Genomic DNA, 72,089 nt, shown 5'->3' on the forward strand with positions numbered 1-72,089 from the left:
TTAAATTTTACACACTGTTCCTTTAAATAAACCATGATTCAGAACTCTATATTCTCAGTTTATTAGCATATAATTCAGATTTAGGGACTGTCTGAGGATGTCAAAGGTCACCAGATGTCATACTGCAGATGTTGTATTAACAAAACACGGTGCTGTTGACTGCCAAGTAGCAGAATGATTATGTGGTATATAAGCATATTTATGAGACTAATTGATGAAGCGAACCATGAATACATAATCAAAATATTGCATGACAGTGACAAATAGTAGTAATCCATATTCATGTGAAAATATAACAATATATCTCATACAAATGCCCATGTACTACTTCTACCAGAGAAGAGACAGAACTCCATGCAGCTTCTTTTTGCTTGTTGCACTGATCTGAAAGCTTTACCACATGCAGTGTGAAGCCCAAAGCTTGTGTGTGTGTGTGTGTGTGTGTGTGTGTGCACACACAAACATGTCTGTGTGATATGAAGGCTCCCTATATACTATTAAATGAGTGGATTCCTCCCTCTGGTTCAGACAGAAAGGTGACAAGATCATTATTGACTCTAGGACACGGTCAGCAGCGCCGTGGATAATAGCCTACCTACGGAGCCTAGCTTAAGACTCCACAGAGGCAGCTGCTGGTGAGGTACTGCCAGTGAGAAATAGTTAAGTGACACATCCGTCACGAGGCACAGAGGGAATCAGCACCTCCTGCAGATTCAAAGAACTATCTGCAACCTCTTACGCCGCAGCCTAGTCCGGAGTGGTGTCATGTCACTGGGTTTATAACTCCTGCACTTGTGCATAGGAGGTGGTACAAAAACATCAGTCAAGTAGAGGGTGCACGGCTTGACTCTCCCTGTCCCCTTTTGTGCGCCGTACAGGGGCTGGTGAGCAGGAGGTTGACAGTTGCCTCAGGCGATAGGGGGGGGAATTGTAATGTGGATTTTTTTTTTGGGGGGGGGGTTTAGTATATAAATAAATAAGACACACAGCTGCTATTTACAGATATCTTCTTTCCCTAGTGTGTGCAACAGACACACTCACTGGAATACCAATTTCCTCCACCAAAACGTTTGTGGAGGACTGGAAGAGTGGAGGCTCGAGTCAAGTGTGTAGCTATACTGCCTCCCTGTGGACGGTTTGTGAAAAGAAAAGAAAACCACTGGCACAACCACACAAGGATGTACACTGTTTCATGAATTATTATCTATACCAGCAAAGGTGAGTTGAGATATCTGAACTGACAGATGCTCAGAGTGCAGTAAGGGCCTGTTCTTTATTTGGCTGGGTGTCATGTTTGAAAGTTAAAATTTAAGTGCTGAAAAATCCTGGAGAAAAACATTTTATTAAATCTTCTCATGCATGCTTTTAAGTGCAAATAGTATACTGTAAGCAAAATTTTAAATAAGACATGTAAAATAAAGTCATTTTGATCAAATGTCAGTATTTTAAGTTTAGATTTGGTTACGTTTTTTTCTGATGGAAAAGTTCATCCCACATCATATGTTCAAGGACCATCAGGGATTTGAAAATCCAACAATAATTTTATGATTTCTTAACAATTTCGTGCAACAATACATGGTGTTTTTGGCAGTTTTTAAAGACAACATGCCTTCCGAACCTGCTGCTTTAAAGATCAGTGGTAAAATAATAACAAAATACAGCCGTTTAAAGTTTTATGCCCCTCTCCTAGGCCAAGATAAAAACACAAGTCTCGCCCCAGTGCTTAAAATAATATTTGACATGCCTCCCCCTCTTTGCACCACCCCCTCCACTCTCATAAATAACAAACAGTCCCTAAAGGAATTGTTCTCCAAGTCTGCTGGGAGAGAAACTGCAGAGAGGCCTGACTTCCACCACACAATATGTCTAAATTCAAAATGCAGACTGTGAACAGTGGCGTAATGAAGTTACACTGGGCCCCAGTGCACACTATTATGTGATGGGCCCTGGTGCAAACCATTGTGCAGGTATTGTCTTGACACAAATAGAGACTTGACATTAGACAACATCAGCATACATATTAAATCATCACTGCATAGCTGACACACATATCAGAGCAAGTAAGAAATGAATCATTTAACTGAATGGTTTTCATAGTGTATTTATAGTTCTTACAATACATACTTATAAGCATATCATTTTGTTTTAGATAGCTACTGACTATTTAAAAAATAAAAAATAAAACCATGACACAGACCAGATCGCTTTTAATGACATATACAGCTTTTAGTCAGGTCTTTTAGAGTATTTTGATTTTTCTTAGGAATTAGTATTATTATAAATTATTATTATCTCCCTTTTTCCAAGAATAATGATAATAGTACCATCTTATTTTATTTGATTTTATAATGTCCTGCTTGTATTTATATATGTAATACTTTATCATCTTATATGATATTTTATGTTTGTCATGTATGATGTATCCTAAGCACGTTGAGTTTACGCTTATCATGTGAAATGTGCTTTATAAATAAAGTTGATTTGACATGACAGTCTATTTGATTTGATTTATTTATGGAAGACGATAAGACAGTAATCCTAAGGATGACATGCTAAAGTAAAATACTTAATACTTACTATCATTTGTCTTTGAACACAGGTCTATGTCCAAGGTGGCAATCTGAATCACTTGCAAGGGCCTGCCCTCTCTACGGGCCCCTCCACCCCAGGGGCCCCAGTGCAACTGCTATATTTACGCCCTGAGCATGAGCCATGCAGGCCTTGCCGCCCAACACCAGTGCCCATAATGTTCTCGTGGTCAGAGAAGAAACAGTACTTTACTCAAGTAGTAGCCTACAGGTTGTGTAAAAAATCTACTTGGATGAAAGTATGTAGGTCATATGAAAATTGAAGAACATATTTAGGCAAATACTGTGCATTAACATGTCAACATACAGCTTCCATATCACACCACAGTCCTTATGTTCAAACCAACACCTCCTTGTCTGCAGACACTTTGCAGCCTGTGCACACAACTGATTATAATGATACCAGAAAAGAGGACAACATTCAGAACATAACACAAACATGACAGCAGTAAATAAAAAGGACACCACAGTGGGTGCATGATTAAGCCACACGCTTCTTATATAATTAAGAGCAGAAAGCATCACCAAAGCAAACAACAGAGTCTAACGATGAAAACTCCTCAGCAGCAGCAGCCACAAACACACACATATGAAACACGAGAGCTGCACAATTTGTGCACAACGCTTGTGCGTGCGTGCACACACACACACACACACACACACACACACACACACACACACACACACAAACACAGTCCTCTGGAGAGTTAACAACCATCACAATTAGTGTGTTATTGTACTCACCTGTCTGAAGGGCTTTCTGTGAGTCTGGTGCACCGTGAAGTCTTCCAGTGTGCTCCAGGTTCAACCCGCGGCTTCATTACCGGTCCGTAGGCTAATAACCGGTCCACTCATCCTCTCTGTCCCACTGAGGCCTGGAAAGTTTACACACATGTTGGGCTGAGTGAAGCTCTGCGGTCACGACGTCGCAAATAAACAGTTATAAACATGAAAGAGGCCTCACACACCTTACTGAAGGCTGAAGCTCCTCTGTGACCGGAGAAACTACCATGACGGTTTTAGCAATTAGCATGTTAGCCACACCCCTGATGCACCTGTTAATCACGGGTGTTTTATTTCAATAGTAGGTCACTTAGCATGCTCGCCCGCCAGGTGGAGCACTAGAGGTCGAGAAATATACTGTCAGAAACTGAGTACAATGTCCATAACTATGTTTTCATTAGTGTAAAATCACCTGAAAATAAGAATTGTCTTGTTTATCCATTCACGAATACCTAGATACCGAAGTCAAGATGGCGCCTGTTCATTCCAATCCAGGCTTTTACCGTTAGCAAACAGTATGACGTTTTGGTGGGCGGGGCTTAGCTGGAGGCAAATCACATACTTCCCTTAGTATACTTCTGTGAGTATACTATGTGTACTACTCATCGGCGTAGTGCGCAAATTTTCAACCAAACACAGCCATTGTTCATTCACCAGAAATGACTACCGCAAATTAGCTAGTTAGAAAACTAGTATGCGTGTTATCGTTCGCGGTACCAAATCATTACAGACTCCTAAATTAACCCAATAAACATACTGCTGGCTTATACCCGACAACAGTATAGTGGCGCTTAGTGTAAAAAACACATGTACAATGTAGCGACGTTCACAGTCGCACAGTCCTCGGCTGCCATTTCCAGTTTGAAAACTGGTCCCTCCCCTTCAGCTACATAGCCAAGATGGCGACTATTGAGGGCGAGAAGTGTCCATAGTTCCACACTCAGCTTCTTGACCATTTTGAGTGCACCATCCAGGTACTCATAGTGCACTGCATTCTTCCATACTTCTTAGTGTGAACGCACTTATGCACTCAAAATATTAAGTGTAAGTACAGAGGTACGCGATATGAGACACAGCACAATTCTCCACAGACATTAGCTAGTGCTAGCTAGCAAGTTATGATGGCTTGACAACAGATAAAGGGGAACATGATGAAAGTGGTGCGTTCAGAAATATTCAGTCGGAGTGCCGGAGCGTACTCTGGCACAAACTGGACCATTCGTAAATTCAGAGCGCTTTCTGAATATACCGTTCCGTTATCCAGAGTACTGCACTCTCAGCACTCTGTATTAATATTCTCAGAATATTTGTGGATACGGCCCCTGCCGCATACGCCAAAACAGTTTGTAGCTTCCAGGTTTACTTCCGAGGTATGCGGCCCACTGAATATGAGCAGTAGTGTTTCTCCTATTGTGATGACATCACAGATTTGGAAAACGCTTTTCTTGGCTTCAGGAAAGTTTTACCACTATCAATCAAATATTCATAGTAGAAAGAGTCATAATTGACCTTGTTTGCAGTTCGAGGTGTCCGGTAAACAGTTTTACAGACATCTCTTTCATAATGGTGGCAATGGGGAAAGTGGCCACTGGGATAAATTGGCTGCAAGGCTGAGTTGCTTTTCTGGGGGCCTGAGCAGGTTCTCTTCATGGATATATAAAGAGACCTGGATACAGCATTAAAGGTGGGACCCATTCATTATTATGAAAGGTGCTCAGTCACACACAAAGCCAAAACACATGGGGCATGAAGCCAAAAGAGGCAACATGAAATTACCTGGATAATCGGCGCTGCTTCCGCCTCACTGGGCCCATAGAGCAAGCACACCAGAAACCTCCACAGGCCAAGCCGGCAACTTCCTGTTTAGCTATCCACTAAATTGAATGGGGAAAAAATGACAATGATTTAATCTTGCGGCTCCACTAGACATTCCAAATGTTATTGGACTGAATGGTTTAAATCCTGATAGCAGAATGAATCATTTTGTGGGGGTTGTGACACTCAACAAAATGTCTCCACTGATTTACAGACATCTCTATCACAATGTAATTCTATGAGAAAAAGTCTTTTTGGGACCAATGGCATTATGTGATGGATCCCGGAGTTAGATTTCCACACTTTGGCCACTACAAAAATTGGCTTCAATGCATTTTTGAAATAAGATATTCAACAATCACATGAGGTCATGAGTATGTGGTCTTGTATAACTTCACCCTGCAAGATATTGAAATGATCAGCTGACCAAACAGCAAAAATGTCCATTAGGGGTCAACACTACGACCAATCTCTTTCTCCAAGGTCACAGTGGCAATAATACAGCCAGCATTAAATCTTATGTAAGCTCCAGCATGCCTGTCAGCCCCTTATGGTTCACATAATTCACTTAGTATGCACATATGGGAGGAAAACATCATATACAGCATATCCTATGATTGCTTGTGAGCATGTGCTTTTGATCCATGCAACGTCCAATGTAAACAGACATCAAAGTATTCTTTGATAAGATGGGCAGTGAACCCAAGCCTCTCACTGTAAAGTCACACATAGCAGCATTAAGTGTGACTTTACAGCAAGACGTGTTAGCAGCATTAGCTAAAAGCTAAGTGGGAAGTGACATACTCATTTACCCATTCCTCTGCTTCAACCCAATTCTGAGGTAGTGGGACCTGATTATTACAATTCTGTGAGACCTCCTGCTCTACTTAAACCCACCTGGGCCTGCTGCAACATTAACAAGCTGCTTACATATTAATGAATTCATAATTTTAAGCCTTAATACACACAATATCCGATTTTACTTTGGTAGAATTTTAATGGAGATTGACATGCTCCTTTACTTATGAAGGATCTGAGTAATACTTCTACCTCTGGCTAAAAGCCCAGATAAGCTGAGGAGTGTGTGCACCTTAAAGCAGCCACATGAGAACTAAATGTTTTTCTTGCATTTGCTTATCTTTTGCAACCTAAAGAGAAGTATCACATTCATGTTGCCTGTCAATTACAGGTGTCAGCTCTGGTTAGCGCTTCCATCTGTCAGGACATCAGGGTCATCAAATCCACACACCTCAGATGTCAGCTCTTAACACTAAAAGGTGTTAGTCGGTGAAAAGGGGCCAAGACAGGAAGGGAAGATTTTTGCATAAATCAATACATACAGACGCTGCCAGTAGTGGATTGTGATCAGTCTGCATCATCGTCTTATTTAAAGCTTTGAAGTGGCAGGTAGATGCAAAGACAAGCATGTGTAGGGTGAAATAAGAACTAATGCAGCATGTAGTCAGAGTGTAAAACAACTGGCATCTGTTTTTACATCTCCTTGATGCTACAGCTGAAATATATTCTTGTAGGAGCCATTACATCATGAGAGAAACTAATCAAATTATCCATCAGAAGATGTTATTACATTATCAGACAGTTAATTACTTTAACATATTTTATCACATTTTGTACTCATCTAGAGGGGTGTATAAATCTGAAACATAATTGCTTCATGTAACACGCACACACACACACTGTGATACAATAAATGGACAAATAATCTCACTGACCTGTAGCAGGAAGGCGTCTGAAAACAACTGAGGCCTGAAGGATTTACTGTACCTGCAGTAAGTTAATTTACGTTAGCTTATGTTACAGGCAAGGTTACCCACACTATGTTGGATTGCTTTTACGGTTGGCCATCTGTTAACGAGACACCCAGCACCACATAATCTTTACACATGCAGAACTAATGATAAACATAAGATTACATGGGATTTTACTGACCTTTAAGAAAACAGGATGTGTGTGCATCAATAAAAAACATTGAAACATCTAAAAATTTGTCTCAAGTTTGTTACTGAAAAAAGTCAAATAAATCTAAATAATATTTTTAAGGGCTAGGTTAGATCTTCTAAAGTAGGGTTGAATGAGGTACTTATCCATAGATTATTACATAAAGTAGATACATCACGACCCCGGCATGGAGAAGCAGGCTGGAGTCCAACAGGAAAGCTAAGCAATGTACTGCTGTGGAGAGGTCAAAACATGTTTTAATCACCTAAAAAAAATCAATATTGGTTGAAGTGTATGTTATATTTTGAATAATTTTAATGCTTTACCTGACAGTAAGACAGCCCCGCTGTCAGGGGGGTCAAAGGATGAGATGACCCCAGCCTAAGGTCAAGGGGGGGCCCATGAGAAGGTCTATGGTTAACCTTTCAATGGGATCAAATACAACAATTTACTCACTGACTTATGTCACTGTAAAAAACAATGGGAAGATGCACCCAAGGAGTAATTTTTAGCAAATATAACCTGCTGAATTTGGCTCACTTTTAAAGCTACATGAAAGACACAGGTAACATATTAAACTAGAGGACTGAAGTCATCTATTGGTATCTTGTCGGAAAGGTGGCCAAATAACGCTCCGATGTTATGCTAAACTTTGGCGTGGAAAAAAGGAAAATTGTGTTTTCAGATATTTCTGCATATAGGGGTCCCTAAACAGTCTTGAAATTGAGTTTGACTGGAAAACTGAGAGTAGACAGTCATTAACTCTTTCACTATTACAGTTCTGCACACAATTTGACCAATATTTAATTAAAGTATCTCTCTGGCTTGAATGAATAAATGAAGATGGTTGATCCTATGATTTAATACCTTGTACTTATGTACTCAATCAATGTTTGAATTTACTTTTCTCTAATTATTTCACAATCAGTTTTGCATTATATTGTTGCCCCCCCTGCTCATATTTCCTAACGGCTGACCTGCAGTAAGACAGCAATGTCTGACGGCGAACTGAATCTGTTGTATTGCTCTTGTGAAAGCCAGACTCCATTGAGAAAAACAGTGGTTTAAAATCACTGAACAAAGGAGCTGCTGGTCTATCACTGCCTCACTTAGTTATTTTGTTTGTGTTATTGTCTGACTTTGCTGTTTGAACGGGTTAGTTCAGATTCACCAGGGTGACACGATAACACAAACAAACTAACCAATCGAGGCAGTGGTAGACCAGCAGGTCCCTTGTTCAGCAAGCTAAAATTACCATTTTTGTCAATGGAGTCTGGTGGCCCTGATGAGAGCATCCATGGAAGATCAAAGCCGTTCCCACTGGAGAGGGCCGTCTGACGAAAAGGTAAAGTGGTGAAATTATTGTCAGTAGAGCAGACACTTAAACTGTTATAGATTATTTTTGGTGGGGCTATTTTTAAGTGGTGTAAACACATTTTCTGTTTTGTTGCTGACCCCATCCACAGCTTGGTTTCCATGTTGGTGCTCCTGCCACCTCTCCAAACTGGGGGTGTGCAGACAGATATCTACTGTAGGTAACACACTGACTGTGGATAAGTACCTCGTACAACCCCACTTCAAAATATCTGAACTATCCCTTTAAGTGTTTGATATTGTACCTTGTGTTGTCTCCGCTGACCAAAATAGCATCTACAATTTTATGTTCCCATCTACAACAGATTCCTTCTGAGGTCTGCAGAGTTGGAGTAAACGTTCAAAAGTGGCAAATAACAAAGTGTGAATTACAGACAGCAACACAACTAAAAAGGCTTTCAACAGAGGCTGTTTGTTGTGTTTTGCTTCGCGAGGTAAACCCTTAACCTTACACCTCTACCTCTCTAGACATTTCTGCGGCTCTCTCTTCTAATTTCCTCTGAGTTGTCTCTGGTGTGAAAATGTGCCTTGATTGATCGTGTCAATTACAGAGAGGCTAATTTCAAAGGAACAGGAAGGGCTGCGTGGCTATTGCTCTCAAGTAAGCAGTCAATGGATGTCATAGATTACTTTAAGCCCCTTTAAGTCCAACTGCAATTTGTCCGGCCTAATAAAGGTGGAGACCAGCTGAGACATAAATTACTGTAGCTGCAACAGAAATCCCTTTATCTTCCTTAAACTGCTAAGAAGCAAACAGACAAAAAATCAGATTACAAACGTACCACATACTGACAGTGTAACAAGGAGAGAAGATAGAGTAGATAGTGTTAGTGATGATCATCGTTTCAAACAGCCTCCAGAAAACATGTTATTAGCGCAGAACATGATTTCCACCTCCCATTACTCAACACGAGCTGAGAGTAAGTATTAAAGGAGTGATGGAGAGCTACTTGCAGATGCTTTGAGATATTATAAATTGCTGAGAAGCCTATTATTAGCATATATATAGAGCGTTCATAAAGCTGCGATGTAAGATTTAATGGTGTATTAATAACAGGCTTGTCTCATGTTTTCAGCTTTGAGTGTAATTATTCTCTTGTAAATGCCATGACGATGATGGAAATATCCTCAAGCTTTTTTTTTTCAAAGATAAGCATCTTTCTATAATCTTATCAGGTATAAATTAGGCTACTCAAATGATAACTTCATTTTTTCCCCCAAAATGGAACCTAGTTTTCCATATTTTGTGTCTAAAAGACTACTAATATCATTTTTTTTTTAAAAAAAAAACTGGTCCAATATTTAGTGAGACAAAACTGGCTGCAATTTGATCCCAGCAGGCAATTAAACACTGTCGATATACGTCCACTAAATGTGCTTGTTTTGGAGTCCGGTCTCTCTCCAAGGTCGTTGAAATCTGGCACTTGGGCAGTGCTTGCAACATTAGAAACCAGTGAAAAAAGCGCCTTTTAACTCTGGCATGATACGCAGCCGGTTGCCGTTATAGTTTAACGGCCCCAAGTGGCGTCAGGGGGAAATGTGGTGGGACAAGGACGAAATTTAAGGTGGCAAAAGTTCAAATGGGGCAGGCGGTGGCAGATCGGTCCAAGAAACACAGATTTTCACCCATGAGAGGGGCGTTCGTGTCCCCTAAGATTCTAATACCAAACCCTGTTCTTTTTTCCTAAACCTAACCATGCACGTATGCTAGCGCCAGCATGCTAACACACTCATATTGGTAATGCTAACACTGAAGTTTATAAGGTGTAATGTTTGTCATGTTCACCATCCTAGTTTAGCATGTTAGCATGCTAATCATAAACAGTGGTAACAGTCTGTTTTCATGCACTGACTGTACATACATACTACTATATACGATACTGTACATACACTAATGAAAAGTAATGCTCTCCAATTCATATATAACCCACATAATCATATGCCAGTAATTTGGAATGAAGTAGTATAAAGAGTGAAAGGCCATGTAAGGAGGTAGGTTGGGGTGGTGGATCGGTCAAACAAACACAGGACTCCCCCCCCCAGGAGACCACTTTTCAGGACTGTGTGAAACCAAGTGAAGTTATTTTACAACCCACAACTTTTAAGTTGTTGAAAACCGGTGCTTGGTCAGTGACTCCGGCATCAGACAACAATGAAAAGTTGTCCTTTAATATCAGCATGATGCATGGCCAGCTGCTGTTATAGTTTAATGGCGCCGGGCAACATCAGGGGGATATGTTGCTGGACCAGTTGGGAACCACTGCTCTAAACCACCATTAAATGGAAAATATGGCACGCCATTATGATTTAACAATCAAAAATAATCAGTTCATGATTCAAACTTAATTTTTAATTTTATTTTTATCACTCCTTTGTACATCAAAATATAGGACAGGGTGTTACATTCAAGGCACAGTTCAATCCCTCCAAACCTTTACTTTTTTTTGTGTTTGCCACATACAAAACAATATCCAGATTGGACTATGTACACTTCATCAAAGCAGTAGATCAGTACCAAACTAACAAGTAAACTTTTTGACTAAACATTTTACACTGTGACATGGCTTGTGCACTTGTACGGGAAAAGACATACCAAACAATATGTACATTTGAAAAAATATCATCCTCACTATTAAGACAGACTGAGATGCAAAATGCTGCTTTTATCACTGACATCTTTCTGTGCTCTTAAACTCAAAACTCAAGATTCATAAGAGGTTAAAGTATATCAAGAGCTCAGGTATGAATGGCTCACTTTTGCTCTTGTGATAAATCTGAGGCACATAGTTACAATGCTTCCTGATCCATTTTAACAAGAAATTTGTGTTTTGCTTGAGTGGCAGACTTTAAAATCTTGACGAAGCACCACACACCTCAATATTATTTCTTCCTATATTGCACAAGCTGCTTCACGAGAAAGAAAACAGCTCACTTTTAGATATTCTATTTGATACAACAGCAATAAAGTGACTTTTAAATAATTTGTCAAACTGAAAAACAACTGCACAAAGATGTCAAAACCTCTATGACTCTGCTGAATTCAAGTTTTTTTAATCCACCTGTTAGTGCTGTTCATGTTCAGAAGATGTGCGTTGAGTTGCAATGTATGGTTAAAAACTCCACTGTGCAACTAAAAGTGCAATAAATCAACACATTTATATTGTAAACTGACTGTGTCACATTACAGGACTAACAAAGAGCTACAGCTGATACCCAAGTCGAAAATGTTTTACTTTGAGTACTTTAAGAAAATAACTGACAAACACTTAAGTGAAGGATAAAGAACAACAAATTCTCCAACAATATGCAGCTGCATTTGAAACTGAGATATGGGCATCAAAACATCTTTTGCTCATCTTCAGCCCACCAACACACAAAATAAAGTTCAGACAACAGTGCTACATTTCAGCTGCACATCCTCTCACTGTAAACAAAAGCTTTGGTGAAGAGGCAACAAATAGAAACAAACAGAAAGGAAACAGCTTTATCTCCACTTCAAATGTTTGTTAGTGGGTAAACACGTCAGTTACATTCATGGAAACATTACAGAACAGAAAAAGGCATGGTGGGTGATTCCGGTGTTCAGGCAACAAACTTGTTCTTGGTTGTGGAGCCGCTCTTTGTGGCCGTGTCTGCATGTGACTGGTATCCGATGATCACTTTTGGTGGGACGCCTAATCTGTCTTTGTACACACGCCTAAAGAAAAGGCAAAAAGAACAAACACATTAGCAGATAAACACAGAAAACCATTTCTTAATGTGCCTATAAATGACAACTGAAAGACAGACTGGCCTATAACGTACATAATCCTCCCCAGTGTTATCTCTATTAATGTATCCTGCTGCAGCAAAGTAATTCTCCGAGGTCGTCCAGTGATCCTGTATCTTTAACATATTTTGCCCCAGAGGGATTTTCTTTACAAAAGGAGAGAAAAGCTGAAACATGATACTGGGGATTTAAAAGCTAAATGCATATCTAACACTGTACTAGTGAGTAAAATAAAAGTAGGGACAGCAGAGGAGATACCAGCACATCAATGTAACTGGGCTAGAGAGTCGCATAAAGGTCCAGGGGCTGAGATCAACGCAAAAATAGTCAATCTGCCTGTGTCTGCATCTGTTCTGTGAAGCAGTCATGTCAGTAGCACTGATGGTAGTCAAGGACTGAAATGTTTGCTGCTGTTTTTATTCACTCTATCATTTTTTTTGCACTTTGAGCACTTCTTTCGCACAGACATTTAGATAAATTGACTATTTTTGCATTGACTGCAGCTCATTCAAAACTCCACAGCTCTGCTATTAACCAGAACCAAGAGGAGAGCGCACATCAGGCCAGTCTGAGCTGGACCAAGCGACACTACTAACTTGTTAACTATTTGCCTCCAAGAACACTGCAAGCATCTGCTGCTGGTTTACTGGAGGTTCACAGCAACAGCTGAAAGAAGATCAGGGATGCAGCCTTTGACTTTAACTAGCACTGACTTCCTGATATAAGTCTGAAACTCTTTATATTTACACTTCACGCTGCTGTAACTCTTTTAAAATCTTACTTGAATTTATAATTTATAGTTTTACAACTCTGATTTTGTGTTCATTCTGTCTGTCTTCATGTGCATCACTCAGTGCTTATGCTGCTCTTATTGTAAAGCACTTTGTATGAAAGATGCTATATAAACAGAATTTATTATTATTAATATTACTGATCTCGGCCTGTGGACCTATTTGTTGCTTTCCAGCCCAGTTACACTGGTGTGCGTGTGTGTATACCTCCTCTGCCGTCCTTTCTTGTTTGTCTCTTGTACTGACACACCCAAGACAAACTTGATAGGCGCAGTTTCACAGCAGCCTTAAGACTTTAAAATACAAGTAACTCATTTAAAACTATCTGGGACTATAAAACTATTTTCCAAGTTAGAAAAAACAGAAGAAGAGCCTTACACAATCTTTTAAATGTTTAAAAATGGTTCTATATCAGGGCTTCCATTGGCACTTCTGACTGTGCCGAGTCAAAGCATGTCACACCGATTTGCGTTTGACAGTTTCAGCATGCCACGCCATGTCCAAAATGAAACATCTCTGGCGTCAGGCCAAAAGCACACCCAACCGCCTCCAAGAGGATAGTGGTGATGTCTTGCCAAACACAGCTGTCCCCTGACACCTCCCTTCTCCCATGTTTCCCCATCAAACAAGCCTGTGTTGCAACACTAAACTCATGTCTGTTCAGGAAACCAGAGAGAAAAATGGTTTTAAAATCCTCTGTGTCTTCAGCTCTCAGTACTTTTGTAGCCTTTAACTAAATCTCTGTGGTTTGGAGTTTAGTTTCTCCCCTGCGTCCCTGTTTGTACTTTTAGATGTCTGCTTTGACTGTTTCATGTTTGCTTTCAGCTGTATAGAAGTCGTGTTGAGCTACTGCTGATAAAAAGTCAACATGTCCTTATTTTGCTGTTTCAAATTAACACTTTTAAATAACAGAAGACCTTTTTTTGAAGAATTTAAAGGATGTGTTTATTACTGAATAGGCAGGACTTTGTTAGCAGCTACTCTTTTATAAAAACAAGTCTAATACCAGCCACAGCGAGATGTTAGATGAAGAGCTGCAGTCAACAGGCTCACCTGCATATCTGCCGTGCTGTGTCATGGAAAACCACTTGCAGCAAAATAATGTGGGACCTTTAGCTGTGTATCAGCCTGCTGCTTTAAAATGTCATTGACTCAAGACAAGCATGTTATCAGTTAAAGACACACCGTCAAGCGGGAAGCCCTGTTGTAATGGAGACACAAATCTTTGCCTCTCTGGTCTGAGGTGCCGATTCAAACCAAGTAAAGCCATGTCAGCCCATGTATGGAAAAATTTGGGGGGCATTTGGGTTTTACATGCACTATAAATTCAGTGAGAAAAGATTTCCTTCAGTTGACCTAATGTACCGATTCTTTTTAACATGTTAAGATTTGTCATCAGTGATCGTGGCATCTTCAGGTTACCCTATTTGTGTGATGGCATCTTTGTTTTCGTAGTCCGTGGTCCATATTGCTATTTTATCTCCTTTGGCTCGCACATTGATCACGGCTCCGCACACGTCATCACTGTAGTCACCAAAAGCTTCGCCCACAAGACACAAAAGCTGCAGGAGAAGCAGACATTTTTACTGGGGAGCAGTTAGAAGCTGATAGGCTTTTTTTTCAAGGCAGACATTTTGACTTGTCACAGAAGGAAATGCACAGATGTCACTAATAACATTAATGAGGGCTTCTTCCTCTATCAACCTGAAACCAAAGCAACAAAATAAAATTCAGTAGTCTTTAATTTCACAACTGTGCTTCTCCTGCTGTGATATGACAAAATGGATTGCTTGAAACAGGCCTAAAGATACAACTTATACTGGGATAGTTAAAGTCACCAATATTCGACAGGACTGAACATACCGTCTCCAACCAGAACCGATCCAGGTCTGCTCTACGCTGCTGCTTGGACAGAGTTATCAGCCAGCGGCCACCTCGTCGATTCTGTGCATCCTCCCACATGGGCTCAATCCCATCCTGTATCCACATAAAGGTCAAAGGTCAGAAACACTAAAAAATCCAAACATATCCATAGATCCATCACTAATAGTACAGAAAGTGGTTAAGTTTTATCGTTGTTCCTCTAAAAGCATAATTTAAGACGTAATTTAGTGTGGCATTACATTCTGCAAAACAAGATGTGGCTGATATTTGCATAATAGTTTCTGTTATGGATAACTATCAATACTCCTGCCAGTACTATATCACCAGTACTAGTTCATTGTAAAGTTTGCTATCATATATCAGACTATAACTGCTGTGACATGACCGCTGTCATATATATTTGAATACACTTAATTGACGTCTTCTGTCTCTAAACTACCAATTTCATCCATATGTGCCACTGTTTAATTTGGCCGTTCTCCCCCTTGTTAAGACATCCCGTTGGGCTTTTCTTGATGCTGAAGTAAAAAATCCTTACGAGAACGATGATGCTAGGAGTCACTGTAGTGTATATTTAGGTATATTTCTTTTAAAATCGAAAGCTTAAAAACTGATTCACTGAGGGCTCTAACCTGCAAGTTGCAGTTAGACAATTAATGCAGTCACTGTATATAGATTATGTCACTTGATAAAAGAGACACGCTCTAGATTCAATTTGTGTGGACTTGTGGCCAGCTTTGACATCTTGATATACAGTTCTGTCTGGTTTGATCACATTCTCAGTTTTTAGCTGGAGAAGCATTTTGTGGCTATAATCCAGACAGAACATGGATGTGATAAAAAGGTAGAAACATTGATGTATTCAAGTCAAACCAGGAGGAAAAAAACCCCAACCATCCCATATAAACCACGCAAATGAGAATGGGTTGTGTGGTTCCTATTAGATAAATAAAATACCTATGATTTTAGATTGAAGGGGTCAACTACTGCACAGAAGAAACAATCAAATATGCATTCCCAATTTGTCTAAAAACAGGAAATAAGTAAAGTCCAATTATTTTTTGAGAAAACTATTATTTAAAGAAAAAAATATTTCAGAATTAAAGCCGTCAAATATGCTAAAAAAATATATATGTTCCTCTATATTGTAACTACAACTTAAAGGGATAGTTCGACATTTTGGCAAATTCGCCTATTGCCGTAATCCCTATAGTCATATGGGTAGGTACATTACCTTTAATTATCAGTACCTGTTGTTCTGAGATCGGTGGGGCAGAGCTGCCTGCCCCATAAAATGTGATGAAGTTTTGAACCTAGTCCACTTTTGTGTTGGGATCAGCTGCAGACTGACTTGGCAGAGATGGCTGCCATCTTGTTTTTACATGGATTGGTGTATTGTGCTCTTACTACCGCTAGATGGCACAAAGTGTCCAGAAACAAGGACAACAGGTCTAAGTTAAGTAGAATGAAGTATAAGGTCAAGTAAACCCAAAACGTGATGTTCTCATGAGGACACAGGTCAAGAAATGACACCAATACCAACTGATCAGGTGGGCTCAGTCTGCTTCCAGACTGACTTTGGACAGTTTGTGGTGAGAATAATGCGGCAAGAAGAAAACACAGACCCTGAAGACAGGAAATGTTGCTAGAAAAATCAAAAGATTGAATCAAAGTTATGGGTCTTCAGCTTTTCCCACTCTCCTTTGATATGCATCTTCAAGCCAGCGCCTCACTACAACACGTTTGTTTTCTTTAGTTCTTCAGGAATGTATCACAAGAGCCTTGCGTTATATGAATTCAAAAGCCGAACAAAACAAGGGATTATATGATTCATCTGCTGATCATGGCAACTCCCCAGAAACATCTTCTCTAGTTTGATATGCATTTGGTAACCATCCCAGCATGTACATGCAAGGATTTTCCTCCACTGTATTGCGGCAAATCCTCATTATCAGTAAAACCTAAGTAGCAACCACCTTCATCTGATAGCTATAATTCTGCTCCATACTGCAGCACAAGATGACACATTTCCATCTTGTTTCTGTCACATTTATGACAGATAACATCCAGTTTCAGTCTTGACTGATGCTCATAACCAACTCTTTTTTTCATAAGCTCTTTGTAGCCACCAGAGAAGATAAAGTGAAGTTCAGTGAAGTGCAGCCTGACTTTCTGCTACTAACTGAAATAAACTGTTTTGATTCCCCTCACCAAATGGGTACATGTATAACTGATGATGGAGAGTCACAAGTCTGCAAAACTCACTCACATGAATGAAATACCCATCAAGCCATGTCACTTCATGTTTAATACCCTTGGTTCCTTTGTAATGAGATGGCACTAAATGGACCAGAATCACAATACATCAAAACCCCATTTCTACCGAACACTTTCATTATAGTACCTTTGGAACCAAAAGTGAACCTTCAGACATGGTACCTAGACCCTAGCGATTCCACCACAAACAGTACTCTTAAATTTGGGCGGGGTTGTTGTCAGTCATTGCTCCGTCTAGTTCTCGCTGTATTTCCTCATCATTGGTAACACACAGAAAGGTCTGCACCTCGTTTATCGCGCAAAAATTGAGGTCACACACCGACATTTTCAGAACAAAAAATATCAAGCTGGAGAGAGAGAGAGTCTCTCCCGATGGGATATTTAAAACTAGCAGAAGTCGTCAACTCCTACATTTAGTAACATTACAAGTAAATGTCGCCGGCAGTCGGCCCAGTGAATTAAGTTATTTTTTCTCTGTCTATAGCTGATGTGAGAGGCAACAAAACATCCTCTCATTTTATAGTCATAGTTTACTAATATATTTAAAACTTGCTGAAATATGAACAGTGGTTACATGAGTTTCAAAACCAGCCACAACTCAGCCCTGAGCAGAGTGACCATCCTCTATTGACCAATCAACAGACTGCAGTGTTCACAGCTCCACCTTTTAGTACCAGATCTGTGTGCTAGGTACCCCAACAGAGGGGGAACCAAAAATGGGGACAGTATGGAGCAGTTGGTACCATCCACAACTTTTCACAGTGGAAACGGGGAAAAAAAGCGTACCGAACTCAACTGAACTGAACCATACTGCTTGGTGGAAACGAGACTTAAGGAAATTTTTTGTTTTGGTTCTGAAGATACACCTGAACTACAGATGGCTTTACAGAGAGCATAGATAACGCTGTAACCTATGGCACAGCTTTTTGGTAATGGCTGAGTGGGAGCTTCCACCTGACAAACACAGAAAAGAACGCAGATGGAAGCTCCCTTTAATGGATATGTTGTTCAATGATAAAAGCACACTTACCTTAAACAGTGAGTAGTCACAGCCGGACATCAAATTACTTGATAGCTGAATGTGGTTGTATAATCTGGGAAGGATGGACAATATTTTATGTTCAACAGAAATATGGTGTAATATGAACTTTAACTTCAGGCATTTCAAACAACTGATAACTGATCATCGAGCAAATGTACCCAGTGTCACAGTATATTGACTGACACAGGTGTTAAGAGTACAACATGAACAAGAAAACTATATTTTCAGAGTTATTTTCCAAAATGTTACATTGCTTTTTGGTGGAGGAACACAGGTTAGTAAATTAAGATGATTAATATGGTTTCCAATATCAGCTAATTAAGGATGTTGTGTCCTCGCATTCAAATTTAACTTCTCCTCCATAATAGCTGAACCAAGTTTGCAGCAAATTGTTTTATGAATAAATAGGTTTGATTTAGTAGAAATATTATCCTTACGCCCAGAAGTCTTCCACAGTGTCGAATTTTGAGATGAGACGCAGGTTGGCTCGCCATGTTTTGCTTTTGTCGTTCTTGAAAAACCAAAGAGCCCACCTGCAAATCAAAATACAAGTTACTACAAACAAACTGCACGTGTTCCCTCATTAGTCACGTTGCTCATTAACAACTCCTTTCACTGGAAGAGATGCACAAAAATCCACAAAACTATTGTACCTGATATTGAGATGAGATATAAACCTGCTCGACTCCGTTGTGATAAAAAGAAAAGAGAGATAAACAGAGCTTTGGTCTTACTTGTTTTGTAATGGATGCTTGATGTAGGATTCAGGACTCAACACCTTTGGAATGGTTGTTACACATTTTTCCTTTTCAGGATTAGTAGGGACTGAGGTTGATACCTAAAAAAAAAAAAAGTTCAAAGATGCATTTAAAAATACAACAAAGAAATGTCAAAAAAGAACATTTTTCCAACTGCCATGTTTCTTATCTGCCATCTGTGATGATGGCTACTGACACTGTTGCGCTGTTACAGCCTATTTGAACCTTTGTAGTTTTTATTGTCATAGCTTTGATACTTTAAAGAGTGTGCAAGAGGTGTGTGTGAGTAGATCGTCAACTGGGGGTATTTTTATTTGGGGAGTTTTAATAGTTAAAAAAAAGGGAACTCATTTTCAAAACTCATACATGTTATTCCTGTGGTTTAAAACAGTCCAAAAATATCAGTAAACATGAACAACTTTATCCAAAATCCAAAGAGTAGAGTGATTAAACTCAAATTTTGTCATCAAGCATTAGAGCTGCCCCACAGACAATGCATGGTGAAAGATGTTATAGATGACACAGAGCACCCAGGGCAATGTTCTCAGTATATTGGTACATTTTCTGTTTCAGGACTGAGAGCATCTCAGCATAAAAAAGAAAATTGTTTTGTAGGTCCACTAAGTCAGGCATTCGCGGTTTAGGGACCAGCTCCAGACTTTATACCTGATGACATCACAAGAGTGAGACTTACTTCTGGTTTCTGGCTTTGAGAGAGTAGCTCATGTTCACAAGTATTAACTGAACTTTTTCCACAGAAATAACATATTGGAATTCTTTATTCAGGCAGGGAGGGAGGACTACATGACACAGCACCCTGCGACAGGAATGTACGTTTTATTTTAGTGTTACACCGTTCCTATTCCTATTCATTTTTGTGTATTTTTTGGCACTTCAAATGAATTTCCTTCCCTGAATAATAAAGTTAAAGTCGATATGATTTTTTACACCTGTCCTTGCGACTAATACCACAATTAAACAATAAACATTTTACCCTGTTTACCCTGCATTTGTATTGAGGGCTTTGGCAGCTAATGTCATGAACAAAAATAAAAAGATTATATTTACGCATATAACCACTAAATGTAACAGGGGCAACTTAGAATCCATGAACCAACAACCTCAAATTTAGTTCGTATCCCACGGTGTCTGGGTACCTTTCCAAGATAACTTTTAAACAAATTTAAGACTTATTTTTGGACAAATCATCTTTTTCTAATTCAAGCTGCACTTCACTGCAGTGAAATATACAAGTAAGAAGTATACAGTGGTGGAAAAAAGTTTTCGGACACCCCATGCATTTGTGAAATATTGCATTAAGAATCACTCTTAGGTCTTCAAGTGCAATTTCTTTTAGTACAGTCACAGCCAAAATACTAAATAAATCCTAAAAAAGCCATTAAAAACTTAAAATTGATTGGTTCCATAAAAATACATTTTTGAGTATTGGGTCATTTTGGTACCAGTGATGAAGGTCGTTCTTTTTATTAAAAGACACAATTTTTGTTGCCAAGCTTCGTGTCTACATAAAGCCAGAACATTTGAAAGTTCATCAGACACAAAAATGGCTAAAACAAGGAACCTAACGCAGGAAACACGCCTGAAGATAAAGATTCTCAGCCAGGAAGGGTACAGCTGCCGCCAGATAGCCAGGAAGTGCAGATGCAGTCCTTCAGCAGTTGGATACACTCTGCAGAAATACAGACGAACCAACAGCTTGGAAGACAAACCAAGATCTGGGCGTCCAAGGGTTTCTTCAGTAAGAAATGACCGCATCCTGATCTGCATGTGCAGGCAAAACCGCTGAATGACATCACAGGAGCTTCAGCAGCAGTGGTCAAACCAAACTGGTGTCCAGTGTTCCACCCGCACTGTACGTGGCCGACTTTTAGATCATGGCTTAAGGTCCTACAAGGCTATCAAGAAGCCCCTGATCAATGAGAGACAGAGGTTAGCCCGGCGTCGTTGGGCCCAGGCACACAAGAACTGGACAGCCAGGGATTGGAAGAAGATTTTGTGGTCAGATGAGTCCAGTTTCCAGCTTTATCTTCCTCCTACTAATGTGAGGGGACGCAGAAGGCCAGGCGAAGCATTATCTCCAGCATGTACAGTATCTACTGTCAAGCATGGTGGAGGCAGTATCATGGTTTGGGGATGCATGAGTGCTGCTGGTGTTGGTCATCTCACTGTCTGTGATGGCACATTGAACTCTACCAAGTATTGTACCATTCTCGAAACCCACATGCTCCCTTCTGCGCGTGCACTGTTCCGTCGAGGTAAAAACTGGATGTTTCAACAAGATAATGCCCCTTGCCACACATCCAAGGCCAGTAGAACTTGGCTGCAGGAGCACAGTATCCAGGTCTTAGAGTGGCCAGCTCAATCCCTGGACATGAGCCCCACTGAAAATCTGTGGTGGATTATCAAAAGGTCTGTTTCAAAGCATAAACCAAAGAATTTAGAAGAATTAAAAGCAGTAATTCAAGAAGAATGGGACAAGATTACCCCTCAACAGTGTGAAAGGCTCGTGGGGAACATGCCAGCCAGGATTAGAGCTCTACTACGTGCCAATGGCAGGACTACTAAATATTAATTTGATGATGTGATGGTTTATTTATTTTTTGTTCAGTTTTGAACACATTCTCTGTTATTTGTTGACTTTGATATCGACAATGTTGAGAACTGACATATTGAAACTGTCAAGAATTTAGTTTTGTTAGTTTTTCTTGTAAGCAATAAACAAAAAAATATAATTTGTATTTGTTTGTATCTGTCTAATGCAGCCACACCTTTTGAAACACAAAAAAGATTTTTCCACAAATATTTCATGATAATATTTGAGATTGTGTAAAATTTTAAGGGTGTCCGAAAACTTTTTTCCACCACTGTATATGTGGTCCTGTGCAGAGGCAGGATTTATGTAAGAATATAGAGTGAGTTAGGTCAATCTAAATTTTGCAAACAGGTAAGAGCACACAGAATAAAAAGACAGTATTATATTCAGTGGAAGGTTTAAAGATTTGTAACATCAGAAATGTGGACTGTTATGCAGAAGAGCCAGACTTATTGTGACAAAAACAAGTAAAAAACTGATTGATGAAATTAGATGAGATGTTTATGGCAATTAAGACCAAATTCAAAAGGGACAGTTTGGATTTTGGCACGCCCACAGTTTGGCGAAGCAGGCAGGATTCTGACACACAGGCTAAGCAATGTACTACTGTGGACGCTAGTCAGCTAAAATACATATTTTAGCCACCTAAATAAAGACCCACTTTAAGTGGACCACTTTACCTTCCTGTCAGACAGCCCATTCTGACGGGAAGGCTGTGAATGGCTTCAATTCCTTATCAAAGCCACCAGATTTAGTTCTAAAACACAGTGATTTCGCGTTGCTGAACACAGTAGTTGCTGGTCTACCACTGCCTCGATCAGTTAGTTAGTTTCTTGTATGACTTTGGTGAATCTGAACTAATCCTTTTAATCACCAAAATCACACAATAACTTTTCAAGGCAGTGGTAGACTAGCAGCCCCTGTACTCAGCAATGGTAATCACTGTTTTTTCTAAATGGAGTCTGGCTTTGAAAAGAGCACTTCATTTACCTGCAGGAAACTGTCTGACATTAAGGTAAAGCAGTGAAAACACTCTAGATATGGCATACACTTAAACAGATATTTAATTTTTTAACTGGTCCATCTATGTCCCAACCCCCACCTTTGGTCATAAGCTTATGTGTAGGGTAGTTTATGGGCATAGGTTGTGACCAAAAGAATGAGACCGTGGATACAAGCAACTGAAATTAGTTTCCTCTGTGGGGTGTCTGGGCTCAGCCTTAGAGACAGGGTGAGGAGCACAGACATCTGGAGGGAGCTCAGAGTAGAGCCGCTGCTCCTTCACTTTGAAAAGGGGTCAGTTGAGGTGGTTTGGTGTTCCAGGCACCCAGAATGCACTGGAGGGGATTACATATTTCATTTGGCCTGGGAACACCTTGGAGTCCCCCAGGAGGAGTTGGAAAGCACTGCTGAGGAGAGGGACGTCTGGGGTGCTTTGCTTGGCCTGCTGCCCTCGAGACCTGGTCTTGAATAAGTGGATGAAAATGGAAGGATTTTTTTTCTCTAGATGGCTAAAACTCGTTTTGTCGCTGACCCCTCTACAGCAGTACATTGCTCAGCCTCCATGTCAGACTCCAGCCTGCTTCTCTAAACTGGGGGTGTGCAAACTGTACACTCTACAATCTACTGTATGTAATACACTGACTATGGAGAAATACTCCACACAAACAGACTTCAAACAATCTGAACTTTCCGTTTAAGACAATTTAATAACGTTTAAGGCCTAATATGTGGAAAAATGAATACTTTTTAAGGACCTGCAGATGCTCTGATATTACCCACAGTGAATAACATCAACTCCAGATGAAGTTAAATGTCCTCGTGCAGTGAAACCTCTTCACAAACAGTAGCATTTATGGCAAATTCATCGTTTTACATCGTATAACAGGTGTTTTGGTAACCTACCAAACCCCTGACTTGTCGCTATAGTAAGGTAAAATAATTACCCTCGTAATATTGTATTCATAATGCCCGTTAAAAACGTTTATCTGTCTGTTTAAGATCCTATCCGACGGTTGACTGAGAACCGTTAGCGGCGCGTGCGTTCATTCATCCAACATCAGAGTTCATCTCAGGGGACCGACCGAGTTATCCACCCGGTCTACACTGTGTCTTCACCGGGCATCTTTCCCCCGCTCTGACACACATTACCAGCAGTGGTTGTGATTTGTACGAAGGTTAGTGGTAGGAATAATCTAAAATAAAAGGCGACTACCGTCAGAGTTAATCTAGAGTGCTGCTAATTAATATTTTTTGGCTAGCGAGTTGTGTTACCTGTCAGAGGTAGTAACAGGAAGTTCAAACAGTGACCGAGCCTGACAAGTCTCTGAGCCGTCCTTGTCTTTTAACGTCGGTGTTTAAACAGTAGTTAAACGCACAGCTTGTGGAGTTACATGTGAAACTCAGTGACTTTACTACAAGTGTGTTGCGGTGCACTCACCACCAGAGCGGTCGCCATCTTCTGGAAATCACTCTCAGATTTTTTGGCGTGTGGGGGTAAAATAGCTGATTGGGCCAGCTGGTGCTCTCTTGGCGCATGCGCAGGAGAATGGACAGGAGAACAGGTTGTTCCAGATTCCAGACCGTGGGAAACAATGTCATCTTCCTCCTGTTATTGATGATTGATAATGGGTAGAGTATAAACAATAAAGTAACATGGTTAGTAGTAAACAATTGTCCTTGAAAGGAATAGATCTGATCAATTGAATTATTCCAATGGAAAATTAAGCAATAAATGTACTTTAAGTAAAGGTGTACCTGTGATCATCATCCTTAACTTTCTTTTGTGGCATACAGAACAACAATCGAATATAGCTCCTGTGATTGAACCTCAGAAATGAGACATTAAAATAATACATAAAGTTGGTTGTCATGAATCTACTAATCAATATGTAATGTTTCTAGCATCCTACACCTTAAAATTTCCTGACATTGTGTATTAAAAAACATTGGAAATACTTTTTTCCAGTTGTGAACAAAATCCTTTCTGTCTGTGTTTAAAAAAAAAAAAAAAATTCACTGAGAAATAGAAATTATAATTCAAGAGGGGTGTTTATTTATGAACTTTGTAAAGTGAGAACCAGTGTAAAATACAGATGTGTTTCAGTTTTGGGAGTCAAGTTATGAAATTAACTATGTGCTGATTTAAAATTGTGTTGCCCTCTGTTGAGTTTTTAAAAAGCCTTACAATGTTAAATGATTACAGATTCAGCTTATTCCTTCTCCGGTTATTGAGTGTGAGAAAATTCGTGTAAATAAAGCTTTGTGAATGATGTGTGTACTTTATTGTAGTCTATTTTGTGATTGTTTTTAATCGATTCATTCATTCATAAAACTTTTTTCAGGATGATATGATCAGGCAGGGGTCCCCAAAGCCTATTCAGCAAGAGAAATATGGGCTCTCCATAATCTAACTGATTCATCAGAGTCTTTTAGCAGCATTGCCACTTTGTTACTGTCATTACAAATGTCAGTGTGTTACATGTTATCTGGATGACCTGCAATGCCAGGAGATTGTGGTACGATGTACATATGTGTACAGATTTCTCAAACAACATACCTCATATTTCTTACATCTGTATATATATATTGTGAGATATTGTAGTAAAAACACACATTTTTTGCATACTTCTTATTTCTATTTTCTTCTAATTTCTCCATGCCTGTATGCATCCTAAGAGCAACTGTAACATGTCCCAATTTCACCCTGGGGATCAGTTATGTATTTCTTATTTCTGAGATCAGGTTACTTACATAGCCCTTGATTAAAATGACAGTCTAAACCAGGGGTCGTAGATCTTTATTATCAAAAGAGCCATTTTTGACCAAAAATAATAAGGAGCCACAGAACATATTTGAACCCTATAATGAAGGAAACACAGCATATTAAGTCTAAATTAGCCAACACCACTAATAAGTCTCAATGAGCATGCATTAATATATTTTACTACAAGGTGGCTCCTCTGCAGTGGGCTGTTTGTTATTATTTGGAACTTTAACTCTGCAGAGTTGGTGGTGAAAGCAAATGGAGCTGTCCAGGAAACTAATAAATTCTTTCTTTCCCATAGCTAGCCTAGCTAGGGAGATTTAAGAGTAGCCACCGCTTTTGAGGTTTGGCAAAATTTGGAGGAAAAGATGTTTGAAGCACACTTTGGTTGATGAAATGTTTAAAGGCCACAGGGAGCCACTGAAGAAGCGCAAAGAAGCCGCATGTAGCTCAAGAGCCACAGGTTGCCTACCCCTGGTCTAAAAGATTGTCTCAGTGGACATGAACCATGCCCTCAAACAGCAAACGTCACTTCTTTAAATGTTTAAACTTAAAGGCACGAAACATGCCACACAACCTGTGGCAGTATAATTTGGTAAAACATTCATAATTTGTGTAACTGATTGTCTGATTGCACATACCATGTTATGTACATAAGCTGGAAGTCGTTAAGAGTGCAGGCAGCGTTAAGAAATGTTTGCAAATGAAACCTTGATGCTTATTGTACTGCACTTTGAGGTTATATGGCAAAAACACACAGTGAACCCAGCATCATTCTCAGTCTGTTTATCACCTCTGTTGGAGCACGTTATATGCTTTGTTTACTGTGGCCATAAATTTCATACATATATTTTACAACGTGCAGGCTTAGTGGAAACGAGCAGTGATAAACCATGTTCCTGTGGGTGATAAACAGTCATGAGGTTCACACATGAACAGCAGATACATCATGTGTGATTAATATTATCTTTTACTCAGGATGAAGCCTGTGGTCCTATCAGGCTGTGGTATGCTCTCTCAGAAACTGTGATGACCTTACAAAGAAATCAATGTAGACTATATTTAGGTACATTTTCTGACTTTTTAAATATTACCATATGTAAAACAAGTTCTTATGTGTGTATTTTATTGTGAGATTCAGCACAAAGGAAGTTTTTTTCTGTGTAAATTGTGTTACATAATGAGTACTTAGTATGAATGTGGGGCTGTGTACCCTAACTGTTAAGTAGCATGAATAACTGCTGTTTTCACACTATGAACTCTCAGAGGAGTGACTAAATCAAGCTGAAAGACTCATTGTTGACTATTCTTAGTAAGAGCAGCAGCCACATGACTTTATGTATGAATGTAACATTTTCTTTTACATCACATCAGTCTGTAAGTGAGCATCAAAAGGAAACGCAGAGAATAAATTAATTTTCAAAAAAAATTAATGACACCTTTTTCCATTTTAATTGTGTGTTCTGTTGTTAATACTGAAAGCAAAACAAGTGCAGAGAAAATAAGTGCTGCAACTATGGAAGGAGATTGTTTAAAGGCCGGATGTGAAGGACGTCTGTGTTTCAGGCACTTCAGAAGGTCAGCACTGTGCGGATACTGCAGTGAGGAAAACAACACAATTAGGTTCGGATACTAAAAAAAAAACTAGAGTCAACAGAGCAGCAGAAAATAAAAAAAGTCAAAGCAACACTTTTTTATCCACTGAGTGCATAAATTATCAGTCCGCACCTCTTCCCAGCGTGCATGAGGTCAAATCCCTCGTTGATCTTGTCAAACGGCAGAGTGTGGGTCACAAACTCATCCACCTTCAACTTCTTATTCATGTAGTCTTCCACCAGTTTAGGAACGCTCTCCACACTCTTCCACCCTGGAGGTGAAAATCAAAACCACTTTCATCACTGGGATTTTCATTTAGCCAAAATTAAACAAAATAGAGCTAATGTTTCACCAAAGGGCCTCGGGCAAGGCAATTATTCCCCAACTAAAAAAATAAATAATAAATGGCGGATCAAACTTTATTTGGTAGAACAACAAAAATACCTGAAGTTATAATAAAACTACAGAAGATTACATGCTGAACTTTTTTTTTTTGAGTCAAATTATAGAAAGGAAACTTTAGCGCCAGTTAATTATGGTGGACAAAAAGTGGCTTCAGCATTAATAAATAAAATGTATAAACAAATATCAGAATGAATAAAGAGATACATAAATAAATATGGAAATAAATTAATTAGTAAATAATATATAAAAATACATAAGAATAAATAAATGCTAAATACAGAAAAAAATGCATAAAGACCTTCTGCCTCATTAATATACAGACAGAAATAAATAAATTGATAAATGCAGGCAGGTGAACAAAAATTAAATATATTTAGGACATTTAATTATTTATATCTCATCAACTAATTTTTTTTCATTAATGCATTCATTTATTTCAGCATTTACTATTTTTTTTTAAATTTATTTCTGTATTTATTTCCGTAATTACAATTTTTTTTCTGTATGTATTTGTTGTTCATTTATTTCTGTATTTATTTTCATATTTACAGTACAGGCCAAAAGTTTGGACACACCTTCTCATTCAATGCGTTTTCTTTATTTTCATGACTATTTACATTGTAGATTCTCACTGAAGGCATCAAAACTATGAATGAACACATGTGGAGTTATGTACTTAACAAAAAAAGGTGAAATAACTGAAAACATGTTTTATATTCTAGTTTCTTCAAAATAGCCACCCTTTGCTCTGATTACTGCTTTGTACACTCTTGGCATTCTCTCGATGAGCTTCAAGAGGTAGTCACCTGAAATGGTTTCCACTTCACAGGTGTGCCTTATCAGAGTTAATTAGTGGAATTTCTTGCTTTATCAATGGGGTTGGGACCATCAGTTGTGTTGTGCAGAAGTCAGGTTAATACACAGCCGACAGCCCTATTGGACAACTGTTAAAATTCATATTATGGCAAGAACCAATCAGCTAACTAAAGAAAAACGAGTGGCCATCATTACTTTAAGAAATGAAGGTCAGTCAGTCCGGAAAATTGCAAAAACTTTAAATGTGTCCCCAAGTGGAGTCGCAAAAACCATCAAGCGCTACAACGAAACTGGCACACATGAGGACCGACCCAGGAAAGGAAGACCAAGAGTCACCTCTGCTTCTGAGGATAAGTTCATCCGAGTCACCAGCCTCAGAAATCGCAAGTTAACAGCAGCTCAGATCAGAGACCAGATGAATGCCACACAGAGTTCTAGCGGCAGACCCATCTCTAGAACAACTGTTAAGAGGAGACTGCACGAATCAGGCCTTCATGGTCAAATAGCTGCTAGGAAACCACTGCTAAGGAGAGGCAACAAGCAGAAGAGATTTGTTTGGGCCAAGAAACACAAGGAATGGACATTAGACTAGTGGAAATCTTTGCTTTGGTCTGATGAGTTCAAATTTGAGATCTTTGGTTCCAACCGCCGTGTCTTTGTGAGACGCAGAAAAGGTGAACGGATGGATTCCACATGCCTGGTTCCCACTGTGAAGCATGGAGGAGGAGGTGTGATGGTGTGGGGGTGTTTTGCTGGTGACACTGTTGGGGATTTATTCAAAATTGAAGGCACACTGAACCAGCATGGCTACCACAGCATCCTGCAGCGACATGCCATCCCATCCGGTTTGCGTTTAGTTGGACGATCATTTATTTTTCAACAGGACAATGACCCCAAACACACCTCCAGGCTGTGTAAGGGCTATTTGACCAAGAAGGAGAGTGATGGAGTGCTGCGGCAGATGACCTGGCCTCCACAGTCACCGGACCTGAACCCAATCGAGATGGTTTGGGGTGAGCTGGACCGCAGAGTGAAGGCAAAGGGGCCAACAAGTGCTAAACACCTCTGGGAACTCCTTCAAGACTGTTGGAAAACCATTTCAGGTGACTACCTCTTGAAGCTCATGGAGAGAATGCCAAGAGTGTGCAAAGCAGTAATCAGAGCAAAGGGTGGCTATTTTGAAGAAACTAGAATATAAAACATGTTTTCAGTTATTTCACCTTTTTTTGTTAAGTACATAACTCCACATGTGTTCATTCATAGTTTTGATGCCTTCAGTGAGAATCTACAATGTAAATAGTCATGAAAATAAAGAAAACGCATTGAATGAGAAGGTGTGTCCAAACTTTTGGCCTGTACTGTATATTGATCCCTGTTATTTACACACTTAATTATTTATTTCCATATTTATTTATTCCTGTATTAATTTATAAATTCATTCATTCATTTATCAATTTATTGATTTATACTTTAGTCATTTTTCATCCTCAATATTTGAAACTAAGTTTAACCCTAAACTTTTCGCCTGATAAAGTGAGTGCTAAAAAAATGCTAATTACCCGTAAAATATGCAACAGACTTTGAACTCGCAGAAAGCTTGAACAGTAGCCAGACCACATTACATTCATCATACCAAGTAATTATCTAACACAGTCAGTCACCTCCAAAGGCGGTGCCCCTCCACACTCGGCCTGTCACCAGCTGGAACGGTCTGGTCGAGATTTCCTGACCAGCTCCGGCTACGCCGATGATGACACTCTCACCCCAGCCTTTGTGGCACGCCTCCAGAGCAGATCTCTGAAACAAGGAAATGGAAAATGGTCATTTTTTATGAGTTGCCAACTTATGAAAACTGTTTCATAAACATGTGTGACCTGTGGAGTACAGTGAAGACTATGTACATCTACAGACCAACTGGGATAACAGATTAACACAGTTTATTTATTACAATTTTTGATATGCGTCTCACCATGATTTGCACATTTCCAATGCACTCAAACGAATAGTCCACGCCCCCGTCAGTCATCTCCACCAGCACCTCCTGGATGGGCCTGCTGTGGTCTTTCGGGTTCACAAACTCAGTGGCTCCAAACTCCTTGGCTTTGTCGAACTTTGCAGGGTTGATGTCCACACCAATGATCCTGGTTGCCCCAGCAACCTTGCAGCCCATAATAACAGCCAAGCCGACAGCTCCGAGGCCAAATACAGCGCATGTGGACCCAGGCTCAACCTGAGAGTGCATGACGAAGAATAGCAATGTGAGAATTCAAATATCACTGAATAAGTTTGCATGTAACAAATCTACTCTATCTTTTGGCTCATCACATTTAATTACACACATATCAGAGCTGGGTTTTGTTGCATGTTATATTGCGCTTTACTGCAATTTCTATTTTTCAATGTATGCAAGTGCTAGGGATCAAAAAAGGGGACAACTCTCATGTCTGTAGGGTCTGATGTCATGCTTTCTGTTCACATTCCAATAAATGATTTTTAATTTTCTAATTAATTGTGAACACGTCAAAAACAGACTGTTTTTTGTTCAAAATTATGTCACTATGAAAATATGCTAAACAACAACAACAACTTGGAAGCAGATCCCCTTGGCAACAAATCACATTCACATAAAATCTGCATCATTAATAAGGCTGACCCATTTTAGAGTCTCTGCTCATTGTATCCTTTGGGCGACACAAGCTTGTTCTGCATAACGAGCTTTAAACAATAAAATGTGACAACAGTTATCTGCCTTAGACTCAATAAAACAAACTCATGCACAAATGCTTTTGTAGTGTGGTCTACTGTCTGTGACACCCACCTTGGCGGTGTTGAGAGCAGCGCCATAACCTGTAGAAATGCCACATCCAAGAAGGCACACTTTATCCATGGGAGCCTTGTCGTTCACCTTAGCCAGAGAGATGTCGGCCACTACGGTGTACTCCGAGAAGGTGCTGGTCCCCATGAAGTGAAACACTTGCTTTCCCTTGCAAGTGAAGCGCGAGGTCTTGTCGGGGAGCAGACCCTGGCCCTGGGTTACTCTGCAGGGTGGAAGCACAGAGAAAAATTCTTTCTTTTCATGTATGTATGATGAAACTCAATAGCTCTGTACTTCAATGCGGGGCTTGGCTGGTTGGTTGCCCTGAGGTGATGCACCTGGGGCTGTGGGTTCAACTATTCTGCGATGAAAAATTCAGTTTTATAACTAAAACCAGACAATCTTCACCAAGTCAGTGTTGCATTAATGAGTCAGACAGCATTACCTGATTTTCTGGCAAAGGTTGGTCTTGGGATTTTTGCAGAATTTGCATTCACCACACTGAGGCACATACAGCGGGATGACAGTATCACCTTGGTGGGAAAGAATTTTGAATAATTATAAGTCAAAGAAAGACACGGATTTCCAGCAAATGTCAATATGATGCCTGGCAGCTCTTTACCTGGCTTGAATTTGGTGACACCCTCACCAACGCTCTCAACCGTTCCAGCACCCTCGTGTCCCAAGATGACAGGGAAAAGTCCCTCGGGGTCACTGCCGCTCAGAGTGTAGGCATCTGTATGACACACCCCTGTTGCAAAGAGCTGAGAGGCACAGTGTCATTTAAAATTTATGTCAGATAAAGCTGCTAGATGCAACAGAAGAACATAAAAGACTTAAGGCCTGATATTAACATGATCTTAATTATATAATGTCTAGGTTAAAGGGATAGTTTGGATCTTTTGAAGTGGGGGTTGCATGAGGTCTATATCATCAGTGTATTACATACAGTCGAGGTCATTCAGCATGCGATGGAAGCTAAGGACAGGCCAGCAACGAAACATATTTTATCTACCTAAAAAAAAAAATCAGTATCAGACTGAGTGTTCACAATACCTAGAAAGAATACTTTTACTGCTTTGCCCTGCCACAGTCAGCGATTTCCGACAGGAAACTGAAGCCATTATATCACTCTCGTCAAAGCCAGACTCCATTGAGAAAAACAGTTGTTTAACATTGCTGAACATAGGAGCTGCTGGTCCACCGCCGCCTTGATCTGTCATTTTATTTGTGTTACTGTGAGAGCTTTTAAAAGGGTTTGTTCGGATTCACCAAAATCACACAATAATAAAAACAAACTTACTGACAGAGGCATAAGCAGATTAGCAGCTCTCGTGTTGGGTGAGCTAAAATTACTGTTTATGTCAATGGAGTCTGGCGGCTTTGACAAGAACATAGATGGGGAGATGAAGCAGTTAACAGCTTCCCCATCAAAACAGGCTGTCTGTGGCACGGTAAAGTGGTGAAAATATACTTAATATAACATACATTTAAACTGTTGATGGATCTTTTAGGTGGGTAAATACATTTTACGGCAGCAGTACATAGCTTAGCTTCTGTGTCAATACTCCTGTCTGCTTCCCATAGACTGTAAAAATTGTGGATGTAGCCACCGTGACAGTACCCATTGGTTTGTGGACTGCCGTTTTGAAGCCTCGAGTTTGGCATCTTGGATCTTGGATTCTGGAGCCAGACATGCAAATATTTGGACGAGAGGGTGGAGATGTGGAGGAGTGACGGGGAGCCAGAGGATGCGACATATGTCCATCAACACCAGCAATCTGACTGAACACTAATAAAGTTAACTTCCATAATTTGAGATAAACTTTATAGAGAAGTATTAAAGTAACCTTAGTGACGTTAGCATATTGCATACATGTCTGCATCTGGGACATACTACATATAAGAGGAGTAATACTAACCTTGTAATGTTATTGAAGCGTTAGCTAAAGATAACATACTGCTATGTTACAGTACGTTATGTTGCTGCTTCCCCAAACTGAGGGCATGCCAACAGACATCTACTGTGTGTAAATCAGACTATGGAGAAGTGCCTCATTTAACTCCACTTCAGAAGATCCAGACTAAATTAGCGATCAGTGTGATTTCTCCAAGGTAGGGTGGTCTCTTTAAAATACAAAAGCTAGACACATGAGGTGCATTCATGTGAGCCATGCAATAGTTCTGTTCAGGGCTGGAAATTAACTTTTTTGTCCACCTGCCAATGTGGGGGTGGAGTCCAAAATCTAGTAGCCACTCTGTAGATTATCATTGGTTACCTGGCTGGTGAACAAAACAAATCTAGCAGCCACTTGCAAACCTTACCAGCTTGTGCTAATTTCCAACCCTGGTTCTGTTTACCTTGATGCGGACTTCATGGGCCTTGGGTGGTGCTACCTCCACCTCCTCGATGGTCAGAGGTTTCCCAGGTTCCCAGGAAACAGCTGCCTTGCACTTAATGACCTAAGGAGAAAGTACAGTATTTTTTTTCAGTAACTGAGTGACTGCAGCCATGACAGAGGCTCTACAGTGTGTGTGACAGGTCGAGTTAGCTGCAGTGTACTTTGCCTCTGTTGCACTGTCTCCTCTAACACATTAACCCAGTGTAGCTTCTCAGCTATTTCATATTTCTGTTGCTAACTGAGTGAGAGGTGACTGAAACTTGCTGCCATCAAACCTAACTACTCAGAATATCTCTGGGGTCAAGCATTGCAGCATCATGCAGCTGACCAGTGGCGACTGACTGACCAAAGATCCCTGTTAAGTAACGTTAATGAAACAGATTCTTTGTACTTGTTCATTCAACCTACGTGAGCGCGTGCACGCCGGCTGACAGAATGTCTCTTTTTTACGCTACAAACGACAGTTATGCAACTTAAAAAGTCACAGTTAAAATGGTAATCATGCATTTTAAAATGTTCATAGCGTATTTTGTGGGAAATGTACTCACTTTTCCAGCTGTCTCCATGTTGCTTCCTCCAGCACGAGAAGGAGGGGCGGGAGGCGCGCGGCCGTAAATGAGTTACCGCCGGGACCAATCAGAGACGAGCATGCGTGACGAAAGCATGGCGCAGGCGCAGTGGAGAAAACAGTTTCACTAACGGTTGATAAAAACCCCTCATGATCCTGTTTCTGGACACATAACATGGACTTAAGGACAATTCTGTCCAAATAATTATTTTTTACAGACAAAGAGATGTTCTGCCTTGCACTTTCATTGTGTGTTGCCCCTTGTGGTATTGTTTTGGTACCAATATTTTATATTTGACTTGTATATTATAATATTTGATGCTTGCACTTGTTATTGAAAATAATTTGAAACAAGTACATTTATATACACAGATCTTAATTTGCCAAATTGCACCTTTAATTCATTCTTTTTGGTGGATGTTTTCGGTTTACTTTAGTCTCTTGAACATGTAAAACAAGAATAGAGAATTCACCATACAACAATGATAACCAGCTATTTGTCTGAAGATTTTAAAAATGCTGTTTTGTTTATGTCCTTATTGTTCAATCTCAGTCTGTCTTATATCTTTCTGACAATATGTAGTTTCTATTATGTCTGTAACATTTATTTTTGTTCAACAAAGTACCACAATAACAGTTGGAAAATATATCAAAATATTTTTCTTTCTTTCATTTAGGGTAGGGGTGGACAACCTTTACTGATAAAAGCGGCATTATTGGCCAAATAAAATTTTAAAAAAAATCTGTCTAAAGCTGCAAAACATATTTAGATAAAAGCTAACACCCTATAAAGACTAAATTAGCCCCTCAAAATTAGGAACAGGTCTAAATGAGCATTCATTAATATGATTTACTACGAGGTGGTTACTCTGCAATTTACTATTTATAATTATTTAGTACTTAAGCTTTGTAGTGTTGCTGGTGAAAGCAAATGAATCTGTCCACACACTATTAAACCCTCTTTTTTTATCCAAAACATTTCCTTTTTTGGATTTTGAATCTATAGCTAGCCTTGATAGAGAGACTCAGGGCTAGCCACTGCTAAAATTTAGGGGATAAGGAACCAGGTAGTAGATGTATGATGCCTGTTGAGAGATTTTTTAATTCAATGTATAGGCTACATGTTTTTATAATGGTAAAATGTAATAATCACTTTAGGCCTACAACAATGACAAATGAAAATCTGGATGTTAAAAAATAAACATGATTCACTTCCAGATAATTTTATGTCAAAGCCACAGGGAGCCACTGCAGAGCAGCATCTGGCTTTGGAGCCCCAGGTTGCCTACCCCTGGTGTAAGGCATATGAACCAACATTAGGGTTTTGATTTAAGTTTTACAGTAAGTGTAACGCAACATCACCAATTCATCAGAATTTCTCACTATACTATATGTGGGTTGGTGACGGTATTGATTTGTATAATAAAGTAAAAATTAGCTTAATTTTGTTGATGTCAATACAGATATCATGATAATTAATATTTTGTTGAATAACCTTGTTTAAAAAAAGAACCTAAAATGATATCTACTGCTTTTCCCTCATATTGTCATAATCTATGAATATTTATATACTTTTCATTTTTACAAGTCTAACTACGGGACACAAAATGTCTCATAATTCACTGAAACCAGTATACAGATGTCCACTATAGGTTTTCAAGTATCCACTTTGTACGATGATTGGCTTTCAAACTGTACCTCCGCAGCAGATGTATGTGAAACCTTGTGGTGTCAGTGTGGAGTTCTGCACAGTAATGGCCAAACCTCACAATGAATCAACAAGTAGTAGTAAGACACATGCAGGGAGAAATATTTTCTAGCTACATTTAGACACCTGGATAAACCTTTTTTTCTTATTCCCCACCTCCCCTCACCTCTTCTCCTATTAAGACCTAAAAAAATAAAACAGAGACACAGCTACAAAGCACCTTTTAATCAAGGCCTTCAACAAAAATGTGACAACATTCTGCTCAAGATTTTACAACTTATGGGTATTAAAATGTTTTAACTAACAGCATATAAATTCTGATTTCCCCACATATTTTCCCGAATCGCCACATCGGAGGAGATGAATACACAGAGGTTTGTGAATGTTCAAAGGGACAGAGTAACTCTCCCTGACAGGCTGAAAGGTCCCTGTTATGTAACACACAGGCATACATGAGAACCTTTTAAATAAAAATCATCCATCATATTTCAAAACTGGTACAAAAATAGAACAAAAAAGGGAAAATCCATTCAAGTTCTCTGAACAGAGGCAATGTCCATACTCTGAGTCCAACAGGCCAGGCAGTGGCACAGCCTTCTTGCTTGTGTAGCACAGGACAGGCATGAGACCATCACACCATCGCTGTCAGATCATCTCCCACCTACAATGAAGAGCCAAAAAAAGTGTTACCTTCACACCAGGGAAGACAAGTATAATTTGAGAATGCAAACACTGAAAAAAGGGCAAACCTCTGAATCCTCGTCCTCCTCCACCTCTTCCTCTGAAACCTCCTCCTCCACCTCGTCCACCTCCAAATCCTCCGCCGCGGCCGCCTCCAAATCCTCCACCGCGGCCCCCTCGGAAACCGCCTGAAACAATAACAGAATTAATCAAACCACTCGTACAAGCCGTGCTCTGAACAGACACAAAGGAAGCACACTTTAAAGCCACAGCAAGTCTGACTGACAGATAATCACAGCATGAGCGTCCAAGTGGGAAAAACTGTGTCGGGAGCTGCACATTCATCAACAATAGGAGACAGGATTAATTAAAATGAGACACAGTTTGGATGCCTCACCTCCACGACCACCACCTCTTCCTCCACCTCTACCACCTCGGCCTCCTCTTGGTGGACCCTTCTCTCCTGGCGGCCTGGGGAGGAATCTCTGCAGCGGGAGGAGCTTCATTGGATCTATATAAAACTAAAAGACATTGCAAATTACAAAACAGTGTAACACACAAAGGCACTGAAATGCTTTTCAGTATGCAAATGCACTACTTTAATATGTAAAAACAAATTTTATACCTTCTGCATTTTCTTAAATGAAGACGCCTTCATGTTTTCAGAAAGTTTGACTGAAAAATACTGCAAGGATAAGTTAAGGAATTAACAGGATTTTGAGCACCACAATGATATTAATCAATGATATTTAACCCACAGAGGGAGGCTGATATTTGCATTTTTCCACTTCAGGTTGTTTCAGAGGGTCAGAGGCTGAAATAAGAACAACAGAAAGGATACAAAGTCCCGGAGCTGGCCAAAAATCTCATCCACCTTCCCGATCTGCTCCTTGTTTTCCAGGTACACTGGGGCGTTGAAGTAGGGAACTTTGTTTTCCTCTGTCGTACACTTGCACACAATGTCGTCTTCACATGGATGCATAAACTCTCCCAGTGCTGCACAGAAACAATAAACAAGTGTTAGCTGGAGGCAAAAACTGTACCCAGGCCCAGTATCAACATCCGCCTTTGGTCGACTTTATGAGTCCTTTATATGACTTCCAAAAGTTTGCAACTGTTGAGATATGGAAGATTGCCAAGTGTTTTACAGCTTTCAGAAAACGCTAAGATGACTGCATGACTGCACAGTCACTTGCATGCGTTTCTTGCTTTCCAGGAACTTCTACATCATTCTGTCCAAACGCTGATGTTGACACACACGGTATTTAAAAGTTGAAAACTAATTATGGCAACTTTCTGATGACATCGACTCTCATGATTCAGGTGATGTCATTCAAAGTGTGTGATGGCTTAGTGTTTAGTGCTAAGAGCTAATACCAGCGCTGGACCCGACAGTTTGGGACATTTACAGGCTGTCAGCTTCTGCAACATCTTTTCAGCAGTTCTGGTTTTATGATCTTACCGACGACATATTCTGGAGGACCGTAGTCTTGTTGTCTATTAAAACCGCCTCTGCCGCCACCACGTCCAAATCCACCACCTCTTCCTCCTCCTCCTCTGAATCCTCCACCTCGGTTAAATCCACCTCCTCTGCCTCCTCGTCCACCACCTCCTCTGTAAGACATTTTTCTTCAAACCCTCTGTGAGAAACACAAAATGAGAGAAAACAAGTCAGAACAAAAAACATGACAAATCATAATTAGTAAAATTTAGCATGGTTGCTTGTTTGTCTCCGACCTTTATTGAATACATTAGATACATGGAGGATGCACATTCCAGATTTTCATTATAAAAGTTGTAGAAAATATATTTCGGATTATAAAATAATTGAAAAAATAAATTTTGTTGCACAACAAATAAAAAAATGCGGGGAAAAGTATGAAACGACGAAAACAAAAACCTGCAGGGTCTGCTTAACAATGATATGAAATGTTTAAAATCAGTGGTCCCCAACTAGTGGGTCCAGGTCAATTCTGAAAGGACCGCAAGTGACTCACAAACGTGTCAAGTTTGTACAAAAGAAAATTTATTTTGAAGTACAGAGAATTTCCCGCACAGAGCTTTTATTTTAAAGTGCCGTTTCCTGCTGTTGAGTGAGCACCTAATGGACAGCTATTTAACAGAGACAGCAAACTAGCTCGAGGGCATGGCCACACACAAGTATGACGCTGAATGAATTAAACTGTGTGGACCTTGTAGTAATGACTAGGGAGAAATCTGGACCCTGTGGCTGGACCAGTGGGGAGGGATGGCAGGAGAAATACCTGCACACCAGTTCAATTGAGCTGGACAGCCACAACAAAAAAATAAAATAAAAAAAAATTTCAATTTAGTCAGAACATTTGTGCCCAAAAAAAGGCTGCTCACAGTGCAAAAAATAATTGACTGATAAATGATTAAAAAACAGCAGCAAACGTTTCAGTCCTTGACCATCATCAGTGCAGACGCACCCAAGATAAAACTTTTCTGTTGCCCTAAGTTTCCCAGCAGCCCTAAGACTGGACCAGTTGGGAACCACTGATCTAAATAATGTAGTGGTTTTTGCCATTTTACAATTTTTGAGTGTTAAATTTTTAACAGTGGTCATGTTTTAAAATCAGTATCTAGAAATATATAAAAAGGACAGTGGCCTTTTAAGCCAGTGGTTCCCAATCGTTCCTGACATGGGGTCCAAATTTCTCCTTTGTCATTAGCTCAAGGTCCACACAGTTTAATATATTCAACATCATACTTGTGTTTGGCCAGTTGTGGAGCTAGTTAGCTGTCTCTGTTAAGTAGCTGTCCGTTAGTCACTCATTCTACAGCAGGAAACAGCACTTCAAAATAAAAGCTCTGTGCCGGAAATTCACTGTACTTAATTAAATTTCTTTTTCACAAACTTGACATATGCAAGTTACTTGCAGTCAATTCAGAATGGACCTGCAACTAGGGATGCACCGCTCCGATATCTGAATCGAATATCGCCCCGATATCATCAAAATAGATGGATCGGGTATTGGAAAATGCAACCTATACCTGAGATGATCCTTTCCCTTTAAATCTATTGCGATGCAAGCCACGTCATACGTCATGGAGCGAAGGAGAGAATCTGCTGTGTGGAGGTATTTCACACTATTTCAACTGCTGTTGCACAATTGTTTATTTTTGTAAAAAATAAATAGTTCATCATTGCATTAATCTGTTTCATCTTGTTTCATTTTATCTTAGGAAAGAACTATGTAGTCATCAATGCCTGATGCCTCTAGTCTTTTCTGTTTTACATGTAAAGGTATATAGCTTTTTAGGTCAACCATGGTATTGGATCAGTATCGGGTATCGGCTGATACTCAAAGCCACAGCATCGGGATTGGTATCAAAACTGAAAAATCTGGATCAGTGCATCTGTACATGCATCCCACTTTTGGACCTGGACCCACCAGCTGGGAACTACTGATCTAAACATTTCAGCTTCATGCCGTCTGTTTCACAGACCCAGCTGGTTTCTTTCTTCTCCCTGCATTTTTTAACTGTTGTGCAACTTTACAGCTGGAAAAGGTACTTCTTAATATAAATCATATGTCAGAATTTCACTGTACTTAAAAACAAAGTGTGTTTTCAACAAACTTGACACATTTGCGAGTCACTTCCGGTCCATTCAGAATGGATTAGCGACCCACTTTTGGACCAGGACCCACTAGTTAGGAACTGCCGTTTTAAGCCACATTACTTTTTTGAATAAAGCATTTTGATAAAATAATAATAAAGTAATTAAGTGCCTTCGATCAGCCGTGAAATTGGGATTGTTAAAAATGAGTATCTATCCTTGTTGACATCTTTTTAACGTGTTTTGACCCAAAAAGAAGTGGCATGAAAACAAACTACAAACCCATATATTCAATCGTTTCCTTTTCACAGTTATAAAAAGTGCATCTATTGTTCATTTGGAAATTAAAGATTTCAGCTTTAACTGGGTAGTATCCATTCAACGAGCTAACTGTGAATTCAGCAGCACTACATAACTGCTAGCTAACATGCTAGCTCACTTTCGTCATTAAAACTCCACAATTCAGCCGCATTTCCGCCACAAACCAAAACATTATGTTTTCACTTCAACGTGTAACCTTCTTTAAAAGTCTGTAACATTATCTACACACACTTAAAGCACATTACTCACAAAGTTTATCGGCTTGCAGCTGCTATTTACTCCGAGTGACTTCCATGCGATGACAACACGTGTGGCTGAGGGCTGCCGTAAAGCTCTTCACCACTGTCGGGAAGTCTCGTAAAGTCATGTAAGTAAAACACGATCCATTCGCGTCCTCGTATGCATATTTAAAGGAGTAGGCGGTCAGCTGATTGACTCATCCACAAGCCAAAGATAAGAAACACGGTCAGTATGAATTTACGGACTTCATTATACAGATAATACAATCCCAAAGTTATTTCTGTTAGACTAGCTGATGTGCGCATGTGTGAACACTCTGTTAATGTGATTATTTTGTTCAAATGCAGGGAATTTAATTATTAAACATCACTCAACTATGTCGACAACAGGTCAGGTAAGAAAATAATCCTCCTTTACGATACATAACAAGTATAAACTGGTTATTATTGTATTGTGTACTGGTGTCTTTATTCTGGAAACTGGTTGAGTTTGATGTTACCCCATTTTGTGCCTCACCTATGTTAAAGTAGGATTACACTCTCATGACAGACACAGCTGCCCCACCCAAGTGACTTTTCATTTGAGACGGGCTGATGAACACGATGTAACCGCCAACCAAACAACATACATATGTTTTTTATTTCTCCCTAAGGTGATTAAATGCAAAGCAGCTGTGGCATGGGAGCCTGGGAAGCCTGTGTCCATTGAGGATGTGGACGTGGCCCCACCTAAAGAGCACGAAGTCCGCATCCAGGTCAGCTGCTCATCGCAAGCTTGTCTGCCACGCAGGGAAAATATCCAAATTTGGTTGTGAATGTGGACACTCACACAGCAAAGGTTCCAGTGTTAACAGTTGGCAGTGGTGTTAGATTTTATCCGGATTAACATGACTAATAGGAACAACAACTTCTCACAGTGATAAATAAACCAAGCTTCATGCAGATGTTATTTCTTGTTTTGACTCTGATCATCACACAGGCCCCTGATGCTGACAGGAAACATGTGCATTCAACTTCCTCTGTATCATTTTGCATCTTGTTGATATGAATATTACATCCTGAGACTGTCACACGAGTCAGCACCACACCTGTTTGTGCAGGTTGTTGCCACAGGCGTGTGCCACACAGACTGGGAATACCTGTACGAGGCTGGAAGAGGGATGAAGTTCAGACCGTTCCCATTGGTTCTCGGCCACGAAGCAGCAGGGATAGTGGAGAGTGTCGGTCCTGGAGTCACCAAATTCTCACCGGGTAAGCTGTACAGCTCACAACAAACAAGCCGACATGACCTAACATGACCTAGCATGACATGACATTTAACTGTGGCTGATGTGGTTTGTCTGCTTTGTCTTTTGTTGGCAGGCGACAAAGTTATTCCTCTTTTTCTGCCACAGTGTGGGGATTGTGATCGATGTCGGAGTCCTAAAACCAATCACTGCAGGAAGAACTGGTGATAAATAAGTCATCACATGTTTACCCACACAAGTCACCAGTGTTGTCATGGCATTTCACTGAGTCATTGCTTCCTTTTTTGTGTCTTTTAGGTCATACACACAAGTGGGTGTCCTGGCTGATGGCACAAGCAGGATTTCTTGCAAGGGGCAGCAGGTCTACCAGTTCCTCGGCGTCAGTTCCTTCTCCCAGTACACTGTGGTTATCGACACCTCACTTGCGAAGATAAGAAGTGATGCACCGCTGGACAAAGTGTGTCTGCTGGGCTGTGGAGTCTCCACCGGTTATGGTGCTGCTGTTAATGCAGCCCAGGTAAGAGGATACAGATCTGCTGTGTACACTCAGTTCAAATCATACTTTGAATTCTCACCGTCTCTGATGCGAACCTGTGCTGTGTGACAGAGTCCTGTCTGTGCTTAGAATTACATGGATGCTATGAATTTACAAAGATGTAATTTATAAACAGTTTAGCCTATTATAACAAAATGGATTTATTATATGAAGGAAAACATCTTTGTTGCAATTTGAATTTGACATGTTCCTAAATTGCTGCCCGATGAGGTTACCAGTATGTTGCAGGGCTGTAGTTACTTATTTTCCCCACTAGATGTCAGTAAATAACATGAGCGCCACATAAGTGGACTTTCTGGGTTAAAAAAAATTCATTAATCCAATATTCTGCTCCAAATACCACACAAAGGAAGTTTTGTAGAAAAGATTAAAGGTCTGTAGAAAATATAAAGGTTTGCAGACAGTTCCCTCAAAATAAAGAAAATGATCAAACTTGTTTTTAATATTGCGCAGACAGCACTGCTCAGTGGCAAAACAAAGTGGAAGTGTGAATAAAACTAGAATAATGGCAAAGCAGTCTTGCACGCCTGATAAGAATCAGTTCTTTCAAAATACTCAAGCTAATAGAAAATTTAAAGGATGACTCCGGCATTTCTCAACTTGGACCCTATTTCCCCGTGTAAACCGGTCAAAGAGACTGTTGTGAACAACAATGTTTAAAACTGGTTCAGTATTGAGCAAGCTGGCAACAGCCAGCAGCCACGGGATGAGCTGCAGTGGAAGCACACGGGATAGTTGAGCACCATCACTGTATGTCTGAGTGGCTCAGATTTTTATTTGAAGTCTCTGAAGTGTCTCTTTCCCTTTCACTTGATCTGTTTGTTATTGCCTCGCTAAGCAGTCCACTCTTCGTGCGTATACTCCAGCTCACATAAATACCGGCGGCAATCAAATTCAAAAGCCTCATCCACAAGATTGAAATCAGGTGAATAATCATCCATGACACTATATGTCTTCACACTAAACTATGTCTACTGCAAAATACCTACTCTCTGCAGGACCCACACACATTTCCACTGTTGTCTTTCTGTGACATCTCGTGATATTTCAGAGCAGGCCTCCACTTAACGAGGCAATAACAAACAGACCGGATCAAGTGAAAGATAAAGAGTAACTCCAGATAATCAAGATAACAATCGGAGCCACTCGGTGGTAAAAATAACCACTTTTAATGGACATACAGTGACAATGTTTAGTTGCCCCGCGTGCCTCCACTGCAGCTCCCATAATACAGGAGCAATTAAAAAGTTGTTGTTCATATCAGTGTCTTTGATCAGTTTACACAGGGAAAGAGGGACCACGTTGAAAAATGGCGAAGTTATCCTTTAAGCAAGGGGATCGTAAAATAAAGTTTTACTCATATTTTTATATGTAGAGCATGTGTTGTTTTTAAATCAAGCTATGCAAATCTATTACAAACAATAATAAAAGCAAATACAGCTTAAAAACATAATAAGCAAGGGCATAGGTTTCATTTCCACATTAAGGGGGGAACGACACGCAAGTGTGGAGGAGTCAAACAAGCCCTTAATTTGTATGCATCAGGTCTTGCTCTTTCTGCAGCAGTTTATGGTGTAAATGCCTTTAATTTATTCAAAATAAAAGTCCTCTGCTACTTTAATGGTTTTAATCAGGGAGACAAATGCACATGTAAATATTGAGGGAGATGTGTCCCCAAAATCTACACCTATGTCAAAGCTGCCTTGCATTGACATAGGCGTAGATATACACCATAAGCTGACACAGAAAAGGTAAGACCTGATGCATACAAACTGTTAAGGGCTTGCTTGACTTCTCCACATTGTCAAGGGGTAGGTTTCATCTAAACATTGAATCAGGGGGTGGGGGTCTGGTGATTTTTTTGCATCAGTTTATGGTGTAAATGTCTCTAATTTTGTTAAAATAAAAGTCCTCTGCTACTTTCGTGTTTCCATCAGGGGGGACACATGCGCATATTCTAAATATTGAGGAAGATGTGTCCCCTGCGTCACCCCAGAAATCTATACCTATATGTATGAGAATAAAATGGGCCAATTGAAGCGAAAAAGAAAAGAAAAAAAAGTGTATGATGGGTTTGTTTTGAAGAAAGAAGACAAACTGCTCTGTATGAAAGTTGGCAGTGAACTTGATGAAGTGATCTCATCAGATGTCTCTCAGACAGCCGTCGGTTGACCGACTCCTAAATGGTGTGCATCCAGGTTGAAAAGGATTCCTCATGTGCCGTGTTTGGACTCGGAGCTGTCGGACTGGCGGCCATCATGGGCTGCCAGGCTGCTGAGGCGAAAAGGATCATCGCGGTGGACGTCAACCCTGACAAGTTTGAGATAGCGAAAAAGTTTGGAGCCACTGATTGTGTCAACCCCAAAGATCATGAAAAGCCCATCCAGGAGGTAGTGGTGGAGATGACGGAAGGAGGGGTGGACTACGCTCTGGAGTGTGTTGGAAGTACAGCTATTATGGTGGGTTTCTTGATGTGTTCAGAAACATTTTAATATTTGATTCCTACAAGTGCAGTAGGACGTCTGTACAGTGTCACCACAGAGTAGGTGTGTAATGCAGTATGTGCACATAGGTTTGTTAAGAAATTACACAATCTTTCACTTACATAATTTGCTGTTGTGTAATTGTCATGTCTTTACATTCTAGTTTAATCACATTGTGTACATTTGTGTATTAAGACAACTGATGCTTTGTGTTGCTCCAGAGCGCTGCGCTTGAGTCTACAACAGACGCCTGGGGCACCTGTGTCATCGTTGGGTGGTCAGAGACGGAAGCCATGGAAGTCGTGGTTGAAAAGATCCTGATGGGACGCACTTTGAAGGGGACTTATTTTGGAGGTGAAATTAAAACAAGTTATCAGGCCATGTAAAAAATGGGCTTCTGTAATGGTTCAGCAACAATACATGGTAATTAGAATGACAGAGATATTGAGTAATTCAGTGTATCATTGTTCATTGAGGCAGGTTGCAGCAAACATCTGATATGCACTGAACATCTAATATATCTAACATCATAAAAGTATCCAAAGGAGGGGAATTCTTGAGGCCAAAAAAATGTGCGATTACAAGAAAAGATGAAGAGGAAAAGTGCCTTTCTCAGGGGCTCATGAAAGATCGCTATTTTGTAGTTCTTGAGGACTCAGTTCTGATGTCCTCTTCCATAGGCTGGAAGAGTGTGGACGATGTGCCTAAACTGGTGGATGCCTACATGAACAAAAAGCTGAAGCTGGATGAGTTTATCACCCACACCCTCCCTCTGAAAGAAATTAATGTGGCCTTTGAATATATGAGAACCGGGACAAGGTAAGACCTTATTTATTTGTGACGTGTGTGTGCGTGTGTGTGTGTGTGTGTGTGTGTGTGTGAGAGTGTGTGAGTGAGAGTGTGAGTGAGATTTACATTGGGGTGGGGGGCAACAATACAGTAAAGGGGAACCCTACTTTAAGGTCCAGTGTGTAAGATTTAGGGGGATTTAGTGGCATCTAGTGGTGAGGACTGCATATTGCAACCAGCTGAAACTTCTCCTGGTTAAAATTCCTCTAGCGTTCATTGTTCAGGAGGTTTTTACCGGGAGCTGAATCATCAGCAGAGGTCTCTTCCTCAAACGGACCAGGGGCCTCATTTATAAAAGAGTGCTTAGGATTCATACTAAGAGTTGACGTGCACCCAAAAGCTGAAAATGGCGTGCGCAAAAAAATAATCTGATTTATAAAACCGTGCACACGCACACTTGCACGCAATGTTCTCTTAATAAATCACAGACCTCCTGGAGTTGTGCGCACCTAGCTCCGCCTCATATTCCGCCCTCTACACGCCCTAGTTCAACCATAAATGGTCATGCAAATCACCTCATGAATGCGATCTGCATATAAATAAGTGGTCTCTCGTGTGAGTCACGGCGACAGGTGAGAAACGAACCAAAAAACGGAATTTCTCCGAGACTGAGCTAGAGACCCTTTAACGGGAGGTGGAGGACTGAAGACAGATTTTATTTGGTGGCCACAGCAGCGGGACCACCAATAAAAGAAAGCGAGAAAAGTGGCAACACATCAGCGCTGCTGATGCTGTCAGCTGTGTCTGTGGGACTGCACAGACAGTGACAGAACAAAAAAAAAAAAGTGGTCTGATCCAAATATTTCTACTCCTTTACCAACATGTAGTTAATGTGTTGCTTTTAAATTTGAGGATGTTTGACATTGATGTGCGACATAAAGAATCACATTTATTACAGGTGGAGGCAAAAAGGAGTATGTGCCAGTGTCATCTTGCACAATTACACACGAGGGTCACCGCAGTATTTATATGTTTATGGCAATTAGTCTGATCTCACACCCGGCCTGAATTACAGCATGAACCAGTGGTATCCCTGTCCCAAAATACAACGTGTAATTTGAAATACAATTCAAAGATGAAAGTGTAATAGGTGAACATGTTTCTTCATGCCGGTTTTGTCATGAACAACACATGTCTAAGTAGGGCTGATGAAATGAGTGTAACGGGATCTAAGGTGGATATAGCGTGACATTAAATTTGTGTGAGACATAAATAAAAATCTGACTCCACTTCTCCACCTCGCCGTCTGCGTCGCCACTTCCCAGTGTCTTCCAAAATGTGCGCACGCATGACTCAGAGTTTGCTTACAGGTGTGCATATTCTCCCGCCAAGTTTATTTTTATAAATCACAACCTTTGCGTGGGAAGTGGCGGACACCACTTTCAAGCCCCGTTTTGTGCGTAAGCAAGCTTTATAAATGAGGCCCCTGGTGATTCATGCCAGTAAAACACTGAATAAAGCTGTTTAATGTTAAAAAAATTGTGGTTTTGTGACACTGGTCAGCTCAAAGGGGCTCTATCAAGAGTCAATGTTTGGCGTTGTTGTTCTGGGCTACTGTAGAAACATGGTGGTGCAACACTGACTTTTTTATAGATGAGGACCTGCTCCCTGTGTAGATATATCTTCTTTTAAATCCCTCTTAAAAGTGCACTTTTAGAAGTGTGCTTCCACAGGGTTAATAGCCTGAACTCACTTTTATCTTAAGTCACTTTTTACAACCGGTTTATATACAAAGGCATTGTCTTAACTATTATTTTACTGATTGTTTTTTTGATTTTATTTTGTCTTATTTGACCTATTTAACACTTTCTCATGTAATGTTGTCCTGTGTTGCATAACTTTGAAACTGGTTTTATTGTTATTTTTTATCGTCTCTCGTTTTTTGTTTCTGTAAAACACTTTGTAACTTTGTTTTGAGAAGCACTATAAATTAAGTTTATTATTATTACAATTATTATTATAAAAGGCTAATTTTAGGGCTGTAAATATAGGCAGTGCAGGCTGTGCGGTTGCACTGGGGCTCGTGAGGTGGGGGGCCCATAGAGAGAGTGGGCCCTCCAACAGTGTGTTGGGTGGAAAATTGGCCCTTATGAGTGACTGCTACCTTGGAAAAATGCCCGAGTTCAAAGAAGAACTTTCGTTAAATTAAAAACAGTGCCAAATTATATGCTGATTCTACATAAACTATAATAAGCTAATAAAATTGTTCAATTAAATTAGAGATATGAGAGATATACAGATATGCAATGATGATTCTTGGGTTATATGTATCTTGATGTTATCCAATGTCAAGTCTCTGTTTATGTGACGAGACGATGTGTGCACAATAGCGTACACTGGGGCCCGTCACAACTACCTTATGCCACTGGCTCATTCTGAGGTAACAAAAACACAATGATTCTTCTTTTCAGGTGATGACACACTAACGAAAACATACCTATTACATTATATTCCATTTCTGCCAATATGTCCTCCTAAACCCTACACACTGGACCTTTAAATTAGGAATATAAATGTTATTTACATGGCGTAGGAAAGTTCAAAAAGTCTCAAAACCTGTCATGTAACAGGGTATTAAGTCTGGAGCTGCTCCATACACAGTGAATGGGAGCCAGATTTTATGGACACACATAACGTTTTCTTTTTTATACCCAAATGATATATATAGATTTTTTTTATTGCAGTGTTCTCAGTGCTGAAACAGAAAGTGTCAATGGAGCAGCTCCAGATTTAATACTTAAAGATGTCACAAATTTGGGTTTCAGCACTCCAGCTTTTGGATTTGAGAGGGAGTTAATCATGTTTACTGATATTTTTGGACTGTCTTAGACTATAGGAATAACATGTATGAATTGAAAATGGGCATAGCTCCCCTTTAACCTTTACATGTACAATTATATTCTTGTAATTTTTCCTCTTTCATTTTTAGCATCCGTACTGTGATCAGTCTGTCGTAAGAGGATGCTACACCCACAGTGGCTGCCTAACAGGATGACAAATTCAGTGTTATTGTAATGATACTTTGCGTAAAACTCTTTGCTCTTTCTGCTCTTTTTCCTAAAAGATATGAAAAATGTTTACCTTGCTTGATTTTATAGCAGCTGAGCACATTATCCACTAGAGGGCAGTGTTATATCATGTAAGAGCTTCTGTGTATGTGTCCGTGTATATCATCTAACTTTATAAAGACATTGCTTTTCTATCATGCAAAGAGTCTGTATTTTTATTCACATTAAATTCTGAGTTTGTTTCTTGTTTATCACAGATCTGAGCTAAAGGGAGAAACACTATGTTCAGTGCACTTGTGTAAAATAATGCCGGGTGTAATTCATAGATATAGACAGCATCTGCAGTAACACCAAGACAAATTCTCTCTACATCTGTCACACTTGGCAGCTCCACTGATTCTGGTCCTGATATGAATGTGAAGTGATAGTTGGAATTAAATACCCTTGTATAGAAGACGGGGTAAAAGACACAGGAGACAAATGGCTGAATCTGTCATCGGCCGCGGAGAAGTATCTGCTTCATGTGGTCAGGCTTACCAAATTTCGTCCTTGGTAATATTATATATTGATTTAATGGAGAGTCGAGGAGAAGGACTAAAATAACAGTTGCTGGCTGTCAGGACAGAAGACAAAAGGTTGTTTGGGGAATGCCTCACGGTGAGGAGCTGAAATAGCTGTCGAAGGAATTTGTTTTATTGAAGTTCCGTTCAGATCAAATGAATACCCTTGGCAGTTTCCCCCGCTTTTCCATCTTTATTTAAAATGGAAAATAAATTTGTGCTCTTCCTCTTATGTTGGTCTCCTCTGCCTGTGTGCTATCAATCACAGATTACACAGCTTTAGACCTCCTCCTCCTCCTCCTCGCAAAGAATCCCAAAGTAAAGAAAGTTTTCAAAAAATAGAGAGCAGAATAATACAAAGAATGTAGCAGGAGAAGGAGATAAGAGAGGAAGATCAAAAGAAAGAGTGAGACACGTTTTGACAGGTGGTTATGTGACTGGGCATCCTCAGCTATAAATGTTGGACATGCTCTCAGATTTATAAGGCTTTCTTGGGGACATATGTCTGAACGTCTGCCTCATCTATGGGAAAACCATCCAAAGTGACGACCATAAGTCTCCCACCTTTTTCCCCTCCTATGTGTTTGAACTCTACCACCTCTGGAATTGTCACAGCTTGGTGAAACCAATCCAGGCCGGACATGCTATCTGAACTACACCCACAGCATTGTACACATTTTTGAAAGTCCTGAGCGTGCCGTCTCGCCATGCTTCACTTACACCTGTGTAACTTTTCTGCAGATATCTCCTGGATACGAAACCTTGGCATCAATTGCCACGGAGTCAACTCGTGGAAGAGACAGCTAACATTTGCGAATGGGGAAACCATATTTACATTTTTATTTTGAGGTACATTTGTTTTTCCGTCTTGCTGTCATCACTGCACTGAGACAACTCTTTCAGGCAGGAGTCTTGGAGAGATCATTGACAAACAACAGAAATGCCAGATGAGGTAAATGCCATCACACAAATAAAGGCATGTCTGGAAACAAATGCCAAAAAGGGCCACCTTGCCTTCAAGAGATTTCATCGAATTCAATAAGGTATATTCCTGTGTCAGACACAGACAGATGATGGCACTGAATATTATGAGAACATCTGATTCAACTGGTAATTCATGACGTGGCAAATACTTACAGAATATCCATTAGAAACTACAAATTCTATGCTATCTTATGTGGTTTGCTCGTTCCAGAAATCCTGACCTGGTAACTCAAGACAGTGGTACGCAACTGGTGGGTCGTGGTCCAAAAGTGGGTTGCGGATCCATTCTGAATGGACCACAAGTGACCTGTGTCAGCTTTGTAATATAAAGTAAAACACACTTTATATTGAAGTACAGTGAATTTCTGGCAAAGAGCATTTATTTTTACCTGTCGTTTCCTACCGTAGAGTGAGCTACTTGACAGAGACAGCAAACTGGCTCGACAACATGGCCAAACACAAGTCTGAGGCTGAATATATTAAACTGTGTGGATCTTGAACCAGTGACTAAGGAGAAATCTGAACCACATGACTGGACCAGTTGGGAAACACTGACTCATGATAATCCACAGACCTTGTTGTCATAAAGTTACATGAAGGTACTGTTGTCTTCAAACTGTCCCTTTTAGATGCTACACCTTGAGCAAGGGATTTTTTTTGTTTCTGTCTGGGGGACCTTCTTGTTAACGTAAAGGCCCTGACACGCCAAGCCAACAGTCGCTTGTCAGTCAATGTTGGGCCGTTGCTGAGTGTCCATGGCCCTCGTCAGTGCAGTGTGTCCCGCACCATTGGCCCTCGTCAGCGCTGGTCAGCTTTCTTTCGCCAATTCAGCATATTGAACTGGCGTAGGTGACAGAGGAGCCTGTCGGTCGATGAAATCACTCTGACTGGCAGTTCAGCTCAGCACACAAGAAGAGAGGGAGTGAGACCAAAGCAAACTTTGGGTGTGGAGAGTTATTTCCTCTCACGCAAGTGCAGAACGTAGGTGTCTTTGAGGAGTGTTCATGTGCAACTTTTTGGCTGAGACAATTTGGCGTGAAGTGACACAGCAGGGGCTTTTGTCACTACTAGTTCTCTGAAGTCGGTTTGGTGTGTCTGGACCTCAACACATCTTTTTGTGTTAATCGTTGTTTGCAAGCCATACCTATGGTTAGCCTACAGCATAATAAGTTTTTTTCACAGACGACATTTTGACTAGGAGTGGGAGAAAAAAAATTGATACAGCATAATATTGTGATATTTTTGTGTGACCATATTGTATCGATACCTGGCCCCTAAGTATTGATTTTTTTTTTTTTAACAAATAAATTATTAATACTACAAATACATGTTAAACCTTTGGTAGCCTACTAGAATAATTAAATAATAAATAAATAAATTGCTTTTATTGATATGAACAGACTGAGAACTTTATCTTATGAGATAAAACAGATGTTGACAAAGTTTTCCTTTGAGGGCATACAGTAATGAGCAGCTAAAAATGTAATACATGGCAATTTATCATGATACATTTGATCACAATACTGTGCATATTGCAACATGTTTTAAATCATAATGATAGTTTATCATGACTAAAGTATTGTGATAATATTGTGTTGCAGGGCCTCTGGTGGTTTCCATCCCTGATTCTGACAGATGATATAATAAAAATATAGTTGTTTCAGGTTTCTCGTCTCACTGTCATCTTGTCGTGACTGTGACATTTGACTCTGTAATACTTACAATGACAAGTCAAAATATCTGCTGTGAAAAAAAACCTATTTAATTTAGGCTACCAGATACAGGAACATTTGCTATTTTAATAAGGGCTTATTTTTATTCTTTTCCCCACACATACATGTGTAAAATGACAATACTGTGCTTTTTGAACACCTGTTGGTCTAAACAGTTGCTAAAATCACATTAACCAGTCATGAAAAGGACTGCATTAACATCTCTGTGAAGTAAGCTGGAGGGGAAAGCACATCTGAAAGAGACCCAGTCAGTTAGACAGAGAGATAGAGGGATGGATATACTGTATAGCCCCAACGGCTATGGAAGAACGGCCCACTTAAGTCACTAAAGACTGCCAATGTGAGGCCCCTGCTTTATCAGCAAATCCTGGCCATTATACGGCTAATGCCAGGCATTGCCTGTGACATCCCCAGTCTTTCTCTGACACGGTTAGCTTTAGCTTCTGTGTCGGTGGAATATACCCGGCTTCACTAGAGGACAGCACAATACAGTGCTTAGTGTTCTGGAGAGGCGACTAGTTTTCTGCTGTGGAAGTGAACTGAGCGGTAACAAATCTGACACAGTGGGGTAGTGCAGGAACGAGAAAGTCTATTTTAGCTCCAACATATTAATAGTTCTAGAAATTAAGAATGTTCTAGGCTTTATAACAACACATATTGACATTACAAATGCCCTTAAATGGTTAAGCACTAAAAACTTTAAAGGGTTACTTCTGTATTTTTCAGCCTGGAACCTGTTTTTACTAATTTATTTCTGTGTCAGTGTGACTAATGGAGACAACAATTTTTGGAATTTGTCCAAAAGTGAGCAAGAGGGCTGAAGCCAGCAGCAAAACAGGCTCAATGTTACATTAAGGGGCAATTGTGCACCATCAATTTACATCCACAAAAGGTCCTTGTTTTTGCCACTGACAGGCTCAAAATATTATTTTAAGAAAAAAACGACTGGCCAGCCTATTCAATGTAAAAGTCCATAGTACAGGCAAGCAGTCCAAAAATACATCTGAGGCACTCTGACTGCAGTTAAAAATCCTTAATTAATACATGGATAACCAACATGTTTCGCTTAGAGAGTCTTCATCAAGTTATAAAATACACTGGAAACACATAGGCCTATGTAATTGGAGAATTCATGTGAGGGTCATGTGGCACAGGTCACATGATATATTGGTATAGCCATACTAGACAAAAAACCACATGACAGAAATTGCAAATGAAGATGACATAAATGTATACTTTAAATAATCAACATATTTAGTGATGAGAAAAAAGGTTCAATGCCAAATAAATACAAAGGAAACAACAGTGAAATAAAATGAGAATCGTTAAATATTGTGCACATAAAGTGGCAGAAACTGAAAAATATATTTATAAAGTGTATAACTCATTCGTTAGTTATAATGAGTTATAACGTGACAACATTATGGAAAGGACCCTTCAGAGATAAATCTTTTAGAGTAATATCCTTTTTTTAAAAACCAGAAACAGCCCCGAAATCCCTATTGCCAAACACACCAGACTCCATTTAAATAAATGGTAATTTTATTAGCATGAAACACACTTCATTCAAAGTCGACAGAAACTAAATAAAACTCACAAAAACCATCCTGGTTTGTCTCCCCACTGTTCCAACAATCACCAACTCTGGTTCGGTTTAAATTAACCCTTAATTCACCGAGTTAGATGTGGAAATATGCTGCCTCTAGACATGCTTAAATTACAGTTTTTTTTAATGGAGTCTGGTGGGTTTGCCAACAGCAATTTCTGGTTCAACAAAAAGGATCTTACTCTTAAACAAAAAGGTCCATCTCTGTAGGAATCCTTTCTATAAGTTGTCAGACACTTAAAATAATAATGTGAGCCTGTCAGTGGCAAAACCAAACACTTTTAGTGGATGTAAAGTGACGGTGCACAAATGCCCCAACGGGTTACATTGCCTGTTGCAACGGTCTCACTTAATACTGAACCTGTTTCAAAAATCGCTGTTCCCATTAGTCATTCAGACACAAAAACAAAGGAAAACAGGGTCCAGGTTGAAAAATACAGAAATTATCATTTAAATATTGAAATAGCCAGTACTGAAGTTTGTTTTTACAGGACAACAGTTGCCTACTTTTACACTAATGTACAGGTGAACTGTTTCAAAAACAGTCCATCCTGATATCACATATGACAAAAACACAAATAGCAATATGGGCTACTGGTACTTCATACATCAAATATAAAAGTCTATGGTGTCACACTTCAGAGGCCTTCTTGTAATACAAACCCCCCTAACCCTGATAATGACTGTATCACGCTCTCCTCATTCAGCCATGCACCACCATGTGTTCCTTGTTTTGTAACTTGCCGATCATATTGTGTCAGTGTTTTATACTTAAGTTGCAACAGAAATAGACAACAAAGGACAGGATTAGACAGACCACACATGGCTATTACCAAAGAGACACACCAACACACACACACACATGAGAGGCTGTATGCGTGACAGCTCTAAGCTTTTGTTGTGTTTTGTCTGACAGCGGCAGTAAAGTAGTAATTGAGAGATTAACTCTAAGGTGCTATCATGGCACTCCTTTGTTTGGTCTCTGCCTCATTGGTCACACAGAACATCAGTAGCATGCGTGGGAAGGAGTCATACATCGAGACTGTTCGTCAAGGTTGCCTTATTTGAGCTCTTTTTAACCTGCTGTTAATGACGCGGTCCAAAAATGGCCTCCAGAGCCATGACAGTGTAAAGTATTATGTTTCGATTGCAGGTAAATTGCAGAATCAGATTGTGTGTATGTATAAAAGTCAAAGATTGATTAAAGTTCCCTAAAAATGGTTTAATGATTGAACATTTGACCTTGTGAGCATGACAGAACTCATCCATGACAGACTTGGACGCGGCCCTATCCCCTCTCTGCCACAATGCTTTCTTCCGTGTGCCAACATTGAGTCAACAGAGTCATTTCATGTGGTTATGGGCTGAAGGTAGGGGGAGATAGTTCTCTCAGACCCTGTGTGTTTATCCCCTAATCCCTGAGAAGAAGTTCACAAGCGTGAGGAAAGTACTGGGAGCTTTAGCTACCTCCCAAACCTGCTCAGTTTACCGCTCCCCGGTTTTCCACAGCCACATGGGGCTCGGGGTAATTCCTGGGAATGTTTGTGAAGGTTTTTTGTGTGTGTGGTTGTAAGAATATAATTGGTATGAAATTGCTGGTTGTGTTCTTATATGGAACAATCTACAATAGTCTTAACACTATACAATAAGAATGTGTGCTTGTTCAGTGATGCTGTCCAAAAAGAATGTCTTCTAGATTGTTTTTTTCCCTAGGGTGTAACTGTGAGCTATAAAACTTTCAGCTGAGTTCTATCCACCTTCTGTCATGCTCATAATGCATTGTAAGCATACCTATTATGAATATTTACAGTTTAAAGAAGTATTTCGCTGCTGGAAAGATGGTCTTTTCATAATAGTGGGCTGTCTCTGCAATCAGACACAAATACTTTTGAAATTGGTGCTACATGACCTGAGGAAACAGAGAGAAATAGCTTTGGTGTCTGCTTTAGCTCAAATAGTAGTGAATCTATAACTACTACAATGCACTACACCTCAACAGATCAATAAATGCTCCCACTGGAGCATGGTCTCACTCCGAAGTTGTCGAAATCTGGCACTTCGGCAGTGACTTGCAGCGCCAGCAACCAATGAAAAAAGTGTCCTTTAACGTCGGCATGATAGGCGGTCTAACCCCTAACCCTAGTTTAACGGCGCCCAGTGGCATCAGGGGGAAATGTGGCGGGACAAGGATGAAAGTTAAGGTGATGAAAGTCCAAGTGGGGCAGGCAGGAGGGGTGGTGGATGGGTCCAACAAACACCATCTTTCACCCGAGAGAGCAGTGTTCACATCCCGTAAGATTATAAAGCCAAAACCTATTGTTTTTTTTCGAAACCTAACCACTTACTTTTAGTTTTTGAAAGAAAAAAAATCGTCAATTCGCAGTGTTGTACCAACGTGGTACATTCATTTTCAAAGAGACTGTATGTATATGTTAAATTTCCTGTGAAAATGGAAGTGTATCTTGAAAGAAGAAAACTTGACACGGCGTCCCAGAACATCAACAACCAGCGCACCCAGGGTACCTTGCACGTCGTATGTGGACGTGGAAAGTCCATGACCATAACGTCAACATGTGACGAGGTGGGAGTGAGAATGTGTTGCCCACTGCGACTTGATTTTTGCCGCGTTGTCCGAAAACGTAACAAACAATCTTATACTATAGTTAAACAGAAAGCTAAAATATGTTTTTGAAATCATTTGAGGTAAAAAAAAATAAGCAATGCAGTGACAGAATCTTGGTTCATATTTTATCAACACAGCTGATCTCAGCCTTTGTTTTCACAATATAGGAAACAGCATGGTGCCCGCTTCCTCAGGCTTCTGTAAGGCTCTCATTAACTCTCACATTACAGCCAAACAGTGCACTAAAATATGGTCCTAAGTACATTTGATCTGAATTAGGTCTGAATTTAAGAGAGAGATGGGGTATAACACGGGTGCAACGTAACTTGAGCTGCGATGCTCTTTTTAGCCTCTTTGTGTTCGGCTTGAAAGAACTGAAAGAAATGAAATGGTGGCGGATATACAATAGAACATTTGATAGCATTTGCTAACCTTTTTAAAACTTGCAGAATTGTTTCCATATCTTTACTTTACATATAAAATATATTGTGACTCAAGGATGACTGTGGACACTTCAGTGAAACTAATCAATCATCTCCAAATGCACTCATGGCTGCAAATTTAGGCTGTAGAAACTTTAAAGGGAGCCTTTTCTGCTGACCTAGCATAATTGTGCACTTCTCTACATATGGGATGGAATATAACTTATAAACAATCCAAGTCATGCCATATTAGTGATAAATTTAATGTTGAGCTGTATTCTCAAAACCAAAAAAATGGTACTAAACTGGTGTAATGTGGTTCAGTTAACATCTTTAAAGCTGCATTTTGAAACAACTGCAGATGATTTAGTGACTTTTTTTACTGCACAGTGGTGAACATAGAGAGCTACCAAAATTAAATGAAGACAAATAAATTTATCTCAGTCAGCAGCTAATAGAAATGTTTGGTTTTATTGCTACCACTGCTACTAATAATAATGAGAACAGTATTTTTGCCTGTATGTGTCTGCTGCTCCTCTCTTTTTAAATTGCTTTGGATGAAAGTGACACCAAAATGGCTAAAATACAAATCTAATCTAAAAACGTCTAACAGTAAATTTCTCCTGTTTTTGCACTTGTTGTGTTTGGCCCTGACAGATCTTCTGGCTCTGATGACTCCTGAGCTGTTGCGTCTGGTTTGTTACATTTCTGTCTTGCTCGATTCATCTCCCAGCGTTGCTTCAAATGAGTCTCAAGGTTGCGGTAGGACAAGAAAAATCAAAATGAGTTTGTGGTGATGAGTCATAGTTACCTTGTTACACCGCCACAGTAAAGTACATCTCTCTGTTTTTCTCCTTCTCCTCCCGACAACTCACTGTTGTCCAAAGATGAGGCTCCCAAATCACTGCTGCTGGCCCGCTGCCAGGCCACAGAAGGACTGGGCTGGTCCCAAAAAATACACTTCGAAGTGAACACAGTTGAAACACTTCTTGGGATGGTAATTGTGGTAAAAGAAAAGAAACCTGAAATAATCCATTAAAAGTGCCTGGGACTATTACTCATCCAAAAGCATCCCATAGTTTTCAATTATACATTGGCAGAAAGGACTGAAGTGAGTAATGCTGAATTTACATTTACAGTATGTATATCATGTAGCTGGAGGTCTTTGCAGGAGTGAAATATTCTGAATGATAAAGAGAATATTCTTTGTTACCTTAGCATCACTCATCTGAGTTTACACAGCTGACACAAACTGAGCGTCACTAATAGTAGATGTGATAATAGAATTACATGAGCTCTTTCAATCAATCCAAATGATATGACTATTTTTGTATTATTACGTCGTCAATTTGATCATTTTTTAAAAAGTAGTTCAAACTACTCTTTCTAAGCAGCTTTAGTTAAGCAAATTAGATTCTCCCTTGGGTGACGTAGTTGTAGTTTAACTTCTTACAGTGTGAAGTAATTGTTATCTTGCAAAGTTGTGCTCTCAAGGTATCAACACTGGACATAATGAACTTAGTTGTGCAGCTCCACAGGCCTTTTCTTTTGCACGTCTGCTGAAGTAGAATTGTGACTTGTTTCATGTCACAGTTTTTTTTTTCTTTTTGAAGATCATATTTTGGACAGGACAGGGGGGCGACATGCAGCAAAGGGCTGTGGGCTGAAATCGAACCCGCAGCCCCTGCTCAAGGACATTGCCTGTGTACATGGGGCGTCTGCTCTACTCGCTGAGCTACTGGACACCCTGAAGTCAGGATATCTAGTTTATGTAGAAGTCAGAATATAAATATACACTTATAGTTATAATACACTATAGGTATAATAGTGAAGATAAGAATTAAGAAATACACAGTGCTGTTTTGTACACACAGTGAAGAAGCCAAAATATCTCAGTTGGGAGAACAACAGACTGAAGATCTAAAGGTCCCTGGTTCACTCCTGGGTTTCGGTATTTCAGCCTGTTCCAACTTCCCTGGTAGGTGATACAGAAGACTGTACTCTAAAACCACCAGGCACAATATAGTTTCTAACCACAGACCATCACTATAATAAAATTAGTCATAAACGATGTACTTACAGTCTAAAATAACACTGTACATCCATCACTGTGAAATATAAAACCTATGTATACAATACTAACATGATCTCCTCCTAAGGCCTCACATATTGTCGCTTTGTCAGTGGAATTTCAGAGCTATTTGTATGTTTCATGCTAGGTATCCTACTGCGTTTGCTGTTAAGATTCTGGGACAACCAACAATAGGCCCTCAACAAAAGCACGTGTTTAGGTGTAGAGGAAAACATCATGTTTTGGCTTCACATTCATATGAAAAACGAACACCATGCTCCTGGATGAAAGTCCGCGGTTCATTGGTCTCATCCACCGCATAGAGACTTTCTAGCTCTTCTTTCTTAGCACCACCACAGGTACCGTACGGCTGACTGGCAGCGTATCATAACACTGTGAAAGGTTCTGTCCGGCTGTGTTACAAACTGACACCACCTGATGGCGTATCATACTGCCACAAAGGTGGCTTTTAGCGTTTGTGTCTGACACCGAAATTACTGACAAAACGGTGGTAATTAATGACTTAGGAACACAATATGTAGCTATACATACATCATCGCCCACCTCATGTATCCATTTGTTATCGGCTCACCGTTTTCCTCTTTAGGGGCGGTGGCCTTGTGGGTAATAATAATAATAATAATAATAATAGATTTTATTTATAACGCACTTTACATTTGAATACAAATCTCAAAGTGCAGATACAAATCTCAAAGTGCACAGGGTAACCTGTGAGTGTGTGACGTGTGCTTCAAAGTGTGTTGAGGGAAGCAGGTCTCTCTCTTGTAAGTGACATGGTGAAGACTGCATGTGGCAGAGTGATAATAGCAGCAGATTTAAGTGTCTAGATAAGCTCAGAGCTGCTGTTCAACCTCATGAGAAGGCCATGTTTATTGTTTTGTGTGCAGACTGCAATAATGTCACTGTTAGTGAACGACACGGAGTGGACCAGACCGCTAGAAGCTAGTTACCAGCTAATGACGAGCCAAGTTAAATTAATGCAAATAAGCCAGCGTGTTCACAACTACAGTTTGGAGCCAGTAAGCTGTCACTGAGAGGTAACACCTTCTATTTGTTTCTTTGCACTATTTATATGCTTACAAAATACTTGAGTTGTATATAGACATTGTTTGTTGTGCATCAAGTCAATACGTGGAACATTTGATAACCAGTGTCTGTAGCCCTACGTTCACCTTTGGGGGTACCCCACCTATAAAGGGGTGTCTCCAGCCTTACCTCTCCCCTTTTGTTGTTGTACTCCATGGGAGAGGTAAGCAACATTGCTCTCGTAGTAATTTCCATGTTTTAGCGTTGTTAAGATGTTTATAAGTTTATTTTATGCTAACATATTCCTGTGCCACTTAATTTTTGTAGGGACGGCTGGAGTTAATATGGTTGTAATTAATGGAGGATTTTGTTTTTACCTTTTGCTGTCAGAGTTGTGAGGAATAAACTAAGGTCGCCTCCAACGATATCCATGGTCGGGGCTTCATCATATCAACACAATGCAGACATCACTTGGTTACTTATATATATATATATACACACACACACCTATAGTAGTAGTTATAATAGTAGTAATAAGAGTTCTATATTTATGTTTACCTGTCTTTATTCACCTTTGCTGCTCTTTTTTTTAGCTGCGCGTCTACTTTTATCTTTCCTGTAAAGTATTCTTGGAGCTGTGTGTCAGTAACATGATGGCAAGTGAAAAAAGGAGTCAGATTTCTTGCATGTGTACACATACCTATAAAGCTGATTTTATTCTGATACAATAAATGATAGATATTGTCATGTTGTTTGTAAAGTGTTAATGTGTAACAGCCAAAGGGGCTATAGTTACTAAGGACACAGGATATTGTTTGTCTGACCAAAAAAATCCCACCACATACTGCCTTTAGGTTATTGAATTCACACAATCACTAAGTAAATACAGATAGTTGACATTAAAAATGTACTTTGTATCACCTGCAGTCATTCTGATATTTGTCATATTTATTTCATAGTAACATGACCCCCTCTTACTAATCTTGTCTTGCGTTAGCAGAGCAGCAGAAATCCCGAATGCCTTTGGGAAGTTAGTTTTTAACAAGGTTCACATTGTAAGGTCAACGTCGCTGCCAGCAAAACACACAGCTTTAAACTTTGGGAGCGGATTTAACATCAAATATGTAATCCTAACCAGGGAGGTTTGGACATGGACAATATTCTCACAGCCTCACACTGAGAGAGCCAACAGTTCGCTGCTGCCACCTCGGCGACGTCGCTTTACCAAAAGTCTCTCTGTCGCCCCTCGTCTTAGCTGGAGTCTCTGTGTGCGCCGTGTTTGCCTATACTTCCCAAATCCCTGAGAGCAAACAGGAGCATGGGCAGATTAGCTTAATATCATCCATGGAACTAAATACACAAAAATGAAATGTCATCCGTGTCCCACCAGGGTATCGTCAAAATAAGAAAGTCAAACTGGGGCTGCCTTGATATAGTGCAAAGGGCAACATCTATCTATCTATCTATCTATCTATCTATCTATTGGTTATGATAACCACTCTCTCTGCTGCTGACAGATGCATTCATGTGGAGCCATAATGAGATTAAAACTAGGAGAAAAAAGTCAAATTGGATTTGAATCAATAATCTGGCTACTTCTTTGTGGATGGCATGTGAGTCCTGAAGAATAGGCAAATGACTGGGAATGAGAGCTAAAGCTAATAAGCAGGCCATCGCTAATCTCTTAAACAAACCTCCTCTCTCCCTATGTGGCCTTCTCTCCTGCATTATAAATAATGTATATTTTGCCAGCCACACACACACACACACACACACACACACACACAACACAACACACCCCCTCAATGTCTCTTTTGACTTCTGAGTTGCCGCTAGAGTTCAATCTGGTCCTTCCCCCAACCTTATTGGTTTACTTTAATTAGTGATATTGAAGGCAGGGGCAAATGAGGAGGGGTGGTGGTGAGGAGGAGGAGGAGGAGGAGGAGGAGGAGGAGGTGGTGGCATAAATACTGAAAACAAACAAGAGAGCTGAATGGGAGGATGGTGGCGGGTGCAGTCCCAATGCCGCTGTGCAGACGGAAGGGGACACATGGTGTAAGCAAACACTCGTAATTGCATTAGATTCCCCTGGCACATGGGTAATCTAGCCTTCCTCTGTCCCAGAACACAACAGGACACATCTCCCGCTTCTCTTGCTCCTCTTTGTCACTCTCTCCGCCTTCACAAATTATTAATGTAAAACCTACAGTGCTGTCATTGATCATTCAGCAGGCATGATAGAGGACTAATTATCATTTGGGAGACTGAGGTGTGGAGTGTCAGCCAGCTCACAGATTCACATGCTTGTGTTTGAGGAATGCAATGTGTGTTTGAATGCATGTGTGCGTGTGTGTGTGTGTGTGTGTGTGTGTGTGTGTGTGTGCATCTCATTTAACAGTTGTCCTGTTTGATATTTCATTCCTCAGCCCACATGTCTTGAGAGTATGAGCAAACACATTTGCTTGAATGGGATGTTCCCTGAGCAAACGGGGAAAATCTGGCCTTGATATGAATATCAGTGACAGTCAATGATAATTGGGACGGGATGTTTTTGCTCCTTATTGAGACGTCCAGCGCACAGAGACCTTATAAAGTGACATGCATGGTCTGATATGATCTTTTAAATGATTTAGTATTGATGTGTTTCAGGAGCTGTGTCTGCTGCCCTTTATTTAGGGCACTGAAGTGTCTCCTGTGGCTGTAAAATCAACAAGATCCACTAGGTGGTGTTGTTATATCCACAATAACCAGAGCTCCACACATCCACATTATAAATACTCCAAGCTAATACTATCAAATCTTTTAAAAACATTTGTTTGCTACGGCAAATACGCAGAACTTTTTAAAGAGTTAGTACAACAAAAAAGTCCAGATTGCCGTGTTTACTTGAGTTTAGTTTGTTAATCTATCTATAAAACTATACTTTGTCTATTATTCAAGCGCTTATGTACTCTGTATTTCAACAGAACTCCAGCTTTACATTGACATTTTCCACATATTCCTCTTGTATTTTTCAGCTTTAAATTACTGCTCTTAACCAGACTAGTTTGAGTAACAGCAAAACAAGCTACAAATCCTAAATTACAAACATTAAAGCGAGTGCGTCAGAGACAATAGGTAATGAATCCTTCCGGGCCCCGTGGATGTGTGATTTCTGCACGGCAAAAGCTGATTCCCCACTCGTGAATGAAAGTGGTGCCAGCGAGGCTGAGTCAGGTCACCTACACAAACATTAATGAAAGGGACGGTCGAGGAAAAGTCTCAGATCTCTGATGGTATTTAGCGGATATGTGGGGCTTTGAGGGAAAGCCGCAGTGCCAGAGGGTTTAAATTTGTGTGGCCCCGGGGCCAGTGTAACAGAAAATAAACAATGCTTCCCAGTGATTAGGACTTTATTAAGGCACACAAAGCCGAGATGGGGTTTATGTTTGAGGAGTGGGCCCAGTAACAATACCAGTTGATCACCGGCTCTGGTCAGAAATGATTAGATTAGACTCCGATCAGATGGCTGCTTCAGTGACAGTCCAGTGTCATGTTTTTATTCATTTGAAATAAGCTGAGAAAGCCCCGCAACACAAGATGACTTCATCATTTAAATCCAACTGATTACATTTGCGTTATTAACTCCACAGTGCACACAATTAGCTCCTATTGACCGCCCCTATAATCACTACCACTCGGATTAAGAACCACTACCCACACAAAATGCCTGATCTCTAATGACTGACAAACAAACAACCAGGAGAAGACAGAGCGAGAGCACTGGGAACACCCACCAAGTTGCTTTTAAAGTAATAGCCCTAAGCCCTGGACACCCCATCAAAGTCTGTCATGTCTAACCTGGCTCCTCACCTGTTTGGAGGCAGCTAAACAGCCCAGGGTAATCCCTCATCCCCGGGGCACTGCAAGCAGATTTACCCACCTCAGAGCTCCGTCCTGCCCTGACAAGTTGGTGTACTGCAGGGGCTGCTGGAACACCCACAGCCACCACTCTGTGCTCATTTAATGGCATTTAGCAGAACCAAAGTGACTTTAAAAGTTCCCTAACCGAGAATAAACTTCAATAGCAGCATGTCGCAAGCAAAAAACCAGGGCAGCCATTATAATACATACTGAGGGGGCACATCCCCTCAATTTATTGATAAAAAAATTGCTATGCTACGACAGGCAACCACATATTGCTGCCCAAAATAAACATGAGCAAATGTAATGATAATCACAAATACAACTTATCAAATTGCCATTATTATTACTACTGGTTCTAGTATTACGGTTTACTGCAGTTTTGCATGTGGTTTGTCCAAGTGGTGTTGCCGTACCCCAGCAAAAGCTGTTTCTCGACTACTGTTGGTACAATAAATGTCAAATACTATACTGGCTCTCTTCATTACTTTTAAATGTATTAATAGGTAGAAAACTAGAATGTATTATGAGTGTTAAAGTGTCAGTCATTTAGTTAGTACATTGTACATTGTGCAGGAGAGGTTAGAAGCCAAAAATGTCTTATGAACAAAGGTTGCATAATCGAATAAGAGTTCCAGACTAAGAAATATTACAAGATTGTTTAAGATGTACAATTTACAACAACAAAAACACAAACAAATTACAAATGTATGTTGCGCTGCATGTTTAATTCAGGTCGGCCAGTGGTTGTGAAAGGGCAAGAAAAATCTCAAGGCACACCTGTGTTTATATCTGTGCACAGCCGCTTCTGTAACATGTGTTATCACTCTTGTCACGATATAAAACAATAAAAATAAGATAACATAAGACAGGTAGCTTTCTTGATACTGTTTACTGACTGGTGCCATATTGTAATTTGCTCCGTACAATAAAGCGATCCATCGTCCCACTCACAGATTTCTCCTTTTAAATGTTATCATCTCTCACACTGGCTGCCAATCAGGGCTTTTGATGTGTCACACACTTTAAATTCCCAAAAGCAAATGGCAACAAATAGAATAGAATAGAAAGAACTTTATTCATCCCCGAAGGGAAATTATAAATAATAATAAAAAAAAACCCACTTCCCCTCATCAACAACACCACAGTGGTATTAAAAGAGACATAAAATAAAATAAGTGCATAAATAGAAAAAGAAATACAAATAGGTTCCCTGTGAAGGTCTTTTAAAATTAAATTATTATTATTTTTTTTAGCTAGATTGCCTCTTTATTAGGTGATACTGGTACAGCTAATTAAAAATTCCTTCATAACTTTTTGTATAGGCCCAGTTTAGTATTGCAATAATAATGTGTGGTTATCACAAAATCCTTCGGCACGCCTGGACCTGTATTACAGCAAGCCAGTGTGCTGCACCATTTGAGAACCACTGATGTAGATAATAGTAGCTTTAAGTTACTGCATATTTATATAGTACACTACAACTGTATTCGCTTCTGATAAATAATATCAAATATAGAAAATAGGAAAAGAGTTTGCCAATTTACCTTCTAGTCCCCCTCACAGATTTGGTCCCCCCAGATGTTGACTCCATGGCTACGGCCCTGCAATAAACAGCAATATATGCCAGTGTAAAAGGCACAGAAGCTTAATTTAAGATACATAAAAACATCCATGTAAAATCAATGGATGGAATAAGTATCCGGATCACCAACTTACTGCAAGTGAAACACTATAAAATACTCTATTACAAGTCCTGTATTTACAATTATACACAAGAAAAACCACAGAAGTATATGAGTGTCACAAGTACTACTAAATAATACAGAATAAACAGGGTTAGTGTTGTATAATTTCATTTTTGCATCATTATTATTGATTTGAAGTTGTAGTATGTCAAGACAGCAAATTTTAAGTACTTTTTATACTGTAGGTAGTTTAATTCATATAGGATGCATCATATTTCATAAACTGGTCATGTTTTTTTATGTAAAAATCCTAATTTAAAGTATTTATAACTGTGAAGTGGTAGGAAATGTCCCCCTTAAAGTGTAGTTGACAATAAAGTAGCAGTAAAAAGAAAATACTGTAGTAAGTACAAGTACCACAAAACTTTCCGGTGCTAAGGGTCTAGAAAATGCCTCAAAAATGAAATTATTGTTGGGATTACTGTATGTGTGTGTATGTACTCTATTCTGTTCTATCCTACTGAGTTACTGGGCTGGGAAACAGCAGGCTATAAATTAGGAATCCGTTAGGAATACATACATTTCTAACTGAGTACAACTTTATATATGCAACTCTGTATTTATGTAGCAACACATCCAGCATTAATTTGTGGGTGGCACGGCTGTGTGTGAAACAGAAATATGACTGAGCAGTGGGAAGGGGAGCACATTGATTTTATTGCCTCTGTGTGTTGGCGTCCCACCTGGTTAGCACACAGACAAGGCCTCACCTCTCGGCTCATTAAGAAAGCAGGTTTAAGGGCTGCACAGCCCGGTGGCAGAGGGATCAGCACTCTAACCACTAATTGGGCTGTTTCAAGGAGAGCTTGAACTGGAAAATGTTGCTTAATGATCAGTTGCAACATCGCTCTTTGAAACACAGCGGTTGATGTTCGGAGGCATAAAGGGAGAGATTTGCCCAATGGTTCCTTTTTTTTGTTGGAATCTACAACTCTGTGCTTGTTCAAAGCTTCATAATGTGTTTGTGTTTTTACAAATCCAACAACAGGAACATCAAGAAACAACCAGATCTGGTTGTGTCAAATCTAAGTGTACAATTCAGTTTTTGTTTTCTTGTGAATGCAGTGGAGGTGGAGCTCCACTAGGGGGAGCAGTGCTGCACAAAATCATGTGTCACTGCAGAGACAAAGAATCTGGTGGAGCTGAGAAGTACGTCCACTGACTGAGACAGATCATACAAAGAAGCATTTGTTTTTTTATTTTGAGATATGTTTTAGATTTCTTTAACTATTATATCAGCAATTACTATAAAATATTTTGTCCCACTGACCACTCATATGATGGATCAGCTTTGCTTTTATGGCAGATAAATGACATTATCACACATTACTATAAATGATGTAAGAATAATAAAACCATATTACATATACTGTCAGACCTGTCATGAATGTTTTATGGATATTTCAAATTTAACTTTCAAACAGTCTTAAAACTTACAAGCCCTCCAAATTATTATTAATGAGATCTATATATACATTCTGTCTTTTTTTTTTGTTTGGCAAAATATATTCTGAGCCATGTGTCCGACTGCGACAGATGATGTGAATAATGGATTACTTATATATTTGTGGAATAATGTAATCAGCACAACTGCGGCACTGATCATCATCATCAGTTTGCTGTTGTGCAGGTGATTAAACAATTAGATGTTATGCTGTACAAACAGAATTTATTTAAGTCATAGATGCAGGGGACACATTTTACTCAATATTTATAGTACATGCATTTGTCCCCCTCAATACAAACACGAACGTAGCAGACGACTTTTATTTTGACTAAATAAAGACATATACATCATAAACTGATGCAGAAAAGGAACAAATTGATGCACACATTATTGGCTCATTGTTGTGTACGATCATATTGATCATACTGTGCAATATCTTTACTCTATACTCCCATCAATAATGTGAAATCAGCAATTCAGTCTCTTTATTATATTCTGCTTCTTTTTGATGCTTCCTGATTATTTTGCTTTGTGTTTTTGTACAGTTTACTTATTTCACATATTTATATATTGCTTTGTATTTTATCATTTATTCATATATTTTTTTCTATGGATGCTTCCTGTTTGCACGCTCCTTTTGCTGCTGTAGTGTTGCAAATTTCCCCACTGTGGGACGAATAAAGGATTATCTTATCATATTTCACTAACAGCAAAAGTTACAGTGAATGAAAATGTTTTTCTTTGTTTGATTTTCTTCTTTATTCAGTTTGATTTGTTGAAGTTTTCGAATAACATTTGCACAAATATAAAACTAAAATGTCATACCATGTTTATACTTACATATTTATTTCCAAGGGTCTAGGTTTAACAGTAGGGGGAACACATATGAAACAGGGGGTTGGGGATCCACCATCAGAAAATTTTGAGCATCAAATACTTAATGTCCTGCATTCTGTTGGATTTTTATGCCCGTTTCTGTGACCTATCAGCACAAGTTTGGGTGTAAATGTCTTAAATTCTGTCAAAATAAAAGGAGGAGATGTGTCCCCTGTGTCTCCCACGAAGTCTACATCTATGACTTAAATAAATTATGTTTGTACGGCATAAAATCTCTCCCTCTATATATAAATATAGTTTTCTAAGAAAAAAATAGGGACAGAAAGTGCATATTCTCTTAATTTGGAAAACAATCTACAAAACCTCCATGACAGGTCTGACAGTATATGTAATGTGGTTTTATTATTCTTACATCATTTGTGTGAACTATCTGAATCAGTTTTCAATATAAATGTCTTAAATTCAGTCAAAATAAGATTCCTAACCTACTTTCACGCTTTTATTTTGGAAGGACAAATGCGCATGTTCTCCTTTTTGAGGGGGATGTGTCCCCTTCACCCCCCTGAAATCTACACCCCTGTTTATTTCTTTAAAATTCACAATTTGTATTTTATAACTGACTGTCTAAAAACTCTAATTATGCTCTGTATGTTTTATATTATTCATGTGAGTCAGTTGTGTTACATTTCTCACACTGTTGAAGGAAACTGTGAGAAAGCCTCGGGGTGAACGTCGACTGTCAGGGCGCTGTAGAATTGGCAGCTCTTCGGAGCCATTAGTCTCTCTCTTATCTGCCAGCCGTACCCACATTAATCATGTGGCTGCATTCGAGCTTTTAAATATTATCCGAACCTTCATGTTCACAATTTGTTTGAATGGCGCTCAGATAAGAATGAAAATTAGAGCAGCATTAAACGGAGCCTGTTCAATTTGCTACAGTCGAAGCTATTTATCTTGATTAGCATGAAGTGACTGTGGGCTCCGTCACACCGCTATATCTCTGATGGGCCCTTTTGTGTTTGTACGTGTGAGTCGGTGCACATGCACAAACACTGCTGAAGTAAAATTTCAGCTGACTCCGTCTGAACTTTGTTTTGTTCGCACCATGTGTGAAATTGATTTCCTTTCAGAGATTCTTCTTTGCTCTTCAGTTCATTTGGACATTTTGTTTGTTTTGAATTGAATCCCTTAAAATCCCCTTTCACTCTGCTAAGAGTAAAACAACTTATTAACTTAAAAACAATAATTTCCCATGAGCATCCCTCACGGATGCTTTTTGCCAAGATATTTTCTCTCATCCACAATATTTCTTTGAGCCTTAATTAACAGAACGAGGATTTAGTGTCCTCCAATCGTATCACTCAGAGGACAAGTTTGAACCCTGACGGCTCTCCGGATCCAAATGAAAATGAGTACGTTTAAACTCCGAGCCAAAACATATAATCTTAATTAAAACACCCAAAGTGCCAAAACTCTTTATGGTGTAACATTTTTTAAAACTAAATCCTGCAGTTATGTGTGTGTGTGTGTGTGTGTGTGTGTGTGTCTGCATCAGAGGTGTGTGTGTTCTGACCATATCCCTTTTTATTCTGATATATGTTTAATAACTACTGATGACTGTATTATATATATGTAATAGGATGTGATGGACACTACTATTTTTTATGACACTGACTTTAACAGACATTTTATGTATTTAATATATTTTTCAAATTGGACCATGGGGAATATGAAGAGCACCTCTGAAGCAGCATCTAAACCACTATATATCTATAAAACTCTTCATGTAAGCCATATTGAATTTAGGGTTCTTCTCTTTTTAATGCAGGGTCATGACCTCAACTGTTTAATGGTGCTGGAAAATACGGGGCACCCTTTTCTCTTTACAAATAATTTATTAGAATGACTACATAACAATTGTTTTACTGCATTTTATTATGTTACAGCTTTATATTTCTTGTACATTTGAACACTGAATCTGCTTGTGCACAATTTCAGTAAATATTTGAACCTAAAGCTGAACAGGAAGGTTGATCTGCAAAATCTAGTGGTTGCACTAAACGCAGACTTTCAGCTTTAAAAGAGTGATTTAACCAAAGATATCCTATTAGAAAAGATTAGATTAAATTAATCCCCAATAGAGGAACTTATTTGCCACCAGAAACATCTCAGACAGCAAACAATGTACACAGTATATTCACAGTACACAACAAATAATACAAATAAAATGTTATTTGGATAAAAAATCTGATCGCTGCTGGTGCAAAAAACCTTCTGAGTCATTGAGAAGAACACTGAGGCTTCCTGAGTCTGTCAGAAACATAGAGTTATGGATGGCCTTCAAAATACACAACTGTTTTCAGTTTGGCCTGTGTTCTCTTTGCCACAGTGACCTCACGTGAATCTGGGTTAGGTCAATCACTCAGCCAGCCTTTCCGATTAACTTATTGATCCTGTTTCTATCACCTGCAGTGATGCTGCCCCCCCAGCAGAGCACAGGATAGAGGACACACAGATAACCTATTACAAGCTGCGCCAGTGGTATGAAGTAGCATGCACTTCCGGTTTCCTAAGTAGGTGCCGTTGTCTCTCCCTCATATACCCCCACCTCATTTTAAAGTGTTAACGTCATGTGGATGGATGAAAGCAGGTGTAAACAATGCAACACGATATACAGTACACTTTAATGTTTGTTCCTTTCTTTGCTGCTAGCTTTTAGCTGATAGCTTCATATCTGATATCAACCCAGGACAAGATCACGTCAGTTGTTGCCAGATCTCGTGACAGTGTGTTGCTGAGACAGAGACATTTCTTAAGCAAAGTTAATATTCTCCTCTTCTGTCCATCTGAAAAAATGTAATTTCAGTGTGAGAATGTTAAGAAGGGTTGGAGCTTGTGAAAAATGGGTCCAGTATTTATTTCAGTGACTACGGAGAAAAGGAGTCAGTCATAATCTGTACTCACGTTCACTTTTCCTATTGGAATGAATGGACTAAGGACCCTCACTAGTCTCTTAAAGGGGCGGGGCAGTGGCGAAACCCACATGACATAGACACAGGAAATGATTCTAAAGTGACATGTCTCTTTTCAATGGTCTCTTGTTGAACTGATGAATGTGTTTGTGATGCCTCATTTTTTAAGTCTGGTCTCTATATTTTTAATAACTTAGCTGGTGATGAATTACTATGACTAAAAACCAGAAATAAAACTATGAGGTCTAGCTTGCATGAAAATGGAATTTTCCTTTATACAAACAATAGGGCTGTATAGAATATGTTTGTTTGTGTTTTTGTTTTTTTTTTTACATTCAAAGCATCTATTAAGGTTTTTGAATAAAGCTTCGAATGTCTGTCGCTATATTTGATGACGTCATCACCCTGAAAAAATAAAATAAAATCTTTATTTTGAATAAAGTAATTCATCAGATTGAATAAGTGAATCTTTTATTAATTAAAATTTAATCAACTTACCTAAATGGCTAAATTAATTTATGGTGCTATTAGATTGTTCCTAGACCACCCTGGCGATAGCCTGTCGCAACTGGATCTGCAGCTAGCATACCTTGCTTTTAGCATGGGCGCTAACCAGCCAATGGGGACAGCAGATAATAGCCTATCACTGCTGTTTTGCGCTACCAGCATCAACACCACCTACTGCAAGACAACTACCAACTACCTAACCTTCTTACCAAAGGTTGACCCATTGCAGCAGGCCCAGCCTTGGGTGTGCCGGTAAGTCTTGTTCCCAGTACGACCTCCTGAGTGTATCCCTGCAGGCCTACTTTGCACAGCGAGCTGTTGTAGTGAGGCCTTTGCAAGTCAGTCTCGACCTGTCTGCAACTGTGCAGAAATGCCAGGATCAACCAGATGGAAAAGACATGCCAAAAAAATTATATATATATTTTTTAAGCATTCGATTAAGAATTGAATGTCGGGGCGTCGGTAGCGTAGTGAATAGTGCCGGCGCCCCATGTCTAGAGGTGATGCCTCGTTGCAGCGGTTGCGAGTTCGACTCCAGCTTGCAACCCTTTGCTGCATGTCGTCGCCCCACTCTCTCTCTCTCTCTCCCCCATTTCTCACTCTGTCTTGTCCATTAAAGGCAAAACGCCCAAAAAAATAATCTTTAAAAAAAAGAATTGAATGTCAACATTAGGAATGAAGGTTTGAACTGTTCAGTACAGCCCTTAAACAATATAAGATCAGTATAACAACAGTCCTCCATCACATTAGCAGTGGACAACACAGACTGGCCAATATGTGATATTTATTAAAAGCCAAGTAACATCCAGATATATCACCATAGCCCAAATCTGTTTGCACTGTTCTGCTGTCCAGTCGACCCACGGAAACATTTAACTCAGCTGTGTCTTAAAACCCAGAATCCAAAACAAAACACTGACGTCCAGCTCTTG

General features: G+C 39.7%; 4 protein-coding genes across 4 annotated transcripts; 1 reads left to right on the top strand and 3 right to left on the bottom strand.

Moving 5' to 3' along the window:
• Positions 1–10,854: 10,854 nt before the first annotated feature.
• LOC117261006 (eukaryotic translation initiation factor 4E-1A-like) lies at positions 10,855–25,470 on the bottom strand. Its single transcript, XM_033633181.2, has 7 exons — positions 24,095–25,470; positions 19,017–19,120; positions 18,720–18,815; positions 18,271–18,334; positions 14,943–15,056; positions 14,502–14,641; positions 10,855–12,216 (listed from the first exon to the last, which is right to left on the bottom strand). Exons 1-7 carry the CDS (start codon positions 24,110–24,112, stop codon positions 12,102–12,104), a joined length of 651 nt encoding a protein of 216 aa, XP_033489072.1. The 5' UTR covers positions 24,113–25,470; the 3' UTR covers positions 10,855–12,101.
• A 1,054-nt stretch (positions 25,471–26,524) lies between these two features.
• LOC117261005 (alcohol dehydrogenase class-3) lies at positions 26,525–34,074 on the bottom strand. The gene is made up of 9 exons (XM_033633180.2): positions 34,003–34,074; positions 33,414–33,515; positions 31,675–31,816; positions 31,498–31,585; positions 31,056–31,275; positions 30,207–30,467; positions 29,899–30,034; positions 27,149–27,287; positions 26,525–27,016 (listed from the first exon to the last, which is right to left on the bottom strand). Exons 1-9 carry the CDS (start codon positions 34,018–34,020, stop codon positions 26,992–26,994), a joined length of 1,131 nt encoding a protein of 376 aa, XP_033489071.1. The 5' UTR covers positions 34,021–34,074; the 3' UTR covers positions 26,525–26,991.
• Positions 34,075–35,940: 1,866 nt separating this feature from the next.
• gar1 (GAR1 homolog, ribonucleoprotein) lies at positions 35,941–40,718 on the bottom strand. The gene is made up of 7 exons (XM_033632426.2): positions 40,565–40,718; positions 37,874–38,051; positions 37,253–37,407; positions 37,037–37,096; positions 36,809–36,932; positions 36,480–36,599; positions 35,941–36,391 (listed from the first exon to the last, which is right to left on the bottom strand). Exons 2-7 carry the CDS (start codon positions 38,034–38,036, stop codon positions 36,381–36,383), a joined length of 633 nt encoding a protein of 210 aa, XP_033488317.1. The 5' UTR covers positions 38,037–38,051; positions 40,565–40,718; the 3' UTR covers positions 35,941–36,380.
• Positions 40,671–48,897, top strand: LOC117260478 (alcohol dehydrogenase class-3-like). The gene is made up of 10 exons (XM_033632424.2): positions 40,671–40,780; positions 40,903–40,949; positions 41,208–41,309; positions 41,655–41,805; positions 41,917–42,004; positions 42,099–42,318; positions 44,556–44,816; positions 45,062–45,194; positions 45,521–45,659; positions 48,619–48,897. Exons 2-10 carry the CDS (start codon positions 40,932–40,934, stop codon positions 48,644–48,646), a joined length of 1,140 nt encoding a protein of 379 aa, XP_033488315.1. The 5' UTR covers positions 40,671–40,780; positions 40,903–40,931; the 3' UTR covers positions 48,647–48,897.
• The last annotated feature ends 23,192 nt before the right edge of the window (positions 48,898–72,089 follow it).

The sequence above is a fragment of the Epinephelus lanceolatus genome, chromosome 7 (assembly GCF_041903045.1).
Source record: "Epinephelus lanceolatus isolate andai-2023 chromosome 7, ASM4190304v1, whole genome shotgun sequence".
In the NCBI taxonomy this organism is placed as follows: domain Eukaryota; kingdom Metazoa; phylum Chordata; class Actinopteri; order Perciformes; family Serranidae; genus Epinephelus; species Epinephelus lanceolatus.

What these genes read in the sequence shown, in the direction of transcription:
- LOC117260478 (XM_033632424.2), top strand. An exon ending in AGTCACCAAATTCTCACCGG is followed by an intron (nt 41,806 to 41,916) that starts GTAAGCTGTACA and finishes TTTTGTTGGCAG; the next exon opens with GCGACAAAGTTATTCCTCTT. An exon ending in CTGCTGTTAATGCAGCCCAG is followed by an intron (nt 42,319 to 44,555) that starts GTAAGAGGATAC and finishes GTGTGCATCCAG; the next exon opens with GTTGAAAAGGATTCCTCATG.
- gar1 (XM_033632426.2), bottom strand. Translation starts at nt 38,036, where the DNA reads ATGTCTTACAGAGGAGGTGGTGGACGAGGAGGCAGAGGAGGTGGATTT. An exon ending in TTGGCCAGCTCCGGGACTTT is followed by an intron (nt 37,097 to 37,252) that starts GTATCCTTTCTG and finishes TTATCCTTGCAG; the next exon opens with TATTTTTCAGTCAAACTTTC. An exon ending in CATTTAAGAAAATGCAGAAG is followed by an intron (nt 36,933 to 37,036) that starts GTATAAAATTTG and finishes AATGTCTTTTAG; the next exon opens with TTTTATATAGATCCAATGAA.
- LOC117261005 (XM_033633180.2), bottom strand. An exon ending in TGTCACCAAATTCAAGCCAG is followed by an intron (nt 31,586 to 31,674) that starts GTAAAGAGCTGC and finishes TTTCCCACCAAG; the next exon opens with GTGATACTGTCATCCCGCTG. An exon ending in GAGGGGCACCGCCTTTGGAG is followed by an intron (nt 27,288 to 29,898) that starts GTGACTGACTGT and finishes TTTCACCTCCAG; the next exon opens with GGTGGAAGAGTGTGGAGAGC.
- LOC117261006 (XM_033633181.2), bottom strand. An exon ending in GTGACTACTCACTGTTTAAG is followed by an intron (nt 15,057 to 18,270) that starts GTAAGTGTGCTT and finishes ATGTGGATACAG; the next exon opens with GATGGGATTGAGCCCATGTG. An exon ending in ATCGGTTCTGGTTGGAGACG is followed by an intron (nt 14,642 to 14,942) that starts GTATGTTCAGTC and finishes CTTCTCCTGCAG; the next exon opens with CTTTTGTGTCTTGTGGGCGA.